At 43.9% G+C, this 72,089-nt stretch overlaps 3 protein-coding genes across 3 annotated transcripts in view; 1 reads left to right on the top strand and 2 right to left on the bottom strand.

The window, feature by feature from the left end:
* Positions 1 to 556: 556 nt before the first annotated feature.
* Positions 557 to 19,498, bottom strand: DPM1 (dolichyl-phosphate mannosyltransferase subunit 1, catalytic). Its single transcript, XM_066624209.1, has 9 exons — positions 19,374 to 19,498; positions 13,280 to 13,379; positions 10,669 to 10,702; positions 9,260 to 9,336; positions 9,125 to 9,150; positions 7,870 to 7,965; positions 6,635 to 6,703; positions 5,029 to 5,143; positions 557 to 896 (listed from the first exon to the last, which is right to left on the bottom strand). Exons 1-9 carry the CDS (start codon positions 19,475 to 19,477, stop codon positions 792 to 794), a joined length of 726 nt encoding a protein of 241 aa, XP_066480306.1. The 5' UTR covers positions 19,478 to 19,498; the 3' UTR covers positions 557 to 791.
* A 40-nt stretch (positions 19,499 to 19,538) lies between these two features.
* Positions 19,539 to 20,930, top strand: MOCS3 (molybdenum cofactor synthesis 3). The gene has a single exon (XM_066625790.1). The coding sequence runs from the start codon at positions 19,545 to 19,547 to the stop codon at positions 20,784 to 20,786; it is 1,242 nt and encodes a 413-aa protein (XP_066481887.1). The 5' UTR covers positions 19,539 to 19,544; the 3' UTR covers positions 20,787 to 20,930.
* A 49,989-nt stretch (positions 20,931 to 70,919) lies between these two features.
* KCNG1 (potassium voltage-gated channel modifier subfamily G member 1) overlaps positions 70,920 to 72,089 on the bottom strand; it is a 5,388-nt gene continuing 4,218 nt past the window's right edge. Inside the window, exon 2 of the mRNA XM_066626175.1 lies at positions 70,920 to 71,690. Within this exon, the coding sequence (XP_066482272.1) occupies positions 70,920 to 71,690 (771 nt within the window). The remainder of the gene's footprint in view (positions 71,691 to 72,089) is intronic.

A 72,089-nucleotide genomic window follows, 5' to 3' on the forward strand; every position in this document is an offset into this window, starting at 1 on the left:
CTTTCCTGTTGTTGCACTGCACCTCTGGAACATGCTTCCTGAGAATCTATGACCAGCCACCTCTGTTGAGCAGTTCCGGGAAGTGTAAAAACAATTCTTTCAAGGAAAGAGGATACAGGGACTGCCTCACTGCTGCCTTAAAATTATAAGGCTGTTTTTTACCACTGTTTCAAGTGTTTGGGGGGGAATGTTTTGTCATTACTGTTATTTTATTGACTGTTTTATTGCTGCAATATTGCTACAATATTAGCTATTGATAGTGTTAAGTTTTACAATAGTTTGTTTGATTTACGGTAAGCTGCTTTGTGCAGTTTTTAACTGGAAAGAGGGGGTTTAAATGCATAAAATAAACGAACAAACCTAGCTGTTACACTAATGCTTTTGAAAGACATTCCCAAAACATTTTTTATGTTTAGGGCAACAGTTAAGGATGGAACACACAAGTTAATTTTAGTACTTGTGTCTTTTAACACAATGAAAATCGTGTTCAAGAAGAAAAACAAAGAACATATCACAACTAGGGGAGAAGGGACTCATTTGCAAAAACACCATATAATTGGAGCAGTCTTCCTTTATTAATATTAATATTTAATGTTTAAATACAACATAGTAATGATGACTCACTGTTATTAAATAACACCTACTCAGTTGTATTAATTATCCTTATATTTCTTCACATAAAAATTAACAGTGGCTTTTCTAGCCACAAAACAGCAAGATCCTTTTGGTCAATATAAAATTATATACTTTAGTCCAATGTAACCATACACTGAATGTAGGGAAAATTCTCTTTATGTAGTTGCAAATAAAGTCAACAGTCCTTTTAGAAAGGAGACTATTTCAGTTCCTCCTAATTTAGACTCTCCATAGACTCGATCCACAAATGATATAGGAACCTATTGAAACAAACAAATTTATTCCAGTTTTAACTTCAGGAGCAACAGCTTCATCAATTACCAGAAAGAACAGCGAAGAAAAACAAAAACAGCAAACAAAAATTGAATTCAACTCAAAGTTGCACTATTAATTGAGCATCATATCTACAGAACATTGAGCCTGATGAAAAAGATAAAACTATGGTATACAACTAAGGGTTGTAGATGGAAGATGCTATACTATAGTCATATTAGCCTACATGTCACTTTAGCAAAGTCTTCAGATACTTTGAAAACTATGAAAGTTCTTGAACTACTATTTCTTGTAAAACTCTTATGACTGGAGCTTGAGAACATAATAGAACACATTGATGGGTCAGGAAAAAAAAGCCAACACTTGGGATTCCCCCTTCCTGCTGTGACTCAGGGTGCCTTACAGCAAGTTCCTAAGCAGGGATTCTGGTAATTCAAATCCATCCTGAAGATTATATTTAGTCAAACATAACAAAGTGATTTCCGATTGCCTACCCAAAGGCATGCAAGAACATAAGAACAGGCCTGCTGAATCAGGTCAAAGGTCATCTATTCTAGTGTTCTGCTTCCCACAGTGGCCCAACTGCTGGGTAGTCCACAAGCAAGAGATAGGAAGCCCAATCCTAACTTGTGCTGGAACAGGCAGGCTGAGCGGCCTGCATTGCATCTAGCGCAAGGCAGGTGCCAACTGGAACATAACTCGGAGTAAGGGGATCTTGTTATCTTACCCTGAGTAAAGCCCCAGCTAACCCTATACAGCTACTCAGATCTGCCAGTGAAATAGCTAGCACAAATCCGAGCAACCTGGTGTAATGCTGGAAGGAGAGGTTAAGATTTGGCCTACAGTGTCGCAGCCAATTCAAACCCCCTCCCAGGCCCCATCCACCCAGTGTCCTGCCCTCCTCTCTCCCGAAAACGCACCTCTGCCTCTGTCCTGCACTCCTGTCCCTGCACCAAACTCACCTTTTCTGACATAGATCCAGCATCTATGGGTCAGTGCAAACTACTATGCTGCCCTAGCAGGCTCTCAAGGAGGCATGAATATGCTTTATGGCATGTTTCCAGCATTCCTGGACTGGTGCAGGGGGCTTGGGCCAGCCGAAGACCAAAGTACAATTACACTCTTAGGCATACACTCCCTGTACTGCTCCCCTGAACATGAGACACGCTGCCTCTGAATCTGGAGGTACCATATAGTCTTCATGTCAGTAGGTATCTGTACACACCCGATTCTGTTCATGTTAATATAAAGGTGTTCATGTAAGTACATCAACACGGTGTCTGGTCCAGGTGCTCTCACCTTCAGTGTGGTTGTTGCTACCAGTTATATAGTTTTCTTCAGGGCAGCACTCCAACTGTTGCACCTTCATCCCATGCACAATTGCCAGGCTTCATCACTATGGTCTTTCAGGTGCTAACTAAAAGCATTTTTGTTTATTCAGACTTTTTATGGCTTTAATTGCTTTCTCCTTAATATGTGCTGTAGTTTTATTCTGTCTAATATTTGGTCTTAATTGTTCTTATTCTCTTGTGATGATCTTGTTTTACATGGCATTAAAAGCCATGCTGTAGAACCTTTGGTCAAAATTTGGGACATCAATCTTTTAAATAAATACTTAGAATCAACTAAGAAAAAAGTGGAGGAAGTATCATTCATGCTTTTCAACACCCACTATTTATGAGCTGTGGGTTTGGATAGCTGAGTTTTTCTTCCATCTTAAAGTGGAATGCCTCATAATGGTAAAAATTGTCAGATGCTTTATATCTGCAATTTCTAAATGAACTATGGCATTATGGACAGTCTAGAGAATAGAATAATAGGCTCAGAACTGGAAAAGAGTGGGTTCCCAAGCTTAGCCATAAATTCATGTGGCTCCAGGAAAATCACTATCTGTTCCTTAGCTGCAAAATGGCAATAATGTAACCTGCCTCATAGGAGTATTGCAAGGACAAAAGGAGTATTGCAAGGATTGTAAAGGGTTTTTCAGCTGATGTGCTAAATAAAAAGATATATTCAAAATGCTTTTTCTTTTTTTTACAGCAATCATGAAGTTTTGCTCTTTCATTATGACTGTGCATGATTCCAATTCATCGAATGTAGCAAACACTGATCTGTAGTGCTTCTTTTCAGTATAGCAAAACAAGAACTTTAACATTCCAGCATGTAAGAATATATGTTAAATAATACCCAAGGGCCTAAACGCAGACTGTGGAACCCACAGAATATTTGGCTAGGCATTCTCAGTTGGCATACTCAACCAGGAATCAGCTGGCAAGCAAACATGGAAAAGAGATGCTTCCCACACCCATGCTGCTCTGCCTAAAGATACAAAAGCTTATGCTTAGCAATAATCTTTTCTGCCAGTGGAGAGCACAAAGCAGATTGCCAGATGCATCTTCTGTTGTCTCACAGGGAGTCAGGGCACACAGTCGGGAGAAAACAGAGCTAGGGCATCCACAACTCCCCAGGGAGCTCCTGGCCAACACTAACAAGCACCCTTTATTGCTTGTGCTGGGATGAAAAAGCTTAGACTTCTTATGCTAAAAGGGGCTAGTTAATAAGAGATGCTGGTATGAGACATTCACAGCGCAATCCTATCTTGTGCCAGCACAAGCCATCGGAAAAGTGCTTTAACACAGACTTGTGACCAAGCAGCACCAGTGGCAAGGCCTGCACTAGTCTGCCAGCACCACATTCAGACCCCCAGCTGCCAGTACAAGCAAGCAAGGGCAGCACAGGAGCATGGGGGGGAGAGGGCATTTCTGGGCAGTGTGAGGGCGGAACAGGCCTGTGGAGGGGGGGGGGGGAAATTGGCAGAGGCCTCCTCCGCTGTATCCTAACCACCCTTCCTGGCCTCCCAGTGTTTACACTTGGCTTCCTGGATTTGTGCCAGCTGAAGAGCTGGCATGGATCCAAGGATGGGGCTGCCCATAACCAACCAAAGATTAAGCTGCCCATAACCAAAGCAGGCTAACATTTCATGAAAACTAGAGGCACTAAGAAAAGATTTGTATCTGCAGAAGAAGCACCCACTCCTGCTGCTGTTTAAACTTGCCAAAATCAGTCATTTTGGCAACTATTTTAAAAATAGTTAAGAAAATATTCTTTAATCAGAATATAATCTGTAGAACTCCCTGCCACAGGATGTTGTGATGGCACCTGGCATACGTGACTTTTTACAAGGGGACTGGGCAGATTTATGGAGGAAAAATCCATCACAGGTTACAAGTCATGATTACTATATTTATTCTTTGTGTTTTAGAGGTCTGAATGCCAGATGCAAGGGAGTAGCAACAAGATACAGTATCATGTTGTCCCAGAGGCATCTGGTAGGCCACCGTCAGATACAGAAAGCTAGACTAAGTGGGCCTGTGGCCTGATCCAACAGGACTCTTCTTATGTTCTTATGCAAATACTTACATATTTACTCCAGTACTGAGAGTTGACACAGTCAACACCTTGCTTTACTTATTAAAGCCTATCAGTGTACGCTGGCACAAGCAGGATTTGTGAAAGAGCTGTCATTTATTTCTAGAACAGCACTGAACCTAAGACAGTTCATGTCAAAACTATTGCTAAGAGGTGATTAAAAACTAGCAAGTATAGATCACATCCTGTACCACTCTGGCTCAAGGTATTTGATGAATTAACACTAGGCAATACCGGGTGCTGTAGGCTTATACCATAGTCTTTCGAGACTGAAGGTTGCCAATCAACCAACCAGGCTATGATAGCCTATTGGTCCAGTTCAGGATACCCATTTTTGTTAATAGACTTTGAGTAGACAACTTGTCCAGTACTGAGGGCTAAGTCAACAAGAAGTGATAAATCATCATGATTTTAGTTGTGTCCATTATCCACTTTTGCAGTTACTAACTGCAAGGTTTCTCATTATTTTCAAGACAAAATTCATTCAGTTCTTGATGTGCTACTAGATTTAGCAGTTAACAGGTTATTTAGGCATTAGCAGCAATCAGCAATTTCTTGCTAATATGAAATGATTTCATAAAAATTATGTTTCCACAGTGCTTTAATGAGGCAACCAATTAACAGCCATCAGCTCTAAAGCATAGAAAGTAAAGAGCAGTATTTCACTTGTTTTTAAGACTTTTACTGTACCTCTCCAACAGAGTAACCCAGTTGTCTAGCCCGGACAATCATTTCCATCTGGAAAACATATCCTTTTGAAACACACTTCTCCATCAGCTTTTGTAAAACCTCTTTTCTGTATAACCTGTTAATAAGTATATATAAATCATTAACTGCTTCTGTAAGATTTCAGTAACACACAAACATACACTCACCTAACTTTGAAACCACCCCTGAAGAGCCTATACATAATTGGGGTAAAGCATAGCAAATCTCACTCACAGGTGTTATTTTTAGGCCAGAAGCAAACATGCAGTAACCTTCATGGAAATCAGCATTGTACAAAAGTACACTTTTGGATGCAAAACCCATGTGGATTGCCTTGTCCATGATTTTTTTCCCCCTATAGAATAAGCAAAGTATCTTTTCCACTTCTTAATCCATGAGTTTTGAATCTTCCACACGGGTTTTGAACATCTGGTTGGAAAATTTTTATGACTGTCCAATATTCATGAGTTTTGAGTCCTCAGAGGAGATGTGATTGTATCCTATCCTGGCGGTTTTCAACCAATGGTCTGCAGGTGTGCTGCAGGAGTTTGGGGTAAAGTCATTTGTTAGCAGGGTCATTGGGGGATATAAGCTCCACGTCGGAAGTGTGGTGTGCCTTGTCAATTGTAAAAAAACAATTTGATATATCTTGACAATTTTAATGGCTTGTCAGTGTGCAGTGAGATGAAAAAGGTTGAAAGTCATTGTCCTGACTGTTTCCCAGTGAAAGTTTGCATGACCAGGAAGTTAACTGCTGCAGAAGGGGGAGTCTGAAGGGGGAAAACTCCATCCCTTTTGGTAGGTAAGTGCTTCTGGGATACATGCAGACACAGGAAGACAGTGAAGGATGGAGGAGGAACTAGAACAGCTTTGTCCACAGATAAACCCACAGACTGGCAAGAATATGCGATTGCAAATCTTACAGGGGTTTTCACTCACAGATGTGCTGCACATTTGGTGGGGTCTTAGCCTGTCATATCAGATTCACAAAGACCATTACCATGCTGTGCTTTTATAACATCTTGGATTGTTAAAAGCTAGGTCAGTGGTTTCTCAAACCTTTTAGCACTGGGACCCACTTTTTAGAATGACAATCTGTGGACACACCAGAAGTGATGCCATTAACCTGAAAGTGATGTCATGGCCAGAAGTGACATCATTAAGCAGGAAAATTTGACAAAAATATGACAAAAATAAAAAATCAAATCAAATTAAGTAAATTAAAAGTTTACAATAAGTTAAAAAATGTATTTAAGATCAAGAAGAACCATCCTAACCCTCCCAAGTAGTAACTGTTCTGTTAAAAAAAATTCCCCAGACATCCCAAAGGCAGCAATCCTATCCACACTTACTCAAGAGTAAGCCCTATTGACTATTGCTAAAAGCACATACATAGTCGCCTGTTAAAAGTACAGATCTGTAATATTTCCCCAAACGGTCATATAACCTGGTATCATCAAGTCTAATATATTAAAAACAACACACACATTGAAATGAACAGGGACCCATCTGAAACTGGCTTGCGACCTACCTAGTGGGTCCTGACCCACAATTTGAGAAACATAAAGCTAGGTTACAGCCAACATACCTGAAGCTTCCTGTTAAGTCGGATGCACCTGGCCGAAGTAGGACCTGAGTTAAAAAATTGGCACCACGGCTGCCAAAGAAGAAAGTTTTGGTAAGCTTTTGAAAACTGAACTTTAAAAATCACAAATTACACCTGAAGATTTCATTACAATACTGATCTATGGTAGCAGAAAGATGTTGTTATCCCTGGGCGAATAATAAATAATATTAGAAAAAGTTTGCTACTTCAGGCCATCAAGTACAAATCAGGCCATATTTTACTACCTTGTGAATCAAGATGTTGTAGGGAACTTTGTTGACTGCTTTATTAAAATCAAGACAAATTACACCCAGAACATTCTGACCTAGCATCCACTAAGCTAGTAAGCTGATCAAAAAGAGTGATGAAATTTCTCCTATAAAATTTATTTTGACAAATCTATGTTGGCTTCTAGTAATTAACGTAAAAGATTCTTCTGTTCTAGTTGCTGTTTTTATTTATATAACATCTACTATAACTAGGTGTTTTACAAAAAGCAAAGATAGTAAAGTTCCTGCCCAAATATTTACAATTTCCGAAATAGGAAAAAACAGAGAAGGGAATGTTGCTACAGTCCAGCAAAGGTTAAAGACATGCAAATTTATTGGCAAAAATGATAATTTCATCCAGTGTAGTTTATCAATGATGGAAAAGACAAGGACGGTAGAATTTTTCCTTCAATGCAACTCTTAGGGCCCAATCCTATTAGGCTGCTGCATTGCTAGAACTTGCATTCTGGTGGTGCAGTGGCCTTCCTGGTGCCACAAGCTGTGATGTGCTATCGCCTGTAAAAAGGGCAGCCAGTAGAAATGGTAAGCCGCAGCAGCAACCCACAAAGATGCCTTGGCATCAGTAAGTTGGCATGGGGGCGGGTGGTTCAGAGTTTGAATATGGCAACCCAGTAAAAAGGTGCTTCTGATTCTCAGAAATGAAAAGGGTATGATATACGAATAATTTGCTTACTATATTTTTTTATTCCACCTTGATACTTTTCAGGATATGCAAAAACTATATAGTGAAGGGATTTCCAAGTCCAAAGTTTGCAACTTGAAATTCTTCATATGGGCTGCTGCCTATTCTGGCATACCCTAAGATCTCCTCGTGCCCCAAAGACAGTTTGAAACTGCAGTTTCTTCACTCACAGAGAAAATTACTGTCTAGCCCAAGGCTGAAAAGAAAGGTGATTGTGGAATAGGATTATGGAGAAAACTACTAACCTGATCAATTTTCGTTTCAAATCCCACCCATGCACACCTCCATTTCCTTTATATCGAGTTCCAGACACAATGTCAAAGTTACCTTCTTTCTGTGTTCTACAAAAATAAACAATGGGAAGGAGTAAAAAAAACAACACCAAAACTAACAACATCTAATAACATTCAATAAACTAGGTTAAAAGTCAATATGAATAGTTAGATATGCAATCCAGAGATAGTTGAGCACACATAAGTTCCACTGATTATGACAAAAAAACAAGGTGGCAAACTGGCCAAAAAAAGTCTTGTATTATCCTTTGTTCTTCATATTGTTTCTAGTGGTTATACAATACTATAGAAAAGGCTCTTACAGTATTTGACATGTTCTATGTAACAAAGATGCCAAAAGACAAAAATGTAGGTATTATCAGACAGGCTATGAATTTATTTCTTTATAAATGAGGAGGTCACAATGCCTACTCACAGTTTCATATTCAAAAAAATTCTGTCTCATATTTAAATATAGGGGCAGCACATTCGAAACACAGAAACCTAAAAGTGCACTCCTCAGCTTCCCCTGGTTTGTCATTTATACCTACAGGTTCCTTCCTTAACTAGAATTTGAAATCAAAGGATGAAGTGGGTTTGCAAACTTGGTTAAGAAGGAATTCTGATGTTAACATTAACCATGGCTGCTAATGCTTCTCTTAACCCTGTGAAAGTGTTCAACATAACTACATCTGCACTAGGTCACTGATATCCCATGCTTTTTTAAAGTAGCTCAGCATACATGGATTTAACCCATATATCCTGGCAACAATCTTGTGAGGTAGGTTAGTCTGGGGGATGATAGTAAATGGCTCAAGTTCACTCCAGTAAACTTCATGGTAGAATGGAGACTTGAACCTAAATCTCGATGGTGCTGTTTGAACACTGTAGGAACTATACCACACTGGCACACCGGGGGGAGGGACCGGCCTGGGGTGGGGGGGCTTCTGAAGTCTATGCCAGCAAAATAGCTGCTGCAGACTTGAGTAGCCCCATTGTGGGACCTGGAGCTTTCCTCAGGGGAAGGAGACAAAAGTCCCCTTCCCCCGAGGAAACTTCCAGGGGTCTCCCTGGCCCTGTTGGATACAGTGGTAGCCATGCTGACACTGCTGTAACCAGCAGCACCAGGGAGGATAGGATTGGGCTATTAGTTTGCAATCTTAAACACACTACTTTCGAGTTGAGACAGCTAGGATTGCACTGTTAAAATATTAGAAATACTACTCACCTGATAAACTCTGGAATGAATTTGGGCTGAAACACAAAGGAAAGGTATGAGAGAAAAATACTCTATTCAACTTGCATTAATATGAAGAAGACTTAGCGAAAAACATGTGTAGCTAGCTACACAGGACAAACTTACATGGTGTGAGAGGTCAGCGTCCATAATAATAATGAAGTTCCCTGTAGCGTGCTTCATTCCATGAATATAAGCAGTCCCTGAGGTAAACCATATACAAAAGTCATTTCTGTCATCCACATACAGAATCATGTACAGAATCATTGATTTAAATGTTTCCGTGATGTAAATGCAATTACCTTCGTATATATTCAACCAAGACAAGTATTGCTAGATTCAGTATGGTTCAAGACTTCTTTGCCTTTAGTAATTGTGAGGGGAGGATTTAGAAGGTGTTTCTTCTCCACTCACAGAAGATGATACATTCCAAAATTCTTTCAAACCTTGTGTATTCAGAGTTACTTCAGACTTAAATTTAAAAAGCAATCTTTACAAATATGAAATTGACAGGTTCAGCTACACCACAGAGACTAAAGGCGCAATCCTAACCCCTTATGTCAGTGCTTTCCAGCACTTTCCAGCACTGACATAAGGGCAATGCAGCTCTGAGGTAAGGAAACAAACATTCCCTTACTTTGAGGAGGCCTCCATGAGTGACAACCAACTGCAGGATGCAGCACATGTCTTATTGGCTGGAAAGCACTGACATAAGGGGTTAGGATTGCGCCCTAACACAAGTAAACAGCCCTCCATCCTTTCTTTATGCATTTCATGTAGCTGTTTTTTCTTATTTCACTTATTCAGTGTTCTTCAACCTTGGGGTTGGGACTTCAATGGGGTCACGAAGTCTAAATTGTGAGGTTACAGCAACTTACAGGGGAAAAAAAAGGTTGAGGACCACTGGACTAGAGTAGTACCAGATAAAGGGGGAGGCATTTGGTGTACCCCTCCAGGTATCAGGAGATTGTGTATAAGTTCTGCTCAGGTTCTTAGCAATTGTGCTAACATAGCTTTCACTACTGCCAGGCTTCATGGTAACTTTTTCTGTTCTCTCCAATAAGAATATTTGGTTACAGTGAACAGTGCTGGGAGGGCATAACAGGGGCAGGAAGTTGGGTGGATAGGGTCCCAGGAGGGGGTGGGACCAATGGTGGGTCCCCAGTCTCATACTTTTATTTATTTATTTATTGGGGTCATGGCACAAAAAAGGTTGAAGAACATTGCATGAGCTGAAAGTCTTTATAGCACTTTAGATATCTTTGGATACCTAGCCTCCTCTTCCCTTACTGGAAAACCTTAGATCTAAAACTTTAAAAAAAAAATCCCATTTCATATAATTAGAAGTGTTTGTTTCTGGTGAGTAAGATAAGATTATAGCCCAAGTCTTACTGAACACAATGAAATTACTTCTAACACCACCATTATCAAATACCTCTATATATAATTAATTCAAAAACATAGTGTGCATCTCAAGGGTTTTTTCACAAAAACCAGTTGCCTTGCATTAAATCTTTAATAGCATGAACACTTACCCAATCCCAGTTTTTTTGCTCTGGGTCTTAGAAGCTATGAACAAAATAGATAACAGATTAACTATATTACTACGTTTAGTAAAATATCAACATTACTATACTTTGCTCATCTCTCAAATCGGATTGCTACACTTCAATGTGCACAGAAAAATTTTCCTTTAAAATTTTGATTATACAGTCATTTGGAGATGAGGCTGTAGCTCAGTGGTACAGCATGCTGAAGGTCCCAGGTTCAATAATCACCAGGCAGGGCTGGGAAAGATACTTGTCTGAAACTCTGGAGACCCACTATTGGTCTGTATAGACAAGATCGAGCTAGATGGACCAATGGTCTAGAGCAGGGGTGTCAAACATAAGGCCCAGGGGCCAGATGCGGCCTGCAGAAGCTTTTTATCTGGACCTCAGGCTCTCAGCTATTGAGCAATGCTGAGGTGACACTGCTGAAGGGGTGGCCCACATGATAATTGGGCTCTCCCATATCTTGAAATAGGATCAAGATTTGTGTATTTTCTCTCCTGTCATTAGCAGCTAATGAGTTCTTACATGAGAACAGAGTGTTTATTTCTGGTTTTGACCTGTTTGATGACATCACTTCCTGTATAATGACATCACCTCCAGCCCTCAGTAGGCATCACGAATGCTTTTTGGCTCTCTGTATGGCATGAGTTTGACACCCCTGGTCTAGAGAGCTTCCTATGTTTCTAATTTTTTTTAAAAACTGTTGCTTATGGCTGAGAGTGACAGTTTCTGTATGAACTTATGTCTTAGGCACAGAACTGGCATCTGAGCCTATGGCAGTTGTGTAAAAGAATTTCAAAAGATGCAGTTTCTGCTACCATCTGTGGGAGCAAAGTGACATACTAATGTTTTCATTTCTAGAAATCTAAAATATTCCACTGCCAAAGAACCCATCTGAACTATTTGCCATTTGAACAACCTACTCTTCTTCCTAGAAAGGATGTTTTTTTCCAAAAGAAATTCATAAACTTACAGTGCTGGTGCCAATACTCATTAATGAAGTACACTAATCTATTTATGTTACCAATATTGTTACGACTACATGGACAATACATTCCTTAAAAATACATAAGATTTTTTTTCATTTTCAGCACCCAGATCTCCATAAACATTTGACCATGATAGGCATTTAACTAAAGTTTACACCTGATGAGCATGTGTTATGTTGGCAGGGCCTCCAAAAAAAAAATGTAGACCAGGGATATCCAAACTTTTCAGTACGATGGCCAAGTTTTATATAGGGCAGAGGACAGTTTCTGCCCGATCCATTGTGGAAACCCTATTTGTTACAATTTGCTTATAGATGTGCAAAAATGATGCTATTTCCTCACTGCAGTCATTTTAGGGTGTAGTTGAAGAGTCAACATGCGGAAACCTGATTTGTTTAATTGGTAGAGGTGAGGTTAACATTGAATAATTATGATTCAAAGAGCTTAAAACACATGGCTCAGGTGACTAAAAATGAGAATTATCCAGGCTGTCACCTCTCTGGCCATGTGTAGGGCCAGCCTTAGGGCAATTTGTCCAATTGGGCCAAACTGGAACTCACACCTGGAGGGGCTCACACTAGGGTGGCGAGAGCCCACAGCTCACTCTGTAGCTGATGCTCTGGCATGGAATTTTTCATGCTGAGACACTGTGAGGAGAGTGCAGCGAGCAGAACATAGCTGCTGTACCTCCCACCTGCCTGCTCACCCACCGCTGGAGCCGACTGGCTTGAAATCACCCCTCCCAGCAGTTGGCAGTGACATCACTGACGGATGCCTTGCCACTGCCACTTGCCTCCACAAACATGTTTTGCATTGGGCCCTGCAGTTCCTAAGACTAGCCCTGGCCACAGGGAAAGGAGTGTGGTGGACAGAACTGCACATGTTAACTGTCTGACTGTTTGGTTGGGGGGAAAAAATGTTTTAAGCTGCTGCAGGCCAGATAAAATCTTGTGGCAGGCTGGAAGTGTCCCTAGGGCAGTAGTTTGGAGAGCCCTAACATACAGCAGCTGCCACATGGTTCAGGCCAATATTAAGCACTCCAGGAAAAGAGTGGTTTTACTGATATGATTAGAATCTGCACAAACCATATCTAATATTATCCAGGCTCTCTTATGGCATAATCACATAAAGACATATCACTTAAAATATACAATATTTTGCACCTTCCTAGTCCAGTCCTGAATCAAATCTAAATAGCACTGCCAAAGAAAACCAGTTAAATGAATTGGTACATTGGAATGATCAGTCCAATTACCAGATCTGCATCCCAATCTTAAATCATTTATTTTGGAATTAGATGGTCTAGATTCAGCACTGGTGGGATGGTGCAGGCCTTTCCACTGGTGCAGCCTACTCACATGGTGCCATAAACATGCTTTATGGCATGTTTGTGACACCTAGTGCTGGTGCAGCATGAGAGCAGGGTGGAACCATTAGATAGGTTTTGACTCCTTCCTGATGAAACTGGAGTGAGCAACTGACTGGAATTCTTATGCAGTGAAGATACTCAGTAATGAAAAAGTTCCTACTTTATTCCTCAAGTATAAAAATTGAAAATGTTTTTCGTTATAAAAGTATAACAGCTAAGATTTAAAAAAACTCACAATTTTATCCGACCCATAAATCTTTATCAACTGTTCAGCAACTTCCTGTGTTCCATCTGGGCTTCCATCGTCTATGACTATAATTTCAAAGTCATTTCCACTGAAAAAAAAAGAGAGAATTGCTTTGTCAAGCCAGTTACAAAAGCTATATCATTTTAAGAGGCATGAAAAGAGGTGGGAGGGGGAAATGCCTACTGGCTCCTTATCGAAGGTAAATGCTGTCATTAGCACTATCACATTTCACTCACATTTCAAAAATGGAGCTGAATTGCTTCATAGCAGAGTCCAAATTGTTGGAGGCGAGATGATGGTCAATCATACTTGCTTCTAATCCAAAGATCTGAGAATACTATATATTACTAGCCTTCTATTTTAGTAGACCTATTACAAGCACTAGTATACGACTGACCATTATAGACAGCAGTATATAGTCTTATGGTTCTGTTTCCTAAAGATGGTAGCACTTAAGTGGCACAACGATTACTGGCAAAGACTGCAATTCTCAGTCTATCTACATGCTCATTTAAATCCTATTGACTTCCAAGTTTATTTGCAGAACCAAAAAATATAAAGACTATTGAGTCTGAATCAACAAGTATGGCATTTGCACGGGTCCCTGTATACACAGTACATTTTGCACTGCAAGAATTGCACCAATGGCTCTGCTTCCTTCATGCCAGCAGGGGATATGATTGGGCCATAAATGATATAGCCGTCCCGTTTTTGTCCAAGCATCTACTATGTTTTGACATACAGTCTCTGAATATGGAGTATCGGTATAGATATCATAGTTAATAGCTGTTGAAAGACCAAGCACCTGTCTGAACTTTTTTAAAAAAAATCCCTTAGGTTAAACAGCACATCTTGTAGTAGTGAATCCCAAGTAAATTACTGCCAGTGGTACATATATGCAACTCATAGTATGGTTGTATATATGATACCAATTATCTCATGGCCCAATCCTATCCAATTTTCCAGTGCCGGTGCAGCCGTGCCAATGGGGTGTGCACTGCATCCTTCGGTGGGGAAATAGTCACAGAGGCCTCCTCAAGGTATGGGAGCATTTGTTCTCTTATCTCAGGGCTGCATTACAGTTGCACTGGTGCTGGAAAGTTGGATAGAGCTGGGCCCTTGGGCATTATGTAGCAGCTAGAATTACCTTTTTGCACAGAACACCCGTGACGCCCAATAACCATATTGTTCATTGATCACCGAGTTTATAAAAAACAATAACAGATATCAGAGACAACAAAAGGGAGAGACTCTAAGAGCAAGTTCTTTGTTTATTTATTTTAAAATATATAAGAACATAAGAACATAAGAACAGCCCCACTGGATCAGGCCATAGGCCCATCTAGTCCAGCTTCCTGTATCTCACAGCAGCCCACCAAATGCCCCAGGGAGCACCCCAGATAACAAGAGACCTCATCCTGGTGCCCTCCCTTGCACCTGGCATTCTGACATAATCCATTTCTAAAATCAGGAGGTTGCACATACACATCATGGCTTGTACCCCATAATGGATTTTTCCTCCAGAAACTTGTCCAATCCCCTTTTAAAGGCATCTAGGCTAGGCACCAGCACCACATCCTGTGGCAAGGAGTTCCACAGACTGACCACACGCTGAGTAAAGAAATATTTTCTTTTGTCTGTCCTAACCCGCCCAACACTCAATTTTAGTGGATGTCCCCTGGTTCTGGTATTATGTGAGAGTGTAAAGAGCATCTCCCTATCCACTCTGTCCATCCCCTGCATAATTTTGTATGTCTCAATCATGTCCCCCCTCAGGTGTCTCTTTTCTAGGCTGAAGAGGCCCAAACGCCATAGCCTTTCCTCATAAGGAAGGTGCCCCAGCCCCGTAATCATCTTAGTCACTCTCTTTTGCACCTTTTCCATTTCCACTATGTCTTTTTTGAGATGCGGCGACCAGAACTGGACACAATACTCCAGGTGTGGCCTTACCATAGATTTGTACAACAGCATTATAATACTAGCCGTTTTGTCCTCAATACCCTTCCTAATGATCCCAAGCAAAGAACTGGCCTTCTTCACTGCCGCCGCATATTGGGTCGACACTTTCATCGACCTGTCCGCCACCACCCCAAGATCTCTCTCCTGATCTGTCACAGACAGCTCAGAACCCATCAGCCTATATCTAAAGTTTTGATTTTTTGCCCCAATGTGCATGACTTTACACTTACTGACACTGAAGCGCATCTGCCATTTTGCTGCCCATTCTGCCAGTCTGGAGAGATCCTTCTGGAGCTCCTCACAATCACTTCTGGTCTTCACCCCTCGGAAAAGTTTGGTGTCATCTGCAAACTTAGCCACTTCACTGCTCAACCCTGTCTCCAGGTCATTTATGAAGAGGCTGAAAAGCACCAGTCCCAGGACAGATCCTTGGGGCACACCACTTTTCACCTCTCTCCATTGTGAAAATTGCCCATTGACACCCACTCTCTGCTTCCTGGCCTCCAACCAGTTCTCAATCCATGAGAGGACCTGTCCTCTAATTCCCTGACTATCGAGTTTTTTTAGTAGCCTTTGCTGAGGGACCGTGTCAAACGCCTTCTGAAAGTCCAGATATATAATGTCCACGGGTTCTCCCAAATCCACATGCCTATTGACCTTTTCAAAGAATTCTATAAGGTTCATGAGGCAAGACTTACGCTTACAGAAGCCATGCTGACTCTCCCTCAGCAAGGCCTGTTCGTCTATGTGTTTTGAGATCCTATCTTTGATGAGGCATTCCACCATCTTACCTGGTATGGATGTTAGGCTGACCGGCCTATAGTTTCCCGGGTCCCCCCTCTTTCCCTTTTTAAAAATAGGCGTGACATTTGCTATCCTCCAATCTTCTGGCACCTACCTAACCTATATATATAACCTACCTATATTCAAAATGTTACATCCAACTTTTACTACTTGCTTGGTCTTTGCCATGATTGTGATTAATTGTAATTCACATTTGTAGCTATGTTGGGTCCCCCAAAGTGAACTATACAAAATGGGTTTTCATCCTTTACCAGATCAAATTTTATTACCATAAGTCTATGCAAACATCAGAGCTACATCAGGGGAGCAACCTGTTCTAAAATCAGAGGGCAAAGTGCTACAGTGTTTCACTATATCATACTGTGGTACTACATATCCAGGGGAATGTATGTGAATTTGCCAGTTTTTGAACTTGACTGGTCCTAAGTGGAACCAGTTTAGGATCAGTTTAACCACAGATGACAGTGTGGGTAATTCTTTAGGAAGATCACCAACTGTGTTTCTCTAAGGAACAAAGTAAATTGTGGGAGGAGTAGCACACTAGTTTCACATTGCCCTCTTCCCACAGAACTCTACAGATCCCATTTCTGAAACTGAAAAACATAAGAGCCTCTAATAAGAATGGCCTTGCCTTGCTGGATTAGGCCAAGGACCTATCAAATTCAGCTTACTGTATTTCACAACGGCCCGCCTACAGGAGTACACAAGTCAAGAAGATACCTGTATTCCGTTGCTATTCCCTTGCATCTGACATTAAGAGATAGGCTACCTCTAAAACCCAGAGGTTACATACATGAATTGTAACATATGATGGACTTTTCCTCCACAATTCTGTCAATTCCCCTTGTGAAGTCATCTAGGCCAGATACTATCACAACATGCTGTGGCCACAGAGAGAAAATGCTCCACAGTCTCCCGAACTTTCTTTCTGCTTGCAGTCTGAAGATGCTTATGAAGACACAGTGATTAAAATAAATGCTGGGGATCATGGTAAATCTTACTATTTCACAGTATTCCTACAAATTATTGCAGTAAAGATGAGTGGATGCAAACAGATTTGAATCTTATGTTATTTTAAGGGCTTTTTTCAAAACTCACACTAATAAGGGTTTTCCTACTGCTGGCCAGCAGTAGCTATTCATTCATTTAACCAGACTATTGCTTTAGGAGCTGCTTAGATTCACAAGACAATGATGATTCAGTACACACTTGCAAAAAGAAGCGTCAACAGAAGTTACTAATCAACATTTTTTTTCTAGATAATTTGTAATACAGTAGACTACAGTGGTTCTCAAACTGGGGCATCATGATGCCCCAGCCAAAGAGCCTTGGCCTCTGTCCTCTTAAGGAGCAGGAAGGGGGGGAGGCAGCAATGCAATTGTCAGAATCAAGTCACTATGGAGGAGTGCAGCGGCTTGCTTCCACTTACCAGAGCCTACAGCAGGCTCCCAGGGATATGGGAAGTCCTGCATCAGCCTCCGCAGGGCTCCCCAAGATGCAGAGACACTCAAAATATAATCGCAACCCACTTCTGCTTCACGATCGCAAAACCAGAAGTGGGTTGCGATAATTATTTTTACATTCTCCCCATGTTGGGGAGCCCTGCGGGAGCCTGCTACAGTCTCCGGAGGCAAGCCCCTGCACCCCTCCAAAGCGGCACGATCCTAGCAATCACGTCACTGCCTCCCCCCTGCCCTGCAAAAACTTACAGAGGGGCTCAAACTCCCTGACAGTTTGAGAACCCCTAGTATACTGTATACATTTTTTGCAATCACTAAGACTCATGTCCTAGTGTCAATCGGATAGCAAATTCAAGGTTTTTTTTTGTTGTTGTTGTTTTTTAAAATACAGTGGTCATCTCTGAGTGGAAGGTAAAGCCCCCAAAGGATCTAGTAAGCCAGCCCTTAAGCCAGCCTTGTAACAATTCAGAATTATTAGCCCATAAACTAATCTTTCAGATCAGATTTTGGCACTCGATCACAACCACTCAAAAAAGCTGGCAATCAGATGCAAAAACTGTATCTCTGATTGCTTCAGCATGAGCAACCATCACACCTACAGTTTCTTAGGGTGTAATCACAGTTTAGGCTGTGGGAACAGGCTGAAAAATCAGGATAAAACCACCAACAAAAAAGGAATGCAACTGCCATGGGCTCAGAGGGTTATGTAAATTGTCCCCAAGAATCCAAAGGCCACTTAACAAAAGTCAACAAATTCCACACAGTGAAACTTTCATACACACTGTATATTATAGCTGTTCCTAATCTACTTACAAGGCAGATGGGAAGGTTTACACAAGCACTACCTGGTTTAAAATGACGATCAAAGAAAAGGACAAAGTCACTTTTTTAAAAAACGGTGCTACATTTAAGCTGAAAACTGAAACAGGATCTAAGAGGCCATAATCAACTAGTTACTGGAAGAATTGTTAAAATCAGAGAACCTCAGCAATGGATCCAGCCAGAGGTGTAACTAGAAGCCCTGGCACGGCGCACCACCCCCCTGTCAGTGATGACATCACAATGTTTACTTCTAAGTAGACCTGCACAGGATTGGGCTCTGACTGACGTGCCAATCTTATCCACACTAAACCTTACCTGGGAGTAAGCCTTATTCCATAGTAAGTACTCCCTTATCTGGGAGTAAGCCTTAGACAGGAGTAAGCCTCAGTACTCAATACTTCCTTACCTGGGAGTAAGTCTTACATGGGAGAAAGCCTTATTCAGTAGTAAGCACTCCCTTGCCTGGGAGTAAGCCTTATCTAACAATAAACCTTACTCAGTAGTCAATATTCCCTTACCTGGGAGTAAGCCTTACTCAGCAGCAAGTGCTCCCTTACCTGGGAGTCAGCCTAACTCCCACTTACCTGAAAGTCAGCCTTACTCAGAAGTAAGCCTTAATACAGTAAGCCTTGTTCAGCAGTAAGTACTCCCTCAGGTGGGAGTTAGTCTTTACATGGGAGCAAACCTTATGCAGTAGTAAGTACTCCCTTACCTGGCAGTCAGCCTTACTCTTCAGTCAGTATTCTTACCTGGAAGTAAGCCTCACTCCCACACTTACATGGGAGTCAGCAGTATTCAGTCCTCAGTACTCCCTTGACTAGACAGTACTCCCTACTCCTTACCCAGGAGTAAGCCTTACTCAATGGTCAGTACTGCCTTGCCTGGGAGTCAGCCTCACTCAGCAGTAAGTGCTCCTTACCTGGGAGTCAGTCTCACTCAGCAGTGGGTGCTCCCTTGCCCGGGAGCCAGCCTTCCTCGGAAGCAAGCCCCTCTGAGGGGACTACTCGTGAGCAGGGTGCGGGGCCGCCCTGAGGTACCTGTGCTGGAAGCAGCGCGCGAGCAGCCAGACGATGAGGGGCAGGTTCTCGCGCTCGTTGTAGGTGGGCAGCAGCACCGAGTACTTGGCGGCGGCGGCGGCCATGGCGGGCTGGAGGGCCGGGCGTCGACGCGGGCGGAAGGGGCGCGGCCCGGGCCGGGCTTCCGCGGCGATGGCGGCGGGCGAGGCGGCGGCGCTGGGCCCGCGCGAGGTGGAGCGCTACGCGCGCCAGCTGGTGCTGCCGGAGCTGGGCGTGGGCGGGCAGCTGCGGCTGGCGCGCTGCGCGGTGCTGGTGGTGGGCTGCGGCGGGCTGGGCTGCCCGCTGGCGCAGTACCTGGCGGCGGCGGGCGTGGGGCGCCTGGGCCTGGTGGACCACGACGCCGTGGAGCTGTCCAACCTGCAGCGCCAGGTGCTGCACGGCGAGGCGCGCCTGGGGCGCCCCAAGGCCGAGTCGGCGGCCGCCGCGCTGCGCGAGCTGAACTCGGGCGTGCGCTGCGAGGCCCACGCGCTGGCCCTGGGGCCCGCCAACGCGCTGGGCCTGGTGCGCGCCTACGACCTGGTGGCCGACTGCTCGGACAACGCGCCCACGCGCTACCTGCTCAGCGACGCCTGCGTGCTGGCCGGCCGGCCCCTGGTCTCCGCCAGCGCCCTGCGGCTCGAGGGCCAGCTGGCCGTCTACAACCACCGGGGTGGCCCCTGCTACCGCTGCCTCTTCCCCACTCCCCCGCCGCCGGAGACCGTCTCCAGCTGCGCCGACGGCGGCGTACTGGGTGTCGTGCCGGGCGTCATGGGCACCCTGCAGGCTCTGGAGGTGCTCAAGATTGCCGCCGGCCTGGGCACCCCCTTGGACCGCGCCATGCTGCTCTTCGACGCCCTGGAGGGACACTTCCGCCGCATCCGGCTCCGGCCCCGCAACCCAGACTGCGTGGCCTGCGGCGACCGGCCCACCCTCACCACCTTGCAGGACTACGAAGCCTTCTGCGGGTCCTCGGCCACCGACAAGTGCCCGGCGCTGCGCCTGCTGGACGACGGAGAACGCGTGTCCGTGGAAGAGTACAAGGGTGTACTGGACGACCGCGTTCCCCACGTCCTGGTTGACGTCCGCCCGCTGGTGGAAGTAGCCATGTGCAGCTTGCCGCACTCCCTCCATGTGCCGCTACGTAAACTAGAAGGGAACGACGAAGAGTGCTTGACATCGCTGCGCCGGGGAATACGCGAAGCGAGGCGGGGATCAGACGATGGCCAGCCTTTCCCGGTTTACGTCATCTGCAAACAGGGAAACGACTCTCAGAAGGCTGTGAGAATACTACAGGGGTTGCCCGACGATGGACTAGGCCTAATTTCGGTTAAAGACATCCGAGGAGGACTCATGGCCTGGGCTAGCAAAATAGATCAAGAATTCCCTCGATACTAAATAATAGCAATAATGTATTTTTAAAACCTGGAGTTGTGTTGATGCTTCTCATTGGGAAGATTCATCTAATCATCCTACAGTGGCATATTCAGAATGTTTGAAATGTCTTTTTTACTTATAAAGAAAGTTATATGAAGGCAAAAATGTGTTTGCTGTTTGTTGAAACTTTATGGTGGTTCAGAAGGATTTTCTTGCAATGGAATTAAATTCATGTCCACTTTCTGATCTATTGTCATCTACCCCTGCCTTGTAGAGTGCTTGGCTCAAGCTTTGGCTAATAGTATATGTTGGTTGTTAGTTTCCACAGAAATGCGATAAATTATTCTTGGTAGCCATGAAATTATTTGGTAAATAAATACAGTTATCAAATACGTTCAGTTGGAAACATTCTCATAGCTCAGGGGTGGGCAAATTGTTCAACTTTAGGGATACTGGACCTTCAACAATTGTGTTGGAGAGGTAATTTCAGCAGGTAATGTTTTCATGTGAAATGACAAGCTGCACCTGCTGAAATTAACACTCCTACACAATTGTTAAAGGTCCAGGATCCCTAAGGTTGAAAGTTTGCCCACCCCTATCATAGCTGATTGTCATGTACCATGAACAGGGCCATCCTCTTAGTCTCACACACACACAGAGAATGGCACCCTTTGTTATCTCCCCTTAGGGGTATTTGGCATTCGTTTTTCCTGGCCTTGTTAAATTATTTTTGTCCCAACAGTGCATGTACGCAATGGGGATCAAATGTGTACACCTGTAGGCTGGGCAGAAATGGGTTAAACTGAAGTATCCTAACAACTCTTTACCAGTTTCTCCTTTTCTTCCCTCCATTCCACTCCATCATACTATATCAAGTGGGTTATCACCTGCCCTCCCTGTGGTCCTGAGTCCCATTGACCATATGGGAGATCTGTGTCTTGCATATATAGATACTGAATTAATTTCTGATTTCCACCCTCTATTGGTGGGATTGCTTGCCTGCTATCTAGTACAACTCCCTTTAGCACCAAACTCTTAATCGTGCCTTTATGACCTGCTGGTTGTGTGTAGCTGACACCGTGCTGAATCCTATCTTACTTTCCAGCACTGGTGCAGCAGCAATGCAGCCCTGAGGTAAGGGAAGAAATGTTCCCATACCTTGAGGAGGCCACTCCATTGGCACAGCTGCACTGGCTCTGGAAAGTTGGACAGGATTAGGACTGCATGTGGGAAACTTAGTCATGTTCTGCAATCTAATTTGAGAGGAAGCAAATAAAACTTATGCAGAATTTTCACTCTTCTCTTGGAACCAGTTTTGTAGAAGTATGGCTTTCTCAATTCTCCACTAAGGAAAGCACAAAAAGGAGATGGGGATCTGTTGCCTACAACAGTCAGAGAATGTAACATAGAATCTCATGCATCTTTGTTCCTCTACTTTGTTCAGACCCTTGCAGTGGTATACACACTCTGTTACAAACAAGGAGAACTCAGACGTACATGGTCAAGAAACTCAGAGCTGTGTTTTGTGTGTGTCTGTTTCTTTGAAGTAGTTTTATTAACTTTCAGATAAAGCAATCACAAAATCAAAATGATTTATACGTACCTTATCCTTGTTGGCATCCTTCAGTCTCGGAAGACTATGGTATCGCGCTCTGAATAGTGGTTCTGGAACAGTGTCCTCTCCAGTGCGCGAAGCCTGGGTAAAGTAGATATGGAGGATAGACTGTTTCCCATGCAGCAAATCCCCCCTCTCCACGTCGCTGAAATGGTCCAATAGAAAGGAAGAGGCCAATACAGTTGTTTCCAGCGGCGTCACAGGAGTTGCCAGAACATGACTGTGTTCAGCCATGAACTGCCTCAGGGACTCCGGCTCTGGATTTTGCCTCGAGGTTGACTACTGAAGCCTTTTCCATAACTGAATGTAGCCACAAGGCAGTGGAGGTTTGGGATCAGAGTTTTCCTTCTCTCAGATGAGCTGCCTTCCCAGGCTGACGAGCCCCATCTACCCGGTGGCTGTTTAGTCGCCTCTTATGTCAAGTACAGCCAAACTGAGGGCCTATTCTTATCCCCAGCCCCCAGGGGAATGGAACTACACAATTCAATATCTCTTGTAACAATATGTCACTTTCCACTATTTCTTTGCTTTCCACATATAATAATTCCCTTAATCTCTTTGCATATCTAACAGTTATTTGATGACCCAGGGTACATTTTTGCTACTTCCTCTGGAATTGAATTTTCATCTATAAAACAATTTGTATAAAATACCACTTTAATTGTCTTAATATTTGTGTTCCAACTAACGAGTCCCATCCACATAATAGCATTTATGTGCATGTAAACTTACTATGCTTTTATGTAATGAGTTACACCTAAAGCTGCTTACAGACATAAATCTATCGACAAAACAATCTACACATAAGAAAAATTCAAAATATACACTTAAAACAAAATAGCCTTGGCATAATATGAGTTTTTAAAAGCTGCAGACTGTTAAACTCTAAAACAGGGATTCCCAAACTTGGCACTGCCATGACCCACCTCATCCTCTGCCATGAGTCACGATGCTCCTGATGGTGTTGGAGGCCTTTCCTAGCTTTGTGCCCTACTGTGTGAGCCTCAGAAGCCTCACTTTTGGTTTCTGAAAGCAAACTGGAAGTGGCTTACCGAGGCTTCTGAGGGCCATTCAGACACCTGCAGAGGCCTGTAGAGTGGGTTGCAGCTAGGCAAGACCTCCAGAGGCTCTGGTAAGTAATGAGGCTTCTGGAATGGCTCCTATTTGGAGCCATATCAGCAAAAGGGTAGGTAGGAGGACCCAGATCACAACCCATTATGCTTGGGCTCCTGACCTGCACTGCTCTAAAATGTTATTTAAATAAGGCACAAATCCTAACCAACTTTCTGGCACTGACACAGCTGTGTCAATGTGGCATATGCTGCATCCTGCAATTGGCCATCGTGAAGACCTCCTCGAGGTAAGGGAATGTTTGTTTCCTTACCTTGTAGCTGTATTACCCTTGCCATGGTGCTGGAAAGCTGGTTAGGATTGCACATAAATGTCATATGAAACTGTCTTACATGGAGTTGCCCATTGGGCAGCCTAGGTCACTATTTTCACTAGAATTTTTCACAATGAGAGTGAACTTGGAACCTTACCACTGAGCTATGGCCCTTTCTCAATCTTTAGAATCAGTCTAGACTGATTCTAAATGTTTAAACTTTAAACATACCAGGGAGAGAACCTGCCTAGGGAAAGCATTCCATTGTTCAGGTACCATCACAAGAAGACCTTGTCTTGTGCCTGCCTGCTTTTGTGAAGACGGGGCAGAGCACAAGGCATCTTAATCTGATCTTAAAGCTCAGGCAGGTTCATATGGGAAAAAGTGGTTCTTGAAGTGGCCTAAGCTTTTGAGGCTTTAGATTAACACCAGCACTTAAGCCAAATGTTGCATATACGCAATAAGAACATAAAGAGAGCCCCGCTGGATCAGGCCCATCTAGTCCAGCTTCCTGTATCTCACAGTGGCCCACCAATAGGGATCAAATGTGTACACCTGTGGGCTGGGCAGAAATGGGTTAAAATTGAACCAGGCAACAGATCCAGTGTAGTTGGCATAGGATCAGAGTATTTATTAAAACAGTGGTTCCCAAACTTTTTAGCACCAGCACCCACCTTTTAAAACAACACTCTATTGGGACCCACCTAGGTTTACCAGACTTTTAAAAAAGGAGCACTAAAAAGAAATATTTATTTTAATTAATAGTAACCAGGAAAAAGAACCTCAGATTTTAGTGCAAATTTCTACATGCTTACCAACTGTAGGAGCTCAGCTCCTCGCAGGCAGTTAGCAGCTATCTTGCAAACTGCAGGAGCTGAGCTCTTTGCAGGGCAATTAGCAGCTACAGTATCTGATTTTTCAGAAGCCTCAGGGCTTGAAGCAATTAGTAGTTATCTGATCTTTCCATCACTCTTTGGCCACCAACCATCAGATCGCCACCCACCAGTGGGTCCCAACCCACAGTTTGGGAATCAGTGATTTAGGGCGTAATCCTAACCCCTTATGTCGGTGCTTTCCAGCACTGGCATAGCGGTGCCAATGGGCCGTGTGCTGCATCCTGCAGTTGGGTGTCACTCAAGGAGGCCTCCTCAAAGTAAGAGAATGTTTGTTCCTTTACCTCAGAGCTGCATTGCCCTTATGTCAGTGCGGAAAAGCACTGACATAAGGGGTTAGGATTGCGCCCTTAAAAAATTTATAGCCCACCTTTCTAACTAGAGGGTGCTCAAGGCAGCTTACAATAAAAATCAATTAACAATAATGCATCCATACAAAATAAAAATAGCAACAACAGGATACCAATAAGATGCAGCCTGTTTAAAATGACCTGGCACAAGGAGTATAAAAAACAAACAGCTCAGGCAGAACGTATTCAAAAGGAAAAACCAAAACGAAAAATGTTTTGAGGCTTTGCCAGAAAGTTATTATTGTGGGGAATAGTTCATAATCCTAACTGTTTTGCTCTGGGCCAGTACCCTGGCAGCAACAGTCCTGTAGCCAGAGCTGTGTTTATTCAGTGCCTATAAAAAAAAATCACAATTCTTTGATTTGAATATCAAATCAATATATTTGATATATGAAATATATCATATGATATGTGAATATCTTTGATATATGAATATCTGCATATCGGTTTTTTTTGTATTGAAAGTACTAGGAGGGAGAGAATAGGGTAGAATGGCAGGACATAAGACGAGAACTCGTGCAGGGAAAGCGCCCTACAGGTAGACCACAGCTGCAATACACGGACATCTGCAAGAGGGATCTGAAGGCCTTAGGAATGGACCCCAACAGGTGGGAAACCTTGGCCTCTGAGCGGCCCGCTTGGAGGCAGGCTGTGCGGCATGGTCTCTTCCAGTTTGAAGAGACACTTGGCCAACAGTCTGAGGCAAAGAGGCAAAGAAGGAAGGGTCATAGCTAGGGAGACAGACCAGGGACAGACTGCACTTGCTCCCAGTGTGGAAGGGATTGTCACTCCCGAATTGGCCTTTTCAGCCACACTAGACACTGTTCCAGAACCAGCATTCAGAGTGCAATACCATAGTCTTTCGAGACTGAAGGTTGCCAGCAACAAAAAGAAGAACTCTGCTGGATCAGGCCATCTAGTTCAGCAGTAAGAGTCAGCATGGGAGTCAGCATGGGAGCAGGAAAGAAAGCCATAGGGGTCCTTCTACAAGAACAGAAGAATTTTCTAGTCCTTCACTGATGCAGTCCACATGTTTTTTCAAGTTTTTCTTGTTGTTTTTGCCACTATGAAGAGTTAAGCATGTTTTTTAAAATGAATTATGTGGTTATGGGACAAGACCTATTACATTCCAGGTACTGTATCTGGTATGGAATGTATTGCCCCTCATTTGAAGGGGAAAAAAGTATTCTTAGCTAGGATTGTGAACTTACACACAAGTAGAACATATTCTTTATTACTATTAAGATAGTTATTTTCTGCCTCTCATTCACCAGGATTCCCAAGACAACTAACAATATAAAAAACATAAAAAAATGTATATTAACTTAAATATATGTGATCTTGTCTCTAGTTCTGTGAAGAACTGAGCCCTATGCATATCAATGACACTGTATTTTGTGTTGTATTATTCCCATATTGCTCCTGTTTTTCCCTTCTACTGGATGTGGGTAGGCTTAAGTCCTGGACCTGTTCGTTTCTAAATGAAATGTGTGTTTTTGATTGCACAGTTCCACACAATGTCATTTATTCCTGATCCCTTAGAGAGTATTAAATTAGTCCATAATAAAAGAGGACGTAGTAGCATGTTACAGTGAAGAAATAAATCAGGTTTGATATTTACAAAGACCAAGCAATGACAGGTAGGGAAAAATGTGGCAATGCTATGAATTGTAAAATGGGCTCTGTTTCCAACAGTTTCATAAATAGCATGACATTAGATTTTTGTTCCTATTACAGCATTATCCTGTGTGTGTCTACTTAGAAGTCCCATAGTGTTCTGTGGGTCTTACTCTCAGGAAAATGTGGATAGGCTTGCAGCCAAATGGTCTAATCCAGGGGTGTCCAAAGTTTTTGGCAGTAGGGCCACATTAGCTTTCTGACACTGTGTCGGGGGCTAGGGAAAAAAAAGAATTAATTTACATTTTAAATTTGAATAAATTTACATAAGTTTACATAAATGAATATATTAAAGATGAACTTGTATGAAGGTCTTGCAGTAGCTCAATGCCTATAAAAGGCCTTGCACAAAGCAAGGCTGGCCTTTCCTTTGCTGCCACTGCTGCATCACAGACATGAAAGAGCAAGCAGTGGAGGGAGCTCTCACCCCACAGCTCACACGAGAGGTCAAACAGTCGCCCTCACGCTGAGAGAAGTTGCGTTGGGCCACTGCGGGCTTCAACAAATCGCCGGAGGGCCAGAGGCTCATTGGGGACTGGGGGTTCCCTGAGGGCCACATTGAGAGGCCTCGAGGGCCACAAGTGGCCCCAGGGCAGGGATTTGGGCACCCCTGGTCTAATCCTATGGGCCTGTTGTGCTGGCATACCAGCTACCAGCCCATCGGTTTTTCCAGTAGGCTGTGCAAGCACTGCTGCTGGTGCAGACTCTGGAAAGCCACATGCTGCCAGAAGCTTGATGTTGACTTCCTGCTGGTGGGTTGCTGCTGGCAGAGGGAGAGGGATCAGAATGGGGACAGGCAGGGTGGGTTGCAATGGCACCAGCATCTGCCATATCCCAAACCCCTTTCCCAGGGTGGACATGCTCCCAGCAGCCTCCCCGCAACTACACCGGCAAAGGAGCTGGCATAAAACTGAGGAATCCATTCAGCAACATCACGTAGGTAAGTGTCTTCTCTCCAACCTCCCTTGTCTGGCCCCTGCCCCCAGGACAGCACATTGGATGCACTGGCCAGCACACCAGCAACCTTTCATCCCTTGCACTGGTCCCAGATAGGACTGGGCCAGTAGGGCCCTTATCTACCATGCTGTTGAGTAAAGGCCAGCATATTTGTTTTTCACATTTTTATATCACCCTTCCTCCAAGGAGCTCAGGGTGGTGTGCATGGTTCCCTTCTTTGGTCCTTACAGCAACCCTGTGATATAGGTGAGACTGAGAGATAGTGACTGGTCCAAGGTCACCAGGAAGCTTCATGGTTGAGTAGGAATTTGAACCTGGCACCCGATATTGGCACATGATACAGTTCTGCTGCTGAAGCTAGACAAGATTCCAAGCTGCTTGGGTGGGAAACTGCTTAGAAACTATGTACAAACCACTTTGGCCTCCTTAGGAAAATAATGGGGTATACATGTAATCAGTAATGAAATAGTTTTTCCAGTTGGTAACCTAATTAAGGGCACAATCCTAACCAACTTTCTAGCACTGGCATAGCTGTGCCAGTGGGGCATATGCTGCATCCTGCAGTTGGGGGGTAGTCATGGAGGCCTCCTCAAGGTAGAGTAATATTTGTTCCCTTACCTTGGAGTTGCATTGCCCTTAAGTCAGTACTGGAAAAATGGTTAGGATTGCGGCCTAAATTTCTAATTTAGACATTCATATAACTTGGGTGTTATGCTTAATTGGGACAAAGATGAGAAGGAAGGTTGCATTTGTATTATTTTGATGCGCTCCATGTGAGGCTGTCTGTGAAGACTCTCTGGAAACTCCAGCTGGTGCAAAATGCATCTGCTTGGGTATTATTGCATGCCTATTGGTATGATCCAGTAATAGGTGATGTGGCTGCATTTGTTACCACTATATTTCAAATTACAATTCAAGGTGCTGGTTATGCCCTTTGAAGCCCTACATGACTTAGAACCAAAGTATTTCAGGGACGTCCTTCTCCCACATGAATCTGGCCATCCCATTAGATCTTCTACACCAGTGGTTCTCAAACACTTTGGTCGCTGTAGCCCATTACACTCCTAAAAGGAGTCTCAGGAAGCCCTGCTGGTGCATGTGCAGAGACTCAGGGAGCTCCAGAGGGTCATGCATGCACAATATGACACAGCATTGAGCTCAACTCCAAATACTGGCAAGGAGCTGCAACAGGAGAAGAATGAGGAAGGAAAGCCTCAAACAGCACATGCAGAAGGTTAGGATAAGCAAACCAGGCAAGGTGCAGAAAGATGGGCACTTATGGTGTGCTCATAGAGCCCCTTAGGAGTCTCAAAGACCCGCAGATCTTATAGAAGCACCCTTTCAGAAACACGGGTCTACACACCAGTGAGAGGGTTTCCCTTGTAGGACTGCATAGATCTAAGGAAGGCAGAAACAGAAAAAAGGGGAGCTTGGGGGGGGGGAAACCTCTTCACAGCCAGTCTTGACATCCAGGTACAACTTCAGAGGAATGAAATCAATGAAGTCAATATAAGAATGTTTTTAGCTTTTATTTTATCATGTCCTACATTTTTCATGAATGTCCTTGTCCTCTTTTATGGTTAGGACATCTGGTTGCCCTGCTCTAGCTACGCTAGTGGGAAACAGCAGCATTTGGCACATCACATCAGAAACCAGGAAGCCTTGGGCCAGCTCTGGCTCTGGGTTTACTACTATGCATTCAGTCTTGTACTTTCACTGGGACCTTCCAAGGGGTGGCCCTGAAAACCCCCACTCATTAACTCCTCTTGAGCGTCATGCCAAGGGGCAGGAGCCCAAGAGGAAGGCAGTGCAGAGAAGGCAAAAAACCTGCGTTCCCCGGGGGCCAATGTGGGTTCAGCAGGGAAAAATTCCTTCTCGGCTCCAACTCGGGCAACCGGCTACGCCTGCACTGCCGGGTTAAATGGTGGGCGAGGCACATTCTCATCGAGACTTCACCAAGGCCTAATAGAAAGCTCACCTGTTTAGCCTTACCTGAGGACTGCACTGTCAGGTTAAATGGTGGATGGGCACTCTCTCAACTAGACTTGCCCAAGGTCCAATAAAAAGCTCACCTATCTAATATTACCTGAAGAATGCATTGCCTAGTTAAAGGGAGGATGGGCACTCCTTCAGCTAGACTTGACTAAGGCTCAGCCACCCCTGGGCCTCTTCTTCACAGCCTGGCATCCGCGTGGCTGGAACGTGATTTGAGGGCGCAATCCTAACCAACTTTCCAGCACTGACTGAGCTGCAATGAAACCCTCAAGGTGAGGTAACTAACATGCCCTTACCTTGAGGAGGCCCCCTTGACTGCCTCCCCACTGCAGGATGCAGTGCACACCACACTGGTACAGCTAAGTCAGTGCTGGGAAGTTGATTAGGATTACGTCCTTAGTCACGTTAGCAGCTGCCCTTGAGCCCCCGTCCGCTGGTAATGGCCGGGCATAGGATGGGGCTCCTAAAACGATGGGCCCATTGTTGAGTCAGGATGGTTGTCACGGCCCTTGTCCTCTTCTCAGGCTTCGAGGCTGAACCTTCAGGGAAACCTGACCGGCCACCCCTGGACCATCTCTCCGCAGCTGGGCATCCGCGTGGCTGGAACATGGTTTCAGGGCGCAATCCTAACCAACTTTCCAGCGCTGACTTAGCTGCACTGGTACAGCTATATCATGCTGGAAAGTCAGTTAGGATTGCATCCTTACTCACGTTAGCGGCTACCCTCAAGGCCCCATCTGCCGGTAATGGCCGGGCTTTGATGGGGCCCCTAAAACAATGGTCAGGATGGTTGGGTCAGGCTGTTGTCCTCTTCTCAGGCTTTGAGGCTGAACCTGCAGGGAAAAGAGAGAGACTCAAGTCAGGCCCGGGTCACCATGGGAACACGCCAGAGCAGTGAGGGGCACTGCTGCCCATGGCAACAGTGGCCGCCATGACAATGATGAGAATGTTCCAACACCATCTTCCAGGAATGTCTGTGGAAGTAAAGAGAAGACACATCCCTGGCCTTTCAATGGGAAAATGGACCTGGAAAGAAGAGCACCTCCCCTTGTGAAATGGATAAGCGAGATCAGCACGTCACCAGGTGTGGGAACTGCATGCCTCTCACCCCATGTAATCCAAATGGCAGCCCAAGAGCCATGGCCCCCTCCACATCTGGCGATATCCAGGCTCTTCCACCCCAGGACATTTGTGTTGCTGTGGAGCTCAGAGGAGGCAACCCCCTTGTTGTCACATGGGTGGGCAAGAGGAAGTATTGGTGTGTGACATCAACAGTGCCTACATCAAGGATGCAAGAGGAAGGAGCTCACCAGTGCAGCTTCCCATCTCACACTTGGCTGCGTGGGTCCTGAAAAGTTCAAACATCCCCCATGTTGAATGGGCTGACAAGGACAGAGGGGTGCATGACATCACCAATTGACAATGCCTTTGTCAGGGCACTGCCACAAGGGGAAGAGGGAGCTCTTGAGAGCTACTAACCTTCCAGGGTGGGATGAAGTGGTGGATGACAGCTCAAGACCAGTGCATCACTGGCCTCTCAATGGAACATGGACCTGAAAAGAATAGAGATCCCATGTCAATGAGGGGACAAGGGGGCTTACCCATCCTTACCTGATCACAGCCATCCTCACCTGGGATGTGCTCTCTGACTGCCCAGAGGTGACTGAGCTAAGCTTAGGCAGGGTGAGCTTTTTACCCAAGAGGGGGCATTATGACCTGGGGGGGGACGACAGGTCACATTGGGAGGGTTGCAGGTGAAGGAGGCAGAGTTGCTCACTTTCAGCATGATAAAACAAAGTGGCTTAGTTGCTTGGCAACCCTCTGAGCATACCTAGGGATGCGGGATTGAATCCTTTTTGTGGCCATATATGGTTTTAAAAAATGAGTCAAGGAAAACCTGAGCAAGGTGTGTGTGTGTGTGGGGGGGGGAGACTGGTAGTCCCCATCTCATGTGCAGTGGGCCTTCCTTGTCTGTGGACTTGGGGGGGGGGGCCTCCCAGACATGACTGGGTGGCCTCTGAGGGGGGAACTGAAGCCCTCCATGTGCTCCACCTTCTCATTGGGGTAACTTGTCTTGCATAGCCAGTTCTGCTCCTTGAGGCAGTGTGGAGCTACAGCCATCCCATGTGTGGTTTGGATGGCAGCCCAAAGGCAATGCCCCCCATGGCATGCCCCCCCTCAGGCCCAACACCATGGCATGGACAGTGGCATCAGACTGTGCTCCAGGTCATACCACTCCGGGCACGTAAGCTCGGGGCAAGTGGGAACTGTGGGTTTTTGGGATCTTGGGCTGGCAGGGGAGGGAATGGGTGGCTCACCAACTGGCTTCTGTCTGTGTGGCTCTGTATCTGCGTCTTCTTCCATGCATCTTCATCCCGCAGGGGGATCGGGCGGGGTCTAGGGCCCAGGGTCCCACCCATACTTACCTGATTGCATCCAGTCTTACCTGTGAGGCAACCGAGCTAAGCTCAGGCAGGGTGAGCTTTTTTATAAGAGCTGGTATTATGACCGGGGGGGGGGGGGAGGGCTTGCATCATTGTGACATTGGCAAGATGGGGAGGAGGGCTGCTCATTTTCATTGTGATGGACCAAAATTCCTGGGAAACCCTCTTACCATATCTGGCGATGCAGGACTGAAGCCTTTTGTGGCCAGGCATATTGAAAAATTAAAAATAAAACTTGGTCAAGAGACTTTGTATTTACATGCCGTTGTTCTTTTTTTCCTTGATTGTATGACGTTATTGTTTGCTTTTCTTATGTATTTATCAGTTTCTATTTTTTTAAAATGTAAACCACCTTCATGTAAACAAAACCTGTTATGACCTTCAACAAAAACTGCCTTTGTTAAATAAAAAAATGACAATGCGAATATTAATTATTAAGAATCTTTATACAGCCTTCCGTTCGATAGATTAGTTCACAAAGCAGTTTACATAGAGATAAATTGATAAATGGTTCTCTGTCTCCAAACTGTTCACATTCTAACAAAATAAAACACACAACAGAACAGCCACTGGAAAAAAAGGCCACAACTGAGGGTGAAGAGGGACAGTTGCTCTCCCCCTGCTTTAAAAAGTGCCCTTTTGCCAGAGCCACCAAAAGGAATTTTATCAGGGCATACAGAGTTTCTTCTGGGCTCCTTCCCAAAGATGGAGGGGTGGAATAGAGCAGGGAAAAGACAGCTGGAAAAGTCTTTGCAGCCCAGGTCTATCGGGCTTCCCAATGTGGAGCTCAAGTTTAACACACACACACACACACACACACACACACACACATACCCAGGTGCGGTGTCATAAGAACCTAAGAACAGCCCCACTGGATCAGGCCATAGGCCCATCTAGTCCAGCTTCGTGTATCTCACAGTGGTCCACCAAATGCCCCAGGGAGCACACCAGATAACAAGAGACCTGCATCCTGGTGCCCTCTGACATACCCCATTTCTAAAATCAGGAGGTTGCACATACACATCATGGCTTGTAACCCATAATGGATTTTTCCTCCAGAAATTGGTCCAACCCCCATTTAAAGGCATCTAGGCCATATGCCATCACCACATCCTGCAGCAAGGAGTTCCACAGACCAACCACACACTGAGTAAAGAAATATTTTCTTTTGTCTGTCCTAACTCTCCCAACACTCAATTTTAGTGGAAGTCCCCTGGTTCTGGTGTTATGTGAGAGGGTAGAGAGCATCTCTCTATCCACTCTGTCCATCCCCTGCATAATTTTGTATGTCTCAATCATGTCCCCCCTCAGGTGTCTCTTTTCTAGGCTGAAAAGGCCAAAATATCGTAGCTTTTCCTCATAAGGAAGGTGCCCCAGCCCAGTAATCATCTTAGTCACTCTCTTTTGCACCTTTTCCATTTCCACTATGTCATTTTTGAGATGCGGCAACCAGAACTGGACGCAATACTCCAGGTGTGGCCTTACCATTGATTTGTACAACAGCATTATAATATTAGCTGTTTTATTCTCAATACCTTTTCTAATGATCCCAAGCATAGAATTGGCATTGCATCTTCACAGCCGCTGCACACTGGGTCAACACTCTCATCGAGCACCACCACCCGAAGATCCCTCTCCTGATCTGTCACAGACAGCTCGGAACCCATTAGCTTATATGTGAAGTTTTGATTCTTTGCCCCAATGTGCATGACTTTACACTTACTTACATTGAAACGCATCTGCCATTTTGCTGCCCATTCTCCCAATTTGGAGAGATCCTTCTGGAGCTCCTCACAATCGCTTCTGGTCTTCACCACTCGGAAAAGTTTGGTGTCATCTGCAGACTTGGCCACCTCACTGCTCAGTCTTTTCTCCAGGTCATTTATGAAGAGGTTGAAAAGCACCGGTCCCAGGACAAATCCTTGGGGCACACCGCTTTTCACCTCTCTCCAGTGTGAAAATTGTCCATTGACACCCACTCTCTGTTTCCTGGTCTTCAACCAGTTCCCAATCCATGAGAAGACCAGCCCTCTAATTCCCTGACTGTAGAGTTTTCTCAGTAGCCTTTGGTGAAGGACCATGTCGAACGCCTTCTGAAAGTCCAAATATATAACGTTCACGGGTTCTCCTGCATCCACAAGCCTGTTGACCTTTTCAAAGAATTCTAAAAGATTTGTGAGGCAAGACTTACCCTTACAGAAGCCATGCCGATTCTCCCTCAGCAAGGCCTGTTTGTCTATGTGTTTTGAGATTCTATCTTTGATGAGGCATTTCACCATCTTACCTGGAACAGACGTTAGGCTGACCGGCCTATAGTTTCCGGGGTCCCCTCTCCTTCCCTTTTTAAAGATCAGTGTGACATTTGCTATCTTCCAATCCTCTGGCACTGTGACCGTTTTAAGTGACAAATTGCATATTTTAGTCAAGAGATCAGCAACTTCATTCTTCAATTCCTTAATAAGTCTTGGGTGGATGCCATCAGGGCCCGGTGACTTATTGATCTTTAATTTGTCAATTAGGTCTGAAACATCTTCTCTTTTAACCTCTATCCAACTTAATTCCTTGGTCAGGAGGGGCCGTTCGGGCAGGAACGTTCTTGGAAAATAGTCTTTTCCCGTCAGCTCTCTCCCCCGCCTGGGAATTGTAGTAGCCCTTCTTCCTAGGGCTTGATACTGTACTATAGAATGACTTAGGTCAGTATGGTTCTCAGACTTTTTATCACTGTTACCTACTTTTTAGAATGACAATCTGTTGGACCTGCTGAAAGTGTTGTCATGGCCAGAAGTGACGTCATCAAGAAGGATAATTTTTAACACCACCCATACAACAAAATCAAATTTAAGTAAAAGTTTACAATAAGTTTAAAGAAATTTTAAAACAAAGACCCACCCTCCTAACCCTCCCAAGCAGTTGCTGATCTGTTGTTTTTTTTAATCCCCAAACATCCTAAAGGGTGCAATCCTATCCATCCTTATCCAGGAGTAAGCCCCATGTGGTTGGTCTGTGGAACTCATTGCCACAGGATGTGGTGATGGCATATGGCCTAGATGCCTTTAAAAAGGGATTGGACAAATTTCTGGAGGAAAAATCCATTACGGGTTACAAGCCATGATGAGTATGTGCAACCTCCTGATTTTAGAAATGGGGTATGTCAGAGGGCACCAGGATGCAGGTTTCTTGTTATGTGGTGTGCTCCCTGGGGCATTTGGTGGGCCTCTGTGAGATACAGGAAGCTGGACTAGATAAGCCTTTGGCCTGATCCAGCGGGGCTGTTCTTATGTTCTTACTATCATTGTTCAAAGCATATACATAGTAGCCTATTAAAAGTACAGATCTGTAAGATGTCCTCAAATACATGGTGTTTGCTAGCATCAAGTCTAATATATTTAAAATAAAATACACATTGCAATGAATGGAGACTCACCTGAAATGGGCTCATGACCCACCTAGTGGGCCCCGACCCACAGTTCGAGAAACACTAGGAACCACAAGACAGAGTTTTCCAAATGGATATTAGAAATTTATTTAAAGATATAGGAAAACAGAAAAAGGTAAGGTTTGCGAGTAAGACCAGTTGCATGGCGGTTTAAATGGTTGTGGATGGAAGATTTGTAAATAACACCTTTTGGTCAGGCACCAAATAAGTGAATTCGGGAACGAGAGAGAGTCAGGTTGCCATCTGAATTAAAAGAAGAGTTTGAAAAGATGACTTATGCAACTCCTTTTGCAACTTATTCACTTGTGCATGAGTGAAAGCATAAAGTTCTCTGGGCTTTGCGCTTGTGCAACATCTAGCACAAGACATCATACATAACATTGTTAGTGCCTCATTACATAATTTCTTCCATATGTGCAATTGCACATGGAAAAGTGCTCAATGCCACTTGATTTCTGCATGCACACCTTAGGATACAACTTATCCTGTACAGAATAAAATACATAGGAAAGCTAATATATATATTATAGAGAGCAAAATATACAAACAATATATGTAGAGAGAGAGAAAGTGAGAGCGCGCGAGAGAGCAAAATGAACAAACTATCATATAGATGTGCTATAATTAGTACTATAGTAGTATAGTATAGTATAGTATATAGTAGTATAGTATATACTATATACTATATACTATATACTATATAGTAGCATACTGAAAAGTGTGGCTGAAAAGGCTGATCTGGGAGTGACAATCCCTTCCACACCGGGAGCAAGTGCAGTCTGTCCCTGGTCTGTTTCCCTGGCTATGGGCCTTCCTTCTTTGCCTCTTTGCCTCAGATTGTTGGCAAAGTGTCTCTTCAAACTGGGAAGGGCCATGCTGCACAGCCTGTCTCCAAGCAGGCCGCTCAGAGGCCAGGGATTCCTAAGTTCTTCAGATCCCTCTTGCAGATGTCCTTGTATCGCAGCTGTGGTCTACCTGTAGGGCGCTTTCCTTGCACGAGTTCACCATAGAGGAGATCCTTTTCAGCCACACTAGACGCTGTGCTAGAACCACCTTTCAGAGCGCGATACCATAGTCTTTCGAGACTGAAGGTTGCCAATACAAGTAGTATACTATACACACACACACACACACACACACTATATATATATATATATATATATATATATATATATATATATATATATATATATATATATATATATATATAGTATAGTACTATACTACATATAGATGTAGTATAATTAGTATATTGCTATTCATCCAATTTAACCCAGCCCTGTCAAGAGCTAATCTCCAGTCAAGAGGGGAAAGCCTCCAAGTCAACAGGCAGCAAAGTTTTAGTTCTTTCTTTTTCAGACTGTTGAAGTGCTCCAAATTACTCACACCAGCATACATGGAAGGTGAGATGTTAAGATGTCATGGACTTTTTCTCAAGCCAGTGGCATAGCTAGAGGGGTGCAAAGCACCAAGTTTTGCAGGGAGCCTCACCACAATGTGCAAGCGGCCCCTCCCCTTCCCCCTCGGAGCCATTCAAGGCATTTACCTCCATTTTGCTCCATCACCTGGAATGGCTCCGAAACAGAGGGGAGGGGCTGTTTGTACGCTGCAAAATGGTGAGGCTCCCAGCAAAACTTGGTGCTTTGCACCCCTCCTAGCTACACCACTGCCTCAAGCTCATAAAAACAGAATTAATCGGTTTGTGCAGAGAAAGACAGAGGTGGATAAAGTTTAGAGACACAGCGCCTGCAACAGATCTCAATTAAACCAATGGATTCAAACCTTCAAGAGGGTTGTCACCTTGCAATGGCAGACAGCTGCCATTGCAGGACCCCCCCCCCCATCCCCACCCAATACTTTACAAATTTCTGTGGTTGGGACAATCTCCCTCATCCCAAATTAGAACCTTCCTGGTGTCTTCCATTTATTTCCGTAACATACTAGAGTATATATTCCACCCCTAAGAACATAAGAACAGCCCCACTGGATCAGGCCATAGGCCCATCTAGTCCAGCTTCCTGTATCTCACAGTGGCCCACCAAATGCCCCAGGGAGCACACCATATAACAAGAGACCTCATCCTGGTGCCCTCCCCTGCATCTGGCATTCTGACATAACCCATTTCTAAAATCAGGAGGTTGCGCATACACAGCATGGCTTGTACCCCATAATGGATTTTTCCTCCAGAAACTTGTCCAATCCCCTTTTAAAGGCGTCTAGGCTAGGCACCAGCACCACATCCTGTGGCAAGGAGTTCCACAGACCGACCACATGCTGAGTAAAGAAATATTTTCTTTTGTCTGTCCTAACCCGTCCAACACTCAATTTTAGTGGATGTCCCCTGGTTCTGGTGTTATGTGAGAGTGTAACGAGCATCTCCCTATCCACTCTGTCCATCCCCTGCATAATTTTGTATGTCTCAATCATGTCCCCCCTCAAGCGTCTCTTTTCTAGGCTGAAGAGGCCCAAACGCCGTAGCCTTTCCTCATAAGGAAGGTGCCCCAGCCCCGTAATCATCTTAGTCGCTCTCTTTTGCACCTTTTTCATTTCCACTATGTCTTTTTTGGGATGCGGCGACCAGAACTGGACACAATACTCCAGGTGTGGCCTTACCATAGATTTGTACAACGGCATTATACTAGCCGTTTTGTTCTCAATACCCTTCCTAATGATCCCAAGCATAGAATTGGCCTTCTTCACTGATGCCGCACATTGGGTCGACACTTTCATCGACCTGTCCACCACCACCCCAAGATCTCTCTCCTGATCTGTCACAGACAGCTCAGAACCCATCAGCCTATATCTAAAGTTTTGATTTTTTGCCCCAATGTGCATGACTTCACACTTACTGACATTGAAGCGCATCTGCCATTTTGCTGCCCATTCTGCCAGTCTGGAGAGATCCTTCTGGAGCTCCTCACAATCACTTCTGGTCTTCACCCCTCGGAAAAGTTTGGTGTCATCTGCAAACTTAGCCACTTCACTGCTCAACCCTGTCTCCAGGTCATTTATGAAGAGGTTGAAAAGCACCAGTCCCAGGACAGATCCTTGGGGCACACCGCTTTTCACCTCTCTCCATTGTGAAAATTGCCCATTGACACCCACTCTCTGCTTCCTGGCCTCCAACCAGTTCTCAATCCACGAGAGAACCTGTCCTCTAATTCCCTGACTGTGGAGTTTTTTCAGTAGCCTTTGGTGAAGGACCGTGTCAAACGCCTTCTGAAAGTCCAGATATATAATGTCCATGGGTTCTCCCGCATCCACATGCCTGTTGACCTTTTCAAAGAATTCTATAAGGTTCGTGAGGCGAGACGTACCCTTACAGAAGCCATACTGACTCTCCCTCAGCAAGGCCTGTTCGTCTATGTGTTTTGAGATCCTATCTTTGATGAGGCATTCCACCATCTTACCCGGTATGGATGTTAGGCTGACCGGCCTATAGTTTCCCGGGTCCCCCCTCTTTCCCTTTTTAAAAATAATCGTGACATTTGCTATCCTCCAATCTTCTGGCACCATGGCCATTTTGAGGGACAAGTTGCATACCTTAGTCAAGAGATCTGCAACTTCATTCTTCAATTCCTTAATAACCCTTGGGGATATTTTTCATGGATGCCATCAGGGCCCGGTGACTTATTGATCTTTAATTTATCAATGAGGTCTGAACCCTCCTGAGCTTCCCTGCTCCACACAATATATAAAGCCCCATGGAGAAAACAGAAACAGGCAACACCAAATTGAGTCCAGTTCTCAACATTACATAAGGCTAGGGAGACCTCTTCAGGGTTTTACCTGCTTTAAAGGTGCATTTGGTGGTAACCTATGAGATGGAATTTCAGTGGTGGTTCCTGTGGGACTCCCTTCCCTGTGAGCTTTGGCAAGCCTCTTTATTGCAGGCATTTTGCTATAGTGAGTCTGATGATCTAATTAGCCACAGTCTGAAGAACTAATTCAACAGTTTTCATGAGTTAAGTGGCTCATTAGTTGCTTCCTGTCTGCTCTTTAGTTTTATTGTTGCTGCTGGCACTACAGTTTTTAATGACATTGTAAAGGTTTGTCATATTGTCTTCTTTATTTCTTTTTTATTCATTTGTAGTCCTGAATCTTTGGAGACAAGGCGGGGTGTATATATATACAGTATTTTTCAATAAACTGGCCCTGCTTGTCCATGCTAACCCTTTCCAAAATATATGCAGTGACATGAATGTGTGCTAGGTGGCGCTGCAGGGCAACAAAGGATTGCCTGCATAACTGGGGCTGAATACACCAAATGAGAATAAGTTTTGTTTTGAATTTTTTAAAACAGTTTCATTTGAGGAGTGTGGAGATTCCTGGAAATTGTATAAAATAGGATGCAGCGATCTGATTAAAATGCAGCATTTCAGAAGCAATGTACATAAAGAGAAACTGTAGCTAAGAATTTTTTTTTTGTTCTTTTGTTTTAAAAAGACAGAAAGAAAAGCACCAAGGTCTCATTCATTCAACCTGTATCCATTCAGATCTCATTGCAATTATTAAAGAAAACTCAGCAGCAGTGCATGGTAGATCCTGAACACTGTTTAGCTTTTATTATGAAAGGCTGTTTGATCATCAGGGGACTTTGCCTGTATATGTCCCACTGATGGGAAGCTGTCCTATCTAAGGGCCAAGTCCTATCCAACTTTCCAGCCCTGATGTAGTCATGCCAATAGGGTGTGTGCACTGCTTCTTGTAGTGGGAGGGTAGTTATGGAGACCTCCACAAGGTAAGGGAACATCTGTTCCCTTGCCTCAGAGCTGCACTGCAGCTGCACCGGGGCTGGAAAGTTGGATAGGATTGGGCCCTAAAATAATGTCTCTAGACATTTCTGGTGCTTTCAGAATTTTAAAGAAAGCTGAAGAGTTTTCATAAGAAGATTGCTTTGTGCACAAAAAGTATCCCAAAATCAATAGAATCAGGAGATTGTCAGCTGTGAGTCTTTTGAGTGTCAGGATTATTAGTCCTGTTAAATTATGTTTCTACCAGTTTAGAAAGTTAGAATGTGACCTGGACCTCAGAAGTTTTTTGTTTCTTATTTCCAGTGAGGTACCTTCAGGACTTCAGTATCCCTGGAAGCACAAGTGTGTAAAAGAGCATTGAAACAACACTATTTGTGTTTAGGTCAGATCCTGTTTACCCTGATTTACCCATCTCTCTCAGGCCAAGGCTGATTTCCTACCAGGCTTTGAGGTTCTCTGAGGACTCTTCCCTGTTCTCCCATTTTCCCAATTATAGTATCTATCCCATTGGAGATGCTAGCCCAACCCAAGCAAACCTGCAAGGACCCATGTTACTTCTAACGTACAGACTCACGCCAGGTAATAAAATAAACTATATTTTCTTTGACTGTTGGCAACCTTCAGTCTTGAAAGACTATGGTATCGCACTCTGAATGGTGGTTCTGGAACAGCGTCTAGTGTGGCTGAAAAGGCCAATTTGGGAGTGACAATCCCTTCCACACCGGGAGCAAATGCAGTCTGTCCCTGGTCTGTCTCCCTGGCTATGGGCCTTCCTTCTTTGCCTCTTTGCCTCAGACTGTTGCCCAAGTGTCTCTTCAAACTGGGAAAGGCCATGCTGCACAGCCTGCCTCCAAGCGGGCTGCTCAGAGGCCAGGGTTTCCCACTTGTTGAGGTCCACTCCTAAGGCCTTCAGATCCCTCTTTCTTTATGATCCCATATTTTCTTTATGACATTGCATAGCCATGCTTGCACACAGAAACTTAATTTTTCTACTTTTATTCTTGGCAAAACCAAGAATTATCTGTGTGCCTACCTTCCCCCCCATCTCTTGGCCTGCTGCAAAATTTCCTTATTTTGATTTGTGCCCTGACTCTAAGTCACTCTTTCATGTTTCTGAATCATGGAGACTGTTTCTCACCTGCATATGCATCTCCAGTCCTGGGCCAATGAACATTTTTTACCTCACTTCTGGAATTCCGTGTCTATTGCTGGGCTTGTGCTAGATGCTCCTAGGTATTCTCCACATCTCAAAAAGACATAGTAGAACTGGAAAAGATGCAGAAAAGAGCGACCAAAATGATTAGTGGGCTTGGGCACCTCCCTTATGAGGAGAGGCTACACCATTTGGGGCTCTTCAGTTTAGAAAAAAGGCATCTGAGGGGGGACATGATTGAGATGTACAAAATTAGGCAGGGGGTGGATAGAGAGATGCTCTTTTCCCTCTTACACAACACCAGAACCAGGGGACATCCAATAAAATTGAGTGTTGGGAGAGTCAGAACAGACAAAAGGAAATATTTCTTTGCCCAACATGTAATTGATCTGTGGAACTCCTTGCCACAAAATGTGGTGATGGTGTCTGGCCTAGATGCCTTTAAAAGAGAATTGGACAGATTTCTAGAAGAACAGTCCATCACAGGTTACAAGCTGTGATGTGCAACCTCCTGGTTTTAGGAGTAGGCTACCTCAGAATACTAGGTGCAAGGGAGTGGCACCAGGATGCAGGTCTCTTGTTGTCTTGTGTGCTCCCTGAGGCATCTGGTGGGCTACTGTGAGATACAGTGGAAGCTGAACTTGATGGGCCATTGGCCTGATCCAGCAGGGCTCTTCTTATGTTCTTCTTTGCTGGCTGTTGTCCTTAATTCTCAAGAGGAGATACACGGGGTGATACTGGTAAGGGGAAATTCCTTAAGTCTTCTGATGTTATATTAATTATAAATATTGCCCAATTGATAACGATGACTTTCAGCATATTGTATTTGAACCACAACCTGTGAGCCTCTTCCTGCCCTCTGTCCTTCTAGCATTTTAGGAGTCCTGATTGCACTGAAGCCAGTGAGTTCCTTTGATTTAAGTAAGTTCAAGTCTTCATTGCTAGCTTATAAAATCCAACACTCCGAGAGCCTTTTTCACAAAGTGTGTTTCACAATGGTAGAGAAAACAAACTAAGTTATAGGCTGTTTCTAACATGCTAGAATGCAACAGCTGGATCTCAAAACAAAAAAGGATTGATACATTTTGCATATTCCATCCACCCCAACTATCTCTACTTACTAAGGCTAATCCTCAATTTCTAGAATTTCTCTCTGGTAATATATTGAACATGCCTCCATTTGATTTTTTTAAAAACTGTTATAGACAGTGCAGGTAAGCTATGACAAAGAAATTAAAATGATTATGCAGCAGACAGAGAAAAGGGGTGGCTGTCCTCTAGTAGTGATGCTTGGGTGCAAAAATAGGTACTCTAAAGATGCAGATGCCCTTATTTTAATCTGAAGTGTTATAGGTTATGTTTTCCTGAGTATTAAATAGAGCCACTTCTCCTTATCTGATTTTTTTAAAAAAGTAAACAAGGATGCAGGTGCTGTCTTCAGCTTTTCAAAATGTAATTAATATGAGAATTAATTTCATGATGAAAAATATTTTTGATGCTTCATTGCACTTTTCAGATCATTAAATGAATAGATACTTATCCAAGCTTTGCAAGCTCTTTAAAACTGTGACAAGTGCCCCGTTTCCCCCTTTCCTATTTTTTGTTTTCCTCTGGTTTTTGGATATGTCTAACCACCCAGAAACTCCTGTACAGGTTTAGCAGCCTATAAAGCTGCTGAGGTATCCTTTAGCAATCCTTTGTTTGAAGGACTCCATTATCCACCAGCCATGCGAGTTTGTGCCTTTGGAGGGCTTCTCTGTGGAATAGCGAGATCAGCATGCACATCTCGATTGGGCAGCCACACCTGTGTCTAGGGGTAGCATGGAAAGGTCAAGTGGGCTTCACTCCTCCAATCAGGTGACTTGATGATATCATCAAACATAAGTTACTTAAATCATAAAACAGGGATGCTCTGTGTGTTTTCTGCCTTGTCCGCCATGAAATCCTTGTGCTGGTACATGGAAGAACATCTGACTTAGAACCAAAGAAAGCTGAAACTAGGAAGGGTGTGTGGGAGCTAACCACTAAGCATGCCTTCTCTTGGGTCCCATCCCTAATAAGAACTCTGATAAATTACCTGCATTATATTATTATGCAATGAGTCTGATAAATCTCAGATTTAGTAAAACTCAGAATTTAAAATGCAGACCAAAACTGTGCTGACAACTTATTTCCAGGGCAGGACTGCTCAATGCAATGTTCTTTTAAAACAGGGGTATCCAAACTTTTTGGCAGGAGAGCCACACCACCTCTCTGACACAGTGTCAGGGGCTGGGGAAAAAAGAATTAATTTATATTTCAAATTTGAATAAATTTACATAAATTTACCTAAATGAATATATTAGAGATGGAACTTACATGAATCCCCATGGGCTGGATTGGGAGTCCCTGAGGGCTGCAAGTGGCCCCCGGGCTGGGGTTTGGGCACCCCTGTTCTAAAACAACAGAAGAAAAAAGCCCCTTTAATGTTTTTTAATTTAGAATTCTACTTTATATAGAAATCATTGAAGTTACAGTCCTAACAAAAGGACCTGCCAAAATGATAGTTATTTTGCTAGTACATAGTGTTCCTAACCATAGGCTGTTCTTGCAGGTGAAAGTACTTCACCTGCATAATAATAAAATTATTTTCAGAGGCCCTGGCAATAGGTCTGGGAGAGAGAAGCTCCCTGTTGTGTGGCATAATGATGCATAGGATTGTGTTGTGTGTTTGTCTTCAACAATTTTGTAGGTTTTTGGGAATGACCCCACATTTTTTCTTAAAGTGCCTGGATTTCCATTTGAAGGGCCAAGATGTCCTTGTACCTTGACATCACCATGCTGATATAGAAGGGAACTGAAATGGCAAGCATGGCCGGGTCAGCTAACTCCTTTCCCGGCACTTATTGATCTTGCCAACACATGCTGCAGAATGAGGTGACAGATGGTAGAATTCTGGATTGTACCACTCCAGACTGCAGGTGGGAGAGACCAGTTTAGATTGCCCTTCCATGTTGAATAAAAAACAACAAACAAAAAACAATAAGGAACGTCCAATTCATTGCATGTAATAGACTAGCGCATTAGGGAGAAGATTATATTAGACATTCTCTCTGAGATGCTTGTGTACTATATGCAGGGAGCATGTTACATCTGCAAGAGGGATCTGAAGGCCTTAGGAGTGGACCTCAACAGGTGGGAAACCCTGGCCTCTGAGCGGCCCGCTTGGAGGCAGGCTGTGCAGCATGGCCTTTCCCAGTTTGAAGAGACACTTGGCCAATAGTCTGAGGCAAAGAGGCAAAGAAGGAAGGCCCATAGCCAGGGAGACAAACCAGGGACAGACTGCACTTGCTCCCAGTGTGGGATTGTCACTCCCGAATCGGCCTTTTCAGCCACACTAGACGCTGTTCCAGAACCAACAACAACAACAACAACAACAACAGTATTTATATACCACTTTTCAAAAAAAGTTCACAAAGCGGTTTACAGAGAAAATCAAATACCTAATTGCTCCCTGTCCCAAAAGGGCTCACAATCTAAAAAGATGCAACACTAGCAGACAGCCACTAGAAAAGACACTGCTGGGGTGAGGTGGGCCAGTTACTCTCCCCCTGCTAAATAAAAGAACCACCATTCAGAGGGCGATACCATAGTCTTTCTAGACTGAAGGCTGTCAACATGATATATTAGACATTCTCTCTGAGATGCTTGTGTACTATATGCAGGAAGCGTTTTACATAGGAGAGCATTAAAAATTTGATCCTTCATCTCCAGTTTGAAATGGTATTGTCTGTTCTACCATTACACAATGGTAGGTCTATCCTACCATTACTACCATTCAGTTGCAACTTGTGTAGATAAGACCACCACTGAGTCTTTATATGCTTAAATAGCAGCAGCAGCAGAAGCCTGGCAAATACCACAGCACCGTAGAGGGACTTTACCCTGCCAGCCACCGTTTTCTTCTAGTTTCAGTAAGAGTTGCTGGTGGAGGAGGAGGCTCTTCTGAGCATCCTTCACTGCCTCCAAAAGGTGGTGAGGTCAGGCATTAGGAAGGACCCTAATAAAGTCCCTCTGACCCGAAAGCACCACCATTCTTGCTGTCCACAAACTACCCAAGAAGATCAGAAGTACTGTGAAAAGGGCTGTTTGCATGCCCTGCCTTTCTCAGGTTGAAGGGCACTGAGGATGCTTTTCCGAAGGGCTCCCAAGTCCTGGAGCCAACACAGTGTTTGCTGGGGAAGATCTCATTTATTTCCTGTGGTCCAAGCTACTCCTTGCTAATAAGCACCGCAAAATTCTGACTATGGAGTCAGGTGTGCATTGGGCATGATTTTAACTGACAAACGTCATTCACTGTGGACCACAAAAGGAAGAAATAGACAGCCAAGAGCTGTTGCAGGCTCTCTCAGCCTTTGACACAAGGCCCCTCGGTTGCCAATAGCTGCTCTTTTGTACAGTGCTCCTGCAGTTGCTAGGAAACCAAGTCTGTGCTTGGGGAGGAAGGTTATATCTCCAGATTTAAAATTCTTCATCTCATGCCTTTACCTTGAGAAACTAATTCCTTCTTATACAAACCGATGGCTGCCTGACACTGGATACTGAAAATAAGCCTAAAGCCTGAGAAGCAAATGTTCGTTGACACTTAAAGAGGGTTTTCGTTCTCTGCTGGGGGTAGATAATAAATCTGGAAAAGCAATGGAAGAACTTTTATTTCATACACTGGGCATTCAAAATAATGTAGGCAGTCTGTACCTTCCACTTTAAGGGTCGTCCGTGTCCCCCCACCCCGGCGTTTAAGACTTGTTCTATTTGAGTAGATTCACTACAAAATGCTATGCACACTTACCTGTGAGTAAATCCCATTGAAATAAATGGATTTACTTCTGAGTAGATGTGCATAGGATTGGGCTGTCAGGCTGCAATCCTAAATATACTAGCTAGGATCTCAGTGGGGAGTTATTGCTTCCCCTACTTATGGGAATGCACACATACAGAATTCCCAATGATATACACCCCAAGAAACTCAAGTTTTCATTTATAACCCCGAACTAAGTATCTCCTCTGCCCCCAAATACCCCAACTGTTAAGGAAGCTAGTGGTTCTGTAGTCATATAGTGTAGGACATTATGCAAGAAGGAATGTTGTAACTATCACGACATGGGTGCACAAAAAGTGGTAATACTATGTACTGGTAGAGAGACACTGGCTTTCTCGTGGATAGTACATGCAACCTCAAAGTCTTATACCTCTCTAAAATGGAAAGTTCCTGTATAGAAAAAAACCCTGCAATAATATAGTGAATTCCCTTTAAAAAAAAAAAGCCCATATACAGTGAACTCTTAATGGATCTCAGTTTGTTAGGAAATAGATGTTTTCTGCTTCATTAAAATTAGTCATATACGTTTTACACATGCCCATCTCCGGTGTATTTGAATGTAATGGATTTTTGGCATTAATTAACCCATTCACTTTATTTCCCTTTCTAGCACTGGGGTTTAAGCAATGCCACCGCTCTTTTCAAAATACAAATGTTTGTTCTTCACATTACTACTAAAAAGATAATAAGCACCTGAAATAAGCACCTGACCTGAAATAAGCAGCTAGTGCAGAAGTGACATTAGTAACTAGCAAGTAATTGCTATGCATGGAACACTGCACTTTTCTGTTAGGTTAGGTGTCTTCCCTATGCTGCTGTTCTTAATTGGATAAATCCACAGGAATTGCAAAATTCTAAATTCATAGTGCAGAATCCTAGTCTCCCAAGTGTCAGTGTGGCCAAAGACAGTATAGAAAGGTCAGGGGAAGGGAAAAATACCTATGGGGAAACAGCATCAAAAGTAGCTTTGTTGAGCTGGAATGCGGAGTCATCCTGATGCAGTATTGGGAAGGCCATGCTTCTTCCTGCATACATGCATCATCCTGATGCAGTATTGGGAAGGCCATGTTCCATGCTTCTAGTAGCTATCTGTAAAGTTCCCCAAATCAATTGGCATCTGCTTTAACCTGTTTGCCTTGCATATATTAAAAGTACTCCTTGTCAGTTTTGCATGCTGTCTATATCTCAGACCGGGTAGATGGGACTCGTCAGCCTAGGAATGACGACTACCCAGCCGGGTAGATGGGACTATATCTCAGTCCGGGTAGATGGGACTCGTCAGCCTAGGAAGGCAGCTCATCTAAGAGAAGGAAACTCTGACCTCAAACCTCCACTGCCTTGTGGCTACATCCAGTTGTGGAAAAGGCTTCAGGAGTCAACCTCGAGGCAAAATCAGGAGCCGGAGTCCCTGAGGCAGTTCATGGCTGAACACAGTCACGTTCTGGCAACTCCTGCGACGCCGCTGGAACCAACCGTATTGGCTTCTGCCTTTCCATTGGACCATTCCAGCTACGTGGAGAGGGGGGATTTGGTGCATGGGTAACAGCCTATCCTCCATACCTTCTTTACCCAGGCTTCGTGCACTGGAGAGGACACTCCAACTTCGCCATACGGCGTCGGCACAACACGGGAAGCAGCAGTTTACCGGTTATAAGTCTTTGCTCGATTGGCGTAGAGCATGACGCCAGGGGCTGCTTCCGACGGTGGGAGAGATCATTGCATCTCATTGGGCAGCTACCGCCCGCCTTAAGCTGGGCAGTCCCCAGCCAATAAGGTGTTGCCTCGCCACGGTCCGTTAACCTCATGGGGTGCGTGGGGTTTAGGGTGAAAACCGACAAGCGGATCGACAACTCTGCACCATGCAACAGAAAACAGAAAACTACTGCCCTAAAGCTGGGCACCTGGAATGTTAGGACAATGACACCTGGCTTCTCTGATGACCTGCAAGAAATAGACGACGCACGCAAAACAGCTGTCATCGACATGGAGCTGAGCAGACTGCAGATGGACATCGTCGCCCTTCAAGAGACTAGGCTGCCAGATTCCGGATCCGTCAAGGAGAGAAATTTCTCATTTTTCTGGCAGGGAAAACCACCAAACGAAACCAGGGAACATGGCGTTGGCTTTGCGATCAGAAATACCCTGCTGAAATCCATCATCCCACCTACTGTGGGAAGTGAAAGAATTTTGTCCCTGCAGCTCCAGTCATCAGCAGGACCTGTCACTTTCATCAGTGCTTATGCACCGACTCTGTTGTCTCCAGCAGAAGCCAAAGACAAATTCTATGATGACCTGGCCACCACTGTCAAGAAAATCCCTGTAAAAGAGCCATTGTTCATCCTCGGCGATTTCAATGCTAGAGTTGGTGCTGATAACAGTTCATGGCCCACTTGCTTAGGTCAGTTTGGCACTGGGAGGATGAACGAAAATGGCCAACGCCTGCTAGAGTTTTGCTGTCATCACGGTCTCTGTGTCAGCAACACGTTCTTCAACACAAAGCCCCAACATAGAGTCTCTTGGAGACATCCAAGATCAAAGCACTGGCACCAGCTCGACCTGATCCTCACCAGATGCTCCAGCCTTCCCAGCATCAAGATCACACGTAGCTATCATGGTGCTGCCTGCGACACTGACCACTCCCTGGTGTGCAGCAGAGTGAAACTGCAAACAAAGCGACTGTATCACACGAAAAAGGAAGGAAGACATCGCATTGATACCAGCAAGACCCGGGATCAGAGAAAAGTGGAGGAATTTGCACAAGCGCTTGAGGAATCTCTTCCAGGCCCAGCCGACGCAAACGCATCCAACAGATGGGAACATTTCAAGAATACCGTTTACAACACCGCCTTGTCCATATTCGGCAAGAAGACCAACAAGACGGCAGACTGGTTTGAAGCCCACTCTGAGGAGTTGACACCAGTCATTGAGGAAAAGAGGAGAGCTCAAGCAGCATACAAGGCCTGTCCCAGTGAGCACAACCTGCAGGTCCTCCGAACTGCTCGCAGCAAAGTCCAACAGACTGCCAGGAGATGTGCTAACGACTACTGGCTCCAGCTCTGTTCCGAGATACAGATAGCAGCTGACACGGGCAACATCAAGGGGATGTATGATGGTATCAAGCAGGCCCTAGGTCCAACACAGAGGAAAATTGCCCCTCTGAAGTCTGCCACAGGCGAGGTCATCCAGGATCGGGCGCAGCAGATGGAACGCTGGGTGCAGCACTACTCTGAGCTATATTCCAGAGAAAATGTAGTCACCGAAGAAGCACTGAACAACATTGAGTGCCTGCCTGTGCTGGAAGAGCTTGACAGTGAACCAACCCTAGAAGAACTTCACGTGGCCCTGGACTCCCTTGCCTTTGGCAAGGCACCTGGAAAAGACAGCATCCCTGCTGAAGTCCTAAAATGCTGCAAAGAGATCATCGTCACTGAGCTGCATGAAATCCTCTGTCTCTGCTGGAGAGAAGGTGGAGTACCTCAAGACATGAGGGATGCAAACATCATCACGCTGTACAAGAACAAAGGTGACAGGGGTGACTGCAACAACTACCGCAGTATCTCTCTCCTTAGCGTTGTAGGAAAGCTGTTTGCCCGAGTTGTACTAAAGAGGCTCCAGGTACTTGCAGAGAGCGTCTATCCAGAATCGCAGTGTGGATTCTGAGCCAACAGGTCCACCACTGATATGGTATTCTCCCTTAGACAACTGCAGGAGAAATGCAGGGAACAACGACAGCCACTCTTTATAGCCTTCATAGGTCTCACAAAGGCTTTCGACCTGGTCAGCAGAGACGGCCTCTTCAAGATTCTCCCCGAGATTGGATGTCCACCCAGGCTCCTCAGCATTATCAGATCTTTTCACAAGGACATGAAGGGCACTGTTGTCTTCGATGGCTCCACATCAGACCCTTTTGACATCCGAAGCGGAGTGAAGCAGGGCTGTGTTCTTGCACCAACCTTGTTTGGGATTTTCTTCGCTGTCCTGCTGAAGCAGGCCTTTGGAACCGCAACAGAAGGCATCTATCTCCGGACCAGATCAGACGGAAAGCTCTTCAACCTCTCCAGACTGAGAGCAAAATCCAAAGTCCAGCTGAAATGTCTGCATGACTTCCTCTTTGCCGACGATGCAGCTGTCACTACCCACTCTGCCAAAGATCTCCAGCAGCTCATGGATCGTTTTAGCAAGGCCTGCCAAGATTTTGAACTGACAATCAGCCTGAAGAAAACACAGGTCATGGTTCAGGATGTGGACTCACCTCCCTGCATTACAATCTCTGAGCATGAACTGGAGGTTGTCCATGACTTTGTGTACCTTGGCTCAACGATCTCCGACACTCTTTCTCTCGATACCGAGCTAAACAAGCGCATCGGTAAAGCAGCTACCACGTTTTCCAGACTCACAAAGAGAGTCTGGTCCAACAAGAAGCTGACGGAACATACCAAGATCCAGGTCTACAGAGCTTGCGTCCTGAGTACACTTCTGTACTGCAGCGAGTCATGGACTCTTCACTCACAACAGGAGAGGAAACTGAGCGCTTTCCACATACGCTGCCTCCGACGCATCCTCGGCATCACCTGGCAGGACAAAGTTCCGAACAACACAATCCTGGAACGTGCTGGAATCCCTAGCATGTATTCACTGCTGAAACAGAGACGCCTGCGTTGGCTTGGTCATGTCGTGAGAATGGATGATGGCCGGATCCCAAAGGATCTCCTCTATGGAGAACTCGTGCAAGGAAAGCGCCCTACAGGTAGACCACAGCTGCGATACAAGGACATCTGCAAGAGGGATCTGAAGGCCTTAGGGATGGACCTCAACAAGTGGGAAACCCTGGCCTCTGAGCGGCCCGCTTGGAGGCAGGCTGTGCAGCATGGCCTTTCCCAGTTTGAAGAGACACTTTGCCAACAGCCTGAGGCTAAGAGGCAAAGAAGGAAGGCCCATAGCCAGGGAGACAGACCAGGGACAGACTGCACTTGCTCCCAGTGTGGAAGGGATTGTCACTCCCGGATTGGCCTTTTCAGCCACACTAGACGCTGTGCCAGAACCACCTTTCAGAGCGCGATACCATAGTCTTTCGAGACTGAAGGTTGCCAACATTCCGCTCTTTTCATGATCTCTGTTTGCAGGCATCAAGAAAAGCAAAAGCTTGAGCTGGTAAGCATTTACAGCACTTTTTAAATACATACTGGGTTCTTGACCTAAGTCTAATCTGTTCAAAGATTTTGTTTTCATTTTTCCTCGCCCAGGGTTTTAATTTAATTTGTTTTGGAACTGGCTCAGTTTGCTCTGTAGTTTGACATTTCGTTGCCAATATGCTTAGACCATTATCATAATTCAAGATGACTTTAGAGAAGTAGAAATCCTAATGTTGTGTTGAGCCAATGTCAATTTTTTTTAAAATTTTGTACTGATGGCGGGAGTAAGTTTTGCTATGTCTAGATGGAGAGGCAGGAAGGAGAGAGGCCCTATGATTGAAGGAGGGGGAAGTGTATGTCTGCACTGGAACAATATATCAGTCATTCTTCCTAGTTATTTTATGTAGCTATTGACATAATTAATGATGTACCTACAGCACAATAGATTGTTTCATATCGTCAGTCTGTGATTTGTAAAATTAGAGGTGCCAGGATCCAAATCTTTGGAGGATTTGGCCTCTGATCTAGAGGCCCTGCCTCTGAATTTTAAAATCAGTTTTAAAACTTTGGCTTCTTGTTGGACACTTAAAGGTAGAGGTAAACAGTGTTAAAGTGTTAAAGGTAAGCAGTGCTATGGGCCTTATAAATAAGCACATCCCTTCTCTGGCTCAACCTCAGCTATTTGGCCATCTGTATACTATTGTCCATTGTTATTTATATCCTCAAAAGATTTTAAGATTAAATCCTTCACCAATGGAAATTTGTGATGTAATATGTACATTTACAACTTAGTGTGTAGACTGACATGTAGATCTAGTTTAAATGTTTACCAGGTGGCAACAAACACAGTGTGGTTGGAAAGTGGTGGGGGCAGCTTCCTGTTCTTTCTGTCATGTATGTCAAAAAAGGGAGAAGGTGATATTAATGGGGTGGACATACATGTGGGTCTCTCCCTTTCCGTTGCCCTTATCAGGAGTGATGGAAGGGTGAGGTGCTTAAGCCACTCCTTCACCGCTCAAAGTTTGGTAAGCATCTGATCTGAGCCTTTATGTCTGGCTGCATCTTGGCAGCTTTGAGGTTACATATTTATGACCCGTTAAAAGCTAAAATACTGTTGGAGGTCAGATACATGGATTCCAATATAGTCCTAAAAGGTGATCTCAATCTCAAAATTGACGGTGATGATAAAATGATAGCTGTACTCTTTGGTTTAAGAAGTAGATGATCCATACTAAGATAAATCTGAATGCCTTGCAGTTAATTAACAGCCAAATCCTAACCAATTTTCCAGTGCTGATGCATTTATGCCAACAGTTTGTGCACTGCATTTTGGGGCGGGGGGGGGGGGGGAGTCACGGAAGCCTTCTCAAGGTAAGGGAATGTTTGTTGCCTTATTTTGGGGTTGGATTGTGCTTGCATCAGTACTGGAAAAGTTGGTTTGGATTGGCCTATAAGATTTGTTTTAAACTAACATTTTGGCTGCTAAATGATACAGGTCATAAAGACCAGTGCAAGGAGTTCACTTATATTGTCACTTCTGGGATTAGACTGTATCTGTGTACCTCTTCTTGCAGGCCTGGTGTACAAAAGCAGCAGAAAATGAAGTGGCAGATTTCAGAGGCAGTAGAATAGATACAGTACCACTTGACACTGCAGGTGAGAGAGACTGTTTTTGAATGTTGCCCTCTCCACATAACAAAACCTGTGCAAACAACAAATTATAACAAAGGCCAACAAATTATAACAAATCAAGGACAAAGGTCTAGCCTCCTCACTACCTCTTGTGCTGTTTTTCTATTTGCAAGTTGTTGTTTGTGGAGGAGAGGATTCATAAATGTGTTTCTCTCTCCAGCAATCTGAAATGGCATGGTTCATTCTCCTGCATTATAGACTAGACCTAAGTCTGGTAACTGTGAGCTGTTATCTTGCCAGCACAGGGATCAGCGACTTGTAAAGGTAGATTTCGAGATCCTAACCTTGCATATGTTCTACTAATATAGAGCAGAGAAGGAGAGAAGTTTGCTACAGTTAGAGCACTTTACCTAAAAGGTCCGCTTTTATTTTTGAAATACATTTATGATTATTTATTTATTTATTCCATCTGCATGCAAGATTTCAGTAAAATGTCACAGCTTTGAAATTTTGTGCAGAGACTTTGTTTCTTGGTGCAGTAACAAAAAGAGATTATGTGAAAGTACAAAAACATTCTTCCATTAAAGGGTCTGTAGGTGGCAGTGCAGGATGCACAAATGAGTAACTTTGGTTATGTTTTACTATAGGTGTGCAGTGCCAGAACCACCATTCAGAGCGCGATACCATAGTCTTTCGAGACTGAATGTTGCCAACAACAGGTCCTGTTGAAATGAAATGAAATTTATTTATTATTATATAACCATAGGTCATTACAATATATGAGAACACATATTACAATATATACATATAAAAGCACACAATAGCATTACAACCTACAAAACATGTAAAATAAGGCAAGATATTTTAGTACTTAACATAGGTCAAAACCATAAAATAGAGGATATTTTTGGAATAGGTCAAAAGTGAAAAAAGCTTAAACAATTGTTGGGATCTTACAAACTAATAAAAAGGACAGAGAAATTTGAGTTTAAGACAACAAAAATTTGGCTCGTTTTTTCTTTGCCACAAGGGCAAAGATAGCCACTTTATAAGTGACTTCAGGGTCAGAGTCAGCAAGAAGCCAGCAGATCAAGGCTGAGGTGGATCTCTCGTGGAGCAGAGCAATGATATTAAATAGATATTTTGTTCTAGGAAGCTCATATAAAGGACATTTTAATAGGTAGTGAGAAGTATCCTCTATTTCACCTGAGTTGCAAATGCAAGTCCTAAGATGGTAGGGAGTATTTTTATGTCTGCCTTCAAGGACCATAGTCTGCATACACTGAAAGCGCAGGGCAGTAAAAGCTTTGCGCAATGCTGGAACTGTAAGAAAGGTTAAATAATTTTCTGATACAAATGATAACTTATACAATGGGAGCCAGGATGAGTAAGGTGAGCTGGAAATATCACACAAGTCACGTCTCATATGGTAAAGTCGAATTTCATCTTTTACCATAGCCTTAACGTTTTTGGATATATAGGAAGGCAAAGTGTCCGTGACAATTTCATATTTCCAGGTCCTGTTAATTTTGTTCTGACTGTAAAACTAGTCTATAAGGAACGATTCTTGTCAACATATGGCTTGAACTAATGGAAGAAGTGAACTTCAGGAATCCTGCTATTCATTCACTTGCTTCACATCACAGCAGGAAATCTTCCAGATAATAGCGCCATGGGAGTCCCAGTTGTATAAAAATGGAAAAACAGTGGGACTGGCAGGGATGAGACTCCAGCATGCCTTGACTCAAGTCAAGTCATGAGTCTCCACCGAGTCCTAATGGGCGGACTTTCTGAGTTGCCTAGAGTGGTTTCGCAACTCGAAAAAACTCTAGTCTTGAGTCGTTCCCTTTAAAAATCCAGCCTTGGAAAAAAACCTGCTGCTGCTGGGGTGTGTGTTTGTTGGAGTTCTCTTTAAACAGTCCCCTGATGTCCCCATCCCATCTGTAAACATGGTGGGCTGGGAAGGGACTGCGTGAGAGTGGGGACAGAAGCGGGAAGAGGGTCACGTTCACAGAACTACACAGAAGTAGTACCATTTGCACCGGTTGTTCAATGAGGCTTCCTCCTCCCAAATAACAAGGGAGCCCACCAGCAGTGTAGCTAGAGGGGTTACAAAGCACTAAGTTTTGCAAGGTGCTTCACCTCGGCTTGCAAAGCACTACGTGTTGCACGGAGCGTCACTGCAGGCATGCAAGTGGCCCCCTCCCCTTCAGAGCATGGACATGCAGTGTGGGGGCAGCAGGTGAGGCAGAACTGTCCTGTCGTTGTCCATGGAAATACACTGCAGCTGCCCTGCCTGCTTACCCCTGAGGAGGTTCTCCTTACACTTGAGGAGGCTATCCATACACCCACTTTCTTGGGTGTAAGAAGAGCCTCCTTGGGTGTAAGCAGGTGCTCCTTCTTCTCCTAAATTGGAAAAGGGAGAGGGACAGAGAGGAAGGGGAAATGTGGAGAGGAGGGGAATGCTGAGATAGAATGTTGGTGATTGTGAGGAGCAGAGGCCACATCATCAGGTAAGGGGGGCAGCCTTTGGCTTGCTTCTTCAGACATCAGGATGTCTTTGACCAGCCCTGACTGCATAACTGTGGAGCAAAAACAGATGCATTCACATTATTTATTTATTTGAGGAATTTATACCTTGCCTTTCCACCCCACTTAAGGGTCCTCAAGGCAGCTTACAAAATAATATTTCAATACAGCAATGGATAAAACTGGAGTCATGTGTTTGCACATAAGCCAAATCTAGGAAAGCTATATAGTTCGAGGGTGTTACCAAGGCTTACAGGCCAGCTCAATGGTTCATAAGTATGTATGGTACATACTCATGTGACTACTTGGCTGTAATTTCTCTGCAGATGTTTGTTTATAGTACATTATTTATACGCCTGTTAGTACAGTATTTGTGTAAATGTGGCTAAATATTGAGAACCAATTGCAATTTTTTTACTTAGAACTTTGCTTATACTCTTAGGTCAAGTTACTCATGTATAAAACGTATGAAGGTTAATGAGAGTTACATGAGCACACAGGATACAATGGCTGGAATCTCTATTTCTGTTCAGGTGGCATTCTTTCCGGGAGCAGGTCCAAAGCGTTGAAAGGAAGTAACATCCCTATTAGTCACAGAGAAGACATAGTTCCTGCTAGTCTAACTTGAGCTCAACATGTCACTTAATCTTTCAGGCCTGCAATTTATCAGGAGTACCTCCAGCACTGTGGAGGGCTTTGCAGCATGCTGGTTTAGTGAATGAAGAAGAGGGCAATGAATGCAGTAGGAGAGAGGAGGACAGAGATTTAATTAACGCTCATTACCTTCTTACATCTTTCTTTTGGTTGTGCAAAGGTCATCTAAGGGCAAAACAAAATAGCCTGGCCTGTCCAGAGGTTTTTAATAAGTCTGGAGGTGGAGGTCTAGTCCTAATTCACCTAAGGTGTACACCAAAGGTGTACAGTTGTCTGTTGTCTTGTGTGCACCCTGGGACATTTGGTGGGCCACTGTGAGATACAGGAAGCTAGAGCAGATGGGCCTTTGACCTGATCCAGTGGGGCTCTTCTTATGTTTTTAAAAAAGAAATGAACAAGCAACAGAGGGGAAAAATGGCTTTACTCCTTGTTTTTTTTTTTTTTTCAACAGCCTTAAAATGGGGGGGGGGGAGAAGTTCAAGGTGCATCTTTTTTCTGATTGGTTCATCATCTTACATGTACACGCATAGGCAGTCCTTCACCCAACTGGGGCTTTGCTTTTTCAGGATTCCAGATTGCATGGAGCACTGCCTAGGCATGTAAAAGTTATGCACTGAACTCACTGCAGATGTGCTTTTGAACCCATGGACAGCAAGGGGTGGAGCCTGCTACACCCCCACAGTAAAAATATATATTGTGAACAAGACCTTATTCTGCAGTGTTACCAAGGTCCAAACACTGCCTTCTCCCCTTTTAAACCTGTGTCTAGGTCTATCAGCGCACCAGAGCAGTGGTTTCAGTGAAAGAGCCCTGAATTCCCTCAGATGCAAGAGGAAGGGCCAGGGTTTCATGCTCACGCTGAGCATACACACTGCAGTTAATGTGTGGGACTGGTTTGGCAATAAATATTGTCTGAATTGACTTGTGTTTGGTGTAGGTGGACCAATCAGACTTTCAATAAGCAATGTTTGCAATGGAAAAAAAAAAATCCAAATTCTGCCCCAGTTAATCCAAATTCTGCACCAAGAAAAACTAGATTTTGTTATTTGCATAAAGCAGGTGTGCCCTAACCCCAGCCTGGGGGCCATTTTCAGCCCTTGGGGACTCCTGCAGGCCCTTGGGAATCTGGCCTGCAGGGTGCCCCCAGTTTTCAGTGAGCCTCTGGCCTTCTGGAGACTTGCTGGAGCCCATGCTGACTGGATGCAGCTGCTCTCAGCATGAGAGTGACTGTTCAACCTCTCTTGTGAGCTATGGGACAAGGGCTCCCTCAATGACTTGCTGTTTCATGTCTGAGATGCAGCAGTGGCAGCAAAGGAAAGGCCGGCCTTGCTTTGTGCAAGGCCTTTCATAGGCCCTGAGCTACTGCAAGACCTTCATTCAGTCATATAAGTTCCACCTCTAATAGATTCATTTATGTAAATTTAATCAAATTTTAAATGTAAATTAATTCTTTTATTTTTTTTCAGCACAGTGTCAAAGAGATGACCCTCCTGCCAAAAAGTTTGGATACCCCTGGTATAAAGTATGCAAATTTGCATATGTACTTCTTTTGCATAATATATTATGCTTTACTATGTCAGGAATAGTAGTAATGAGCTACGCAGTGCACCGAATCCCCATTTTTTACCTATTGGGAAGTCAAGCGTTTTTCAAACACCCTCAAGACAGTTCCTTGAAACCATGAGAAGTAGAAACTTTAAAACTGAAAGCTGAGATTTTCAAGAAACTGAGCTTTGCACCCAATACCGCATTCCATTTTTTTCTTGTGCTTTTGTGTGAAATCATGAAGTGCTCAAAGCCCCTGATATTAGACAGATTATCATGCTGTATTTGACTGGGAATTCTGCTCCCATTTCAGAAACTTATTCCTGATTCTTCAGTGTTCTCTTATGAAAAATGAACATGATTTGATGTGTCCAGATACCTGTGTTCATCTGCAATATCTGCTAGCCAGTTTCTTGGTGATTGGTCAGCGGCTTTAAATGATAATCTTAAGTCAGACATCTGCAGCTGCAATGAAGGAATGTTTTATAGTATGACTTTAATCACATATTCGCATCTGTTGTCTCCTCCTCTTCATCTGCTTTGGCTAGAAGCCAAATCAAGAAGCACATCTGGTTTCCCTATGCTGTACAGCCATGTCTTGTGTGCCCAAAATGCATGCAGAACCATTTACGGTACAAGGTTGAGTACACGAGACCACACCCATTTACACTATGGGCACAATCCTAACCCCTTATGTCAGTGCTTTCCAGCACTGGCAAAGCGGTGCCAATGGGGCATGTGCTGCATCCTGCAGTTGGGTGGCACTCACAGAGGCCTCCTCAAAGTAAAGGAATGTTTGTTCCCTTACCTTAGAGCTGCATTGCTCTTAGTGCTGGAAAGCACTGACATAAGGGGTTAGGATTGTGCCCTATATGAATTGATCTGTCATAATCCCCATTTTCTGGTTCCACTTTTACACAAAGCATGAATCATTTTTACAGGGAGGTGTGAAATGTTCCTTTTCTCTGGAAAACATTGTATGGACCTGAGGAACTGAGCAGCCCCCTGGCTTCAGTCTTACACACCAGAGTTAGCCCCCTGGAACTTAGTGGGAATTGCTTCTGAGTAAACATGCACTGGATCATGCATTTATATGACATAGGTGGCATTTAATAGAATTTTCTAGTGTGGGCTTCAAAATACCTGCTGCATGGTCTGCCTCCAGATACAGAGTTATGAAAGGCCATTCTGCAAAACTGTACGAGTGACTTGGGATGAATTCTCCCTGAAGTGCTAAACCAGTGTCTGGGGTCTGCCATTTCAGATTACATGTGGGAGCTCACATCATTTAATGAAACCCTCCACCTCCACAACAATTCCGTGACCATGTTCAGAAAGATGCTATTCTAGCATTTTATCTGCAATACTAGTTTTCTATTTTGTTTGTGTCTGTCCCCACTCCGAAGTGGTACATTCCAGACACGCATTTATCACTTCAATGAGAACTAATCCAAAGCCTAGAAAAATTCTGAAGAATATACAGGTCCAGTCTTGTTATACACAGATTTTTTATACATGAATGTGACTCAACAGGAATGGCCACTGCAAATGAGAAGGAATGTGCTGATCCCTGGAGAAAATGCACCCATTTAAAATCACAGTTTAAAAAACTGCTTTTTACTGTTGCAGAGAGACAGTCATGCAAGTGATTACAGGTATAACTTAATTATCCACGGATTTTTCGGGGGGGGGGGGGATCAGCAGATTTTTCTATCTCGATTCTAACGCGATGAGAAGTACCTTTTAAATTAAAGGCAAACAGTCATTTAATAATAGCCTAGTTAATGTGAGAGAGGGCAGCCAGCTGACAATCCATCAATCATTCTCTCTGCAGGCTTCACTTCTCCCTTTCCCCTGAGCATGTGAAAGAAGGCTAAATGGCAGTGATTATTACCTCCTCCATTCTTTCCCCCTCACTGTGGCTTCTGGTAAAGGGAGGGATTGCTGCCTCCTAGTGAAGCCTAAGTGCCTGGAGAGAGATTGCCTCTGTGTGCATTTCAAAAGGTCAGTAAGGCTGTTTTTAAATCACCAGAGCAAACGGACTTTGTTGTTTAAATTGATTTTAGAGCATTTTTTGCCATCCATGTGAGTTCTGGGAATGGAACCTTCTCAAATAATGAGACACAACCTGTACTGATACAATCTGGGAGTTACAAACTAAGTGACACCTTGCCAAGTTTGCAGTTATAATTTATCTGAAGCTGCTGTGTAAACCAGGAAGACTCTTTGAGACAAATAAAGATGTAAGACGCTAATCAATTATCAGTTAAATTTGTCAGCATTCTGGTTCCAGTACAAATTTGGAGCAAGATGCCAGCTTTGAGTGGAATCCTTAAGTGAGTGGGGCATAGCAGCAACAAAAGCAGAGGCCCCAATGGCAGCTTTACTCCTGATGCAAGTACCGTAGCAACTTTCAGGAGGGCAATTTTTCTCCAGACTGAGTGGTGAGAGTACAGGGTCAAAACCCCTTCACCATGGCTTTGCACTGATAAAGCAGTAGCAAAAAGCAAATGCATCACAATGGTTGTACCTTTGGTTTCTATTGCTTCTCAGGGGTGGTGCTGGGGCTGGCTGGGTCGGGCACTGGCTGAGGGCCCACTTAGCCAAGCCATCCCCAGGGAAAGTATCAGTGGCAGGAGTAGCACCCAATGTGTAATCTCTCCAGGGGATATGGTGTCCAGGGCATGGTTTGAAACAGCAAGGCTGAGTTCCAGTGAATGAAAAAGGGTCTGAGGGACCTGGGGCAGATGTCTAGTTAGAGTCAATCAGAAGGTTGAGTGCCTGAGCAAGTAAACAGAAATCATCAGGGCTAGGCCAGGAGCATAGTCAAGGTGTGAGGTAGCAAGATTGGGCCAGGAGCAGGTACAAGGTCAAAGTCAGGCACAAGTCACAGGCTGAGGCTGCAGTCTGGAAAATAGAGCAAGTCTGTAAACAGAGACCTCACATTGAAGGAAGGCTGCTCAGACTGAGGAGCACACCTCCAAGAGAAGGGAATTCCTAAATTGTAGAGTAGTCATCAAGAATGCCTTACTCATGTCCATCACTTGATTTCTCTAAGATAGTCAGCTGATTGTGTAAACTGGCTCTTCTGAAAAGTATTGTGTTGTGACATAACGGCATCGTCCAGGGCTGTCAAACTCATCTTTTATCATCATGATCTTGCCCCATCCCTGAAGGAAGTAGATAGCCATTGTCTGAAGCTTGGCACAAGCCAAGTGTCACTACTTCTGTACGCGGATGATGCAGTACTGATATCTCCTACTAGGATTGGCCTAAAACGTCTGCTGAATCACACTGAAGAGTATTTTTTGTCCAACAAATTGCAAATCAATTATGTTAAATCTAAGATAATATTTGCCAACAGATGGAAGGCTTTTAAATGGTCTTGTAATGGCAATAAAATGGAGCAGGCTAAGCATTTCAAGTACCTGGGTATCAACTTCCATTACAGGCTCACTTGGGCTTTTCATTGTAAGGCAGTGCAGAACGCATCCAACCTAGCATCCTCAACTATTTCCCGTTTCTTTTTCATCTGCGGCAATGGTTATGTTCCAGCCGCTCTGGAGGCGTTTAAGGGAAAGGTTCTTTCCCAGGTTCTTTATGGCTCTCCTGTCTGGTATAAGGCTATTAACCAACCACTAGAATGCATTCAAGCCTCCTTTTTACGGAAGATTTTGGGTTTACCCAGGTGCGTTTCCTACTCGGTTCTGTGTCCCGAGGTGGGGTTAATTCGGCTAAAGACGACTGCATGGCTAATATTACTGAAATTTTGGTTTAGGATTTTATTTAACCCTACCTCCTCTGGTCTAATGCACCAATTATTGTCAGATTCAGTCCTGCCATTAGAGATCAATGATCTTCTAACCAAATTTAAGTCAATAGGGCTGGACACTGCAGAGCTAGGCATGATTGGCTGTGATGCTGCTTACAGAATCGTCAAAGAAAGAATTCTTGATGTTGAACAACAAGAGCTGTTTAGTGCCACCAGAACCACATGCTCTCCACTCTATCTCCATGTTCCAGTCGGTTTTGGGAAACCGGCCTCCTTCTTTTATCACCTGGAGTGCCCACAGGCTCGGAGAGCATTCACACTTGCAAGATATAATGCTCTTCCATCAGCCTTGTTATCGGGCAGGTTTAGTGGTATTCCCTACTCGGAGAGGAAATGCAAGTTGTGGTAGGGATTGTATTGAGACTATAACACATACCTTTTTCTACTGCCCACTACATGATGTTTCACGCAAGAAATATCTAGGCCCATTGTTAACTAGGATGCAGGGCTGGGAGGACTCAATCATGCTTCAGTCTCTCCTTTCCACACCTGACTCTGAGACCCTTGATAAGGTTGCTTCCTTTTTATCTGGGGTAATTGCCAGGCAGAGCTCTGGGACTCTGGGCAGTGTGTGAGGAAAAGACCAATGTCTATGTTGTGTTGTCTTTGTATATTTTTGTTTTGTTTTGTTCTTTCTCTGTATTTTATGCCAATAAAGGTCTTACTGAACTGAACCACTCAAATAGCATTTATGGTGCCTGCTAAGGGCCGGAAGTGACATAATTAAGCAGGAAGTGATGTCATTAAGCAGATGATGGCCAGGAATAAGCACTTTGCTCTCATGTAGCAATTTGTTAACTACAAAGAGAAAACGTGCAAATCTTGATCATATTTTTTAAGATATGGTAGAACCCAATTATCAGTTTGGGTGAGCTCAATTATCACATGGACCATCCTTTCAGTAGCACCCCTCCTTCTGAAGTTCAGCAGATGAGAGGTGGTCTGTGAAGTGACACCTGACTGAAGTGGTGCTGCTGAAAGAGCAGCCTGCATGATAATTGGGCTCTCCCAGCACCTCAGAAGTGTCTCCCTCTCACCACTCTTGATCGCCCCCTTCCCCCTAGGATTCTTTGCCTTCTGTGGCCACCTTCTGTCTCTCCTTCCCAGAGCTTTGACAGAAGCAGCACTGCTGAAAGGGCAGTGCTGGGGGAGTCCAATTATCACAGAGGGTGGATAAAGAACTTCCGGTGGCCATATCTGACCTGTGGAACATGTTTGACCCTCCCCCAAAAATAGTGCATGAAGATATCTCTGTGATGGCCTATTCATTCACACATGCAAGTCACCACTTGATGTTGTAATCATCAAGTGCCTGAGGCAACTCTTCACATCATTAAGGAGCCATAGCACACAGAATGAACAGAAAATACATACAGTTAACTTTAGAGCTATTGTTGTGGAAGATAAAGTAGCTTTCAGGTAGGGAGATTCTGATTCTCTACAGCAGTGCTTCTCAAACTGTGGGTTGGTACCACTAAGTGGGTCATGAGCCAATTTTAGGTGGGTCCCCATTCATTTCAATATTTTATTTTTAATATATCCTTCCATACAATTCAACCCATCCTCTCAGGTCATCAGAGGGGGCCTTTCTGACTGTGCTGCCACTGGCAGAGGTGAGGGGGATGGCGGCAAGAAAGAGGGCCTTCTCGGTGGTGGCTCCCCATTTGTGGAACTCTCTCCTCCTGGAATTGAGAACAGCTCCCTCTTTAGAGTCCTTTCCGTGCGGGCTTAAGACCTTTTTATTTAGGGAGGCCTTTTATGCTGACACCAGGGGGCATGGCACTTTTTGAATGGATTTTAATTTGGGATCCAGGTTTTTATTTTGTTTTATTGTTTTTAATGTCTTTTATATATGTATATTTTATGTTTTTAATATGTTTTTGTGAGCCGCCTTGAGTGTCCTTCATTGGATAGAAAGGTGGGATATAAATCTCTAAAATAAATAAAATAAATATATCAGACTTGAGGCTACTATGCTATGTGACTGCATTTGGGGAAATGTTACAGATGTGTATATTCTTTTAACAATGATAGTCAATGGGGCTTACTCCTGGGTAAGTGTGGGTAGGATTGCAGCCTAGAATTGTTAAAAATTTTCCTGCTTGATGATGTCACTTCTGGTCATGACACCACTTCCAGTTGGTCCTGACACATTCTCATTCTAAAAAGTGGGTCCCAGTGCTAAATGTGTGAGAACTATTGCTCTACAGACTTTGCAGATCAAGAGCTTATTTCCTGCATACCAGGAGCTCTTGCAAATGGACAGTGCAACACCTGTACAGCTCCTGTTGCTTAGGTAATGCTTGAGAGAAAATAGACAGTAACACATGCCAATCAGGAACTTCATGGGCTGTACAGACACTAAGCTCTGAACATGAGACTCAACTTCCTGGAGAGCTCGGTGTGTACAGGCAACTACCCATGTGTCAATAGTTTGATATTCCAGTCTTGTGGGAAGTAGTAAACTGAGCCAGGACACTAACAGGTCACAGACGCTGAGCATCCTGAAATCTGTATTTCTTTATGCTTGCATACTGACTGGAAAGCACCACTGAATATGTGCCAACCAAATACCCTTTCTTTACTAATGAGTCACCACAGATAGATTTTACAGTGCGGCATAGTATCTGACCAAGCAAGTCACTGCCAACTAATGTTTATATAGTTTGAAGACTTCAAATCCTATCATGCCCTGTACTCATAAGAAGAAATGCCTGCAGAAAAAAACATATGGCCTCAAATGAAAGTATACCGATACAGTTTTGAAGAAATTGAAGTTCAACTACAGTTGGCTGAAACTCAAACTTGTCGGTAGATTTTCTGAAGAAATCAATGCTTGGGGCTGGAAAAATAGAACTGGAAACAATTTTTCTTCCTTTGAGATTTACACATCACTAGTGTTAACATGTTGGAAAAACTAAGGACAAGTGAGGTGTGATTATTGTGGAATGTTGGTTGAGTACATGTGGAGAAGCTAATCTCACACAAGGTTCTGGTGAACAGCTAGAAATGCAAAAATGGCATTGTTCTACATAATAGTTTCACACAGATTGGAACACCAAACTACAACCTGCCTACACAGATTGTACCTACATATCTCATGCCAGTTTTCCTTCTCTGAAGATATATATTAAGTGAAGCACGTATCTGTGACTCAACCATGCACAAATGCTCTGTGTTTAATTAGATACATCCCAAAAGGTGGCTGTTCACTTAGTCAAGACTAAAAATTACAATGGCAATCAAACAAGAACCAAACCCTTGAGAGAAGGGCCTTTAGATTGGTCTTAACTAAATTCTGTTTAAGTATAAAATTAGTTTCTCAGAATGTCAAAGCATGCCAAAATGCAGGCTGCCTGTTCAGGAAGTAATTCACTTAGAAGGAGCAGAGATTTGCTGTATGGTGACATTTTTGCTTCTGAGACATCTTGAGTCACTATAATTGTTTTTACAGAAGATGCTCTGATGAATTTTAATTCTTCCAAGTCAGAGGAGATTCAGAGAAGTCATTTGGGGCTCATAATTCAGATGGAACCAGGCATGCTTTTCAGCAATTCTCTTTAGTTTACTCTTAGCTCACCTAAACCTCAGGTAGGTCAGTCAGAGACAAAACATTTCTACAAACAGGTAAATTAGCCCCGCCCCCAGCAGATAAAATATAACATGAAAGAATCTTATATGCACGTTAGCTTGTGGTAGATGACCACTAGAGATACTTTGCTTGTAGGGATCAGTTGTGTTCTGCTTCACCTTCCCCCCCCCCCCAATAGTCTGTGGGGCTTGCTGTATTCTGGAAAGAGATTCAGAAAGCCCTTTTCCCCATACCGTACTAGGGGACTGCAACTCATGCTCCATGATCCTCTGAAGACAGTCACCTACTGCCATTGTACTCTGGCATAGTATATTCCTCGGAGCCAACATCACTTCACACCCTAAAAAAATACTGTCACTCGTCATTACGTTATCATCTAAGCAAGTTCTCACATGCTCTGAGACCTCCCTGACCATCAACTGCATGCTGTACTAAGTTCTGAAGATTGCTTACCAGCTGGCTTTCTTGCTTGCCTCTGCTGTAGGGCTCAGTACTGAAGAGACACTTTTCCGGAGTACTTTTGTCCTTGATATCACCCATTAGAACACAGACTCTACTGGATCAACTCAAAGGTCCATTTATTTCAGCATCCTGTTTCTTAGTGGTCAACCAGATATCTCCAGGAAGTCCACAGTTGGGCATGAAGGCAATAGTCCTTTCCTCCAACTGCTCTCCAAAAAAATGGGATTCAATGGAATTCTACCTCTGAACTCGGAATGTCTGTACAGCATTGACACACCTATTCTCTATTAGCTTGTATAATTTTGTTTTAAAGTCATCTATTCCCAGTTGCATCTTGTGAAAGTGAATTCCATTCACAAAATGTGTGAAGCACTTTGACTGTTTGGGCTTGGATTGGTTCTACTGCCATTCAACTTCACTGGGTGACTCCATGTTTCAGTATAATGAGAGGAAGAAAAGTTTATCCCACTTTCTCCACACAATGTGCAATCCTAACCCCCGGGTTAGGCCTGCACAAGTCACTTGCGCTGATCCACAGCGTTGCAAGCATGCCATAAAACACATTTGCGCTGACTCAGGAGTCAGGGAGGCCAGCACAAGGAGTTGCGCTGGCCTCCCCACACTGGATTCAGGTCCAGTGTGGTAAGTTTGCGTTGGCCAAGTTTGACCAACGCAGGGGATGGGGGGGCGTGGTGAGGAGGTGTTTCGGAGTTGGGGGTAGGCAAGTGGCAGGCATGGAGTGTTAGGCAGGGCCCAGGATCTAGCACCTTGTCAGGTGGCATAGATCCGAGTAGTCCCAATGGGCCAGTGCAGTGCAACATGGGGTAAGGGGAAAGTTTTCAGGTTGCGCCGCTTCTGGCCCCAAACTTGCACTGGATGCAGCGTAGGCCTGTTGACCTGCCTACTCCAGCGCAAGTTAGCATTGCGCTGTTAATTTTTTAAACCTCTATCATGTCTCCTGTTTGCAGTGCAATGCTAGGAATGTCTACTCAAAAGTAAGCCCCACTGGGTTTAATTTACTTGCTCCCAAGTAACCATGTATGGGATTGCAGCCCAAGTCATCTCTTTTTCCCCCTAAAACTACAAAGGCCCAAATGCTGTAGCTTTCCTCACAGGGAAGATGCTCTAACAACTCTTTGATCATTCTGATTGCCCTTTTCTAGCTCTATATCCTTTTTGCTTGCTGTTTCAAAGGCTGCCCTTTCAAAGTTATTTCTGATATAAAGCAGACATAATAAAAATATTGGCCCAGACTACATCTGGAAGCACCCAGCCCTCCTGCACTGGAAAGTACCTACAGCTAGCTATCCAAAGGAAGAGAGGCACAGAAATATAGACAAATCACATATATCTGAAATATAACAATGAAAGGCAAGTCCATCTTTTTTTATTCATCAAAATGAACATGGCTGCTACGGTTTAAGATGAAAGTGTACACGCTATTGCCATATAAGCAACCAGCATTCCGAATTGCTGCTGATAAAAAGTGCTGTTTCATGTCATGTAACAAGATGTATCTCCATCTGAAACATGCCACTTTTGATTGGTGATCGTTCCAAGCATTCTATTGTATTTCATAAAAGCACACTGTGTTTTCATAGGAGTCTCTTGTCAGCTGCTCATGCTGTTAAAAAGCAAGTCAAATTTTAAAAAAACACATTCAGCAGTGCAACAGGATTTTTTAGAGTTTGATGTAATTCTGTTATTTTAATGAAGTTGACTTAAAAAATGAGAGAGAGAGAGAGAGAGAGAGAGAGAGAGAGAGAGAGAGAGATTATACATCTGTGCATGTTGATGATCATTTGATAAAAATCTTCAGTCTTCACAGCTGGAAATGAGACATCATGAGGATTAATGTGTTATGATGGTTAAGACATTGTATAAGCTGTATTAATTTAGCATCAGATGCTACTGCGTGTATATTTTGGTGTTTCAAAAACAAAATAAAAAAACACAGCAATTTCTTATGTGATTCATAGGACAACATGTTGCTTGCTTAAAAGTAATTTGTTACCAAGATACAAAATCAAAGTGGACCAGATTTATCCTTGTTCCTTAGTCTGGCAAACAGACCTGTCTCCCAGAATCCTGTAGGATATGGCTGACATTAAGAACGTCAGAACCTAAGGAAAGTCCTGCTGGCTCAGACCAAAGGCCCATCTAGTCCAGCGTCCTGTTCCCCACAGTGGCCCAGCAGCTGCCTTTGGAAAGCCCACAAGTAGGAGAGAAAGGCAGGCCCCTCTCTCACCATTGTTCCCCTGCAACGGGCATTCAGAGGTATATTGCTGCCACACAGCCTACCTGTTCAAAAGAAGTTTGGTTGTTGGATCACCAAAGCACAGATCTGAAATACTATGAATGTTGTCATACACATAAAAGGGGAGAAGACTAGCCATAAGATTTTTGTTAGTATGTTTTATTTCCATTAACCCTATTCAGGCATTCAGATCATGAGGATACTTATACTCAGATTGGGGAGGAAGTTCTGCCACCCACCCTCTGTATGCATTCACCAGAATATCTGCAAAAGACCCCTCTGTTGTATCTAATCACACAAGGAGGGGGATGGGCTGTACCCATATAGTTGGGAATTCTGACTTTCAGAATCTCTGCAATCTAAATGCCTGAACAGAATGTTCATCACTTTTGTATTTGATTTACAATCGGTCAAAATGTCCATGCATTTCAATTTTAGGACCAGATCCTGCAACTAAGTACCTACATGATTTAAAGATATGGAAACAGGACCCATTGCTTATGCCCAATTAATTGATAATTTGATAGCAAAAACAGGTATGTCTAGCAGAGATCAGGTAGCATCTTAACAATTCAGACTAGAAGACTAAGGGATGGTGTTCAATCAGTTTCTAATTATTTTCCATTACAAAACACTGCATGGAGAGGGCCATTTAGAAATGAAAGCAGCCCAGTGTTCACAGAGATCAGTGGTTTTCAAATATTCTGCTATCCCAGAAAGATTCATCTGCTAAAGAATGCCCAGTATCTGCCACAGAACCCTACTATATCACAAAAGATTCTGGAGTCTGTTCTTGACCATTTGTGGTTTGTTGGCCATGTTTCCCACTGTCATCGGATGCAACAGAGCGCACTCTTGTCAAGATACACATTGGAAGTTATCACTAAAGTCAAACTGTCTTTCAGGGAAGCTTGCTGTGTCTAAGGTGGGCTGATCTGAAATGAGAGGGCTGGCTTCCCCCCACCTTGGCTCTGTCCACATGATGCAGCCACCATTTAGGCTGCTGGATGCTGCATCTTGACACATCACATGGCTGGGTTTAAAAGCCTAGTCAGAAGCTGATGATGAAGGGGAGAGGGCAAAGACAGGCAGTGTGAGGTAGAGGGCACTCGGAAGAAGGTCTGAAGATGGGGAACCTTGGCCACTCCCAGGAACACTGTAGAAGGTCATGTTGTGGAAAAGGGTTTAGATGTACAAAATCCCCTTCTTGCACATCCTCTGAAGCCATGGTGTGCTAAGCCACCCCGGCATGCTTTCCCTTCACTCCCCCTAGCTACCATGGGCCTGGCCTGGAGCCCCAGGACACCATAGATCTTCTCATTGAAGAATCCCTGGTAAACTTGTAAGGAACCATAGGATTCTGTGGAACAGTTTGACAACCACTTACATAGAACAATCGACTGTATACTGAAGGAACAGCTACATCAACTGCAGAATTATTTTGGTAATCTTACTTTTTTTTTCTAATCCCGGCCATCATTTTTTGCAAAACTGCCCATAAGTGTGCCATGAAGTCATGTGAAGATTTTTTCCTCTAGAAACATACCCATGATTTTTGCTTGTGGTCAAGTTTACTCAGAGCCAAGCCACATGATGGGTTTGCCATGTGCACATTCAAATCAGGCAGATAAAAATATCAGCAGGGATCACTGAAAAATGAGCCCAGTTTTTATGGGTATAAACTATACCTGAATTTGCAAGGGTACAGGCAGGTCCTCTGTGGCTTTTCAATACCCTACAAGCATCTTGCTTGACTGCTGAGGAGCTTATGGTACTAGGGAAGCCAATGCAGTTAGCAGGAGGCTTTACAGCTTCTTTTTTATAGCTTTACCAGCTTCTGTTGCTACACCAAAAGCAACAGCTACACCAAAAGCAGAGTCAGTAGCTAGGAAACAGAGGATGACTGCCTTGCTTGCTCGTAAACATTCAGAGATGGATGCACACGAGAACTGAAGAGGGCATTCATTGAGGTTTTCAAAGCCTCCCAGTTCTAGACAATCCCAGGAAAAATTGTGCAAACAGCAAGCTATGTCCTCCCTACAGATAGCATGATGGAACTGGTTATAGGAGGGAGAACTCTGCCAGTCACTTTTCAGCCTTAATTTTTTGTACATAAATAAACCACTTCATAGGAAAACACATTAAGTGGCAGTGGGGTTGTGCTTGGTCATACCTAGTAGAAAGCGCTGAGAACATTGCATATATGCAACAAGGATCAAATCTGTACACATGTAGGCTGGGCAGAAATGGGTTTAATCACAACAGCAAGTATCTAATTATAAGGCTGCCTTACAAACAAGGAGCTTTTGATTGTTATTTAAATTATGGCTTAAAAGGAAAATATGCTACTATTGCTTCTCCTTGGCTCAAAAAATGATCTAAAGCTGCTTGATGGGTTTTTTAAAATCTGGAACTAAGCAGGTTTAGGCCTGGCCAGCACCTGGAAGGAAAATGGACTCCAGAAGAAAAAAAGTTACAAATAAATAAATATTCCCCCCCCCCTTTTCTGCAATTGTGACATGCACAACTTAATTCCAATACAAACAGCAGAGTTGCACCCAAGGATTAGTTTGGCTGTCTGAGATATTTATAGCCAATACTTCTGAACTAAAAACAACAACAAAAGACCAATTAACTGAATGATCAAAATGTTGACATTCACAGTCGTTTTCTTGGAAAATGGCTTTGCCTCTTTATGTTACAAATAGCAACAGCTGTGCCTAGTATGTAATTTTACACTGTGATCCTTTTGGTTATCAATGCCTGCTTTAAAAAAAAAATCTCATTTCATGATCTCACATTTCAATTGCGTAGCCTATTGAAAAATAACCTTCTCCCCACCCCTAACAATGCTAATAACCCACATACAAGACCCTATTGTCATAATGGCTAAAAGCCCTTTGTTATTTGTGGAATCCATCTCCCAAACCCCTACCCAAACAAATACCAAGCTTGAATCTGTTTCTGTTTGCTCAGCAACAGGCAGATATGGAAACTTCCGTTTCAGTCCTTCTCTTTGGTCTCTGAAGAGATACTCGGAAACATGTCACTCCCTCGTGACGCATTGCTTAACTGGGACTTTGTTTTCATTAAGAACTGTGCCCTCCTGTACATAATTCTTTCCTGCTCTTGCTTCAGCTCAATGTATGAGCGGGAAAATGTGTGAAAGATGGATGTGACGGGAAAGGCCATGAGGAGTATGCCACTCAAGATGCTGCTCAGTGCCACCACCTGCCCAGGGATGCTTCTGGGTACCATATCTCCATAGCCCACTGTTGTCATGGTGATCACTGCCCACCAATAGCAAGCAGGGATGCTGGTGAACTCCGGAGAGTCTGCCATCTCGTTTTCAATCACATACAAAAGGGGAGCAAAGAGTGCAATGGCCACACAAAGAAAAAGTAACAGGAGCCCAAACTCACGGGTGCACCTGCGAGCAGTGAGCCCCAAAGTCTGCAGGCCTAAGGAGTGCCTGGCGAGCCGCATGACATATAGAATCCTCAAGGCACGGAGTATGCGAAGCACCAGGCCTACTTTGTCTAGGTAGATGTTGCCAGAACTGGGCTTTTTATTACTGCCCACTGAAGTGGTGTCTAGTAATAATGTGATGTAATAGGGCAGAATGGCAACTATATCAATCAGGGTTAATGGATTCCTTAGAAATGCAAACTTGCTTGGGGCCTGGATGATCCTCAAAAGGAACTCTAAAGAAAACCATCCTACACAGACGGATTCCACTATGAAAATGTTGTAGCACATCTGAGAACATTCACCCTGGAGAGGAAGAGAAGAATATGATGTCAGTATGGCAAAAACATAGAAGAAGTTATTTTCCAAGAACAGGACTGCCTGGTTGAATTAGACCAAGGATAGTCTAATTAGCATTCTGTTTCTAACAGTGTTCAACTAGATTTCTCTGGGCCTTCAAAAACAGGGTACGAAAGTGGTAGTTTTCCCTGTTTGTCTTAAGTATTTCATATTCAGAGATACATGGCCTCTATATGTAGGTTCTACTTAGTATAATGGCTAATGAGCTGTTGATAGACATGCAGTGCAATCCTCTACACAGAAACAAGTCACATTGTGTTCAGTGGAATTACTCCAAATATGTGTGTTTAGAATTGCAGTTCTAATCTCTATGAATCTGTCTAATCCATTTTAAAGGACACCTCT

Source organism: Tiliqua scincoides, chromosome 4, assembly GCF_035046505.1.
Source record: "Tiliqua scincoides isolate rTilSci1 chromosome 4, rTilSci1.hap2, whole genome shotgun sequence".
NCBI lineage: Eukaryota > Metazoa > Chordata > Lepidosauria > Squamata > Scincidae > Tiliqua > Tiliqua scincoides.

Excerpts from the sequence above, each read along its gene's own strand:
- DPM1 (XM_066624209.1), bottom strand. The coding sequence starts at position 19,477 with ATGGCCGCCGCCGCCGCCAAGTACTCGGTGCTGCTGCCCACCTACAAC. Across the intron at positions 6,704-7,869 it reads TTGAAACGAAAATTGATCAG|CCGTGGTGCCAATTTTTTAA; the intron begins GTTAGTAGTTTT and ends CTTCTTTGGCAG. Across the intron at positions 897-5,028 it reads TGGGTTACTCTGTTGGAGAG|GTTCCTATATCATTTGTGGA; the intron begins GTACAGTAAAAG and ends TTGTTTCAATAG.
- MOCS3 (XM_066625790.1), top strand. The coding sequence starts at position 19,545 with ATGGCGGCGGGCGAGGCGGCGGCGCTGGGCCCGCGCGAGGTGGAGCGC.